General features: G+C 42.7%; 7 protein-coding genes and 2 pseudogenes across 14 annotated transcripts in view; 3 read left to right on the top strand and 6 right to left on the bottom strand.

The window, feature by feature from the left end:
- Nucleotides 1-3595: 3595 nt before the first annotated feature.
- LOC142938769 (STING ER exit protein pseudogene) lies at nt 3596-4615 on the bottom strand (annotated as a pseudogene).
- A 1105-nt stretch (nt 4616-5720) lies between these two features.
- On the bottom strand, nt 5721-8028 carry LOC142938770 (metallothionein). Its single transcript, XM_076082162.1, has 4 exons — nt 7985-8028; nt 6489-6573; nt 6295-6360; nt 5721-5953 (listed from the first exon to the last, which is right to left on the bottom strand). Exons 2-4 carry the CDS (start codon nt 6511-6513, stop codon nt 5862-5864), a joined length of 183 nt encoding a protein of 60 aa, XP_075938277.1. The 5' UTR covers nt 6514-6573; nt 7985-8028; the 3' UTR covers nt 5721-5861.
- A 3228-nt stretch (nt 8029-11256) lies between these two features.
- On the bottom strand, nt 11257-12270 carry LOC142938767 (STING ER exit protein pseudogene; annotated as a pseudogene).
- Nucleotides 12271-13386: 1116 nt separating this feature from the next.
- On the bottom strand, nt 13387-14247 carry LOC142938722 (metallothionein). Its single transcript, XM_076082089.1, has 3 exons — nt 14153-14247; nt 13959-14024; nt 13387-13619 (listed from the first exon to the last, which is right to left on the bottom strand). The coding sequence occupies exons 1-3, from the start codon at nt 14175-14177 to the stop codon at nt 13528-13530; spliced, it is 183 nt and encodes a 60-aa protein (XP_075938204.1). The 5' UTR covers nt 14178-14247; the 3' UTR covers nt 13387-13527.
- A 215-nt stretch (nt 14248-14462) lies between these two features.
- LOC142938720 (lathosterol oxidase-like) lies at nt 14463-27626 on the top strand. 6 transcript variants are annotated; one of them, XM_076082083.1, is made up of 8 exons: nt 14463-20296; nt 21768-22337; nt 23945-23994; nt 24939-25156; nt 25309-25441; nt 25597-25697; nt 26358-26486; nt 26750-27626. In XM_076082083.1, the coding sequence occupies exons 2-8, from the start codon at nt 22333-22335 to the stop codon at nt 27017-27019; spliced, it is 906 nt and encodes a 301-aa protein (XP_075938198.1). In that variant the 5' UTR covers nt 14463-20296; nt 21768-22332; the 3' UTR covers nt 27020-27626. The 6 variants fall into 6 exon arrangements, with proteins under 6 accessions (XP_075938198.1, XP_075938201.1, XP_075938199.1 ...); XM_076082086.1 differs by lacking the exon at nt 21768-22337 and having other exon boundaries at nt 14464-20296; XM_076082084.1 differs by lacking the exon at nt 14463-20296 and having other exon boundaries at nt 21346-21925.
- Nucleotides 27627-27628: 2 nt separating this feature from the next.
- Nucleotides 27629-29164, bottom strand: anapc13 (anaphase promoting complex subunit 13). The gene is made up of 2 exons (XM_076082088.1): nt 28773-29164; nt 27629-27988 (listed from the first exon to the last, which is right to left on the bottom strand). Exons 1-2 carry the CDS (start codon nt 28869-28871, stop codon nt 27863-27865), a joined length of 225 nt encoding a protein of 74 aa, XP_075938203.1. The 5' UTR covers nt 28872-29164; the 3' UTR covers nt 27629-27862.
- A 2265-nt stretch (nt 29165-31429) lies between these two features.
- Nucleotides 31430-45317, top strand: rspry1 (ring finger and SPRY domain containing 1). Of its 3 annotated transcripts, XM_076082131.1 has the most exons (16): nt 31431-31806; nt 32310-32929; nt 33327-33377; nt 35342-35394; nt 36822-36934; nt 37882-38008; nt 38409-38467; nt 39237-39303; nt 39825-39956; nt 40099-40214; nt 40518-40661; nt 40761-40872; nt 41189-41291; nt 41498-41650; nt 42675-42779; nt 42984-45317. In XM_076082131.1, exons 2-16 carry the CDS (start codon nt 32532-32534, stop codon nt 43078-43080), a joined length of 1830 nt encoding a protein of 609 aa, XP_075938246.1. In that variant the 5' UTR covers nt 31431-31806; nt 32310-32531; the 3' UTR covers nt 43081-45317. The 3 variants fall into 3 exon arrangements, with proteins under 3 accessions (XP_075938245.1, XP_075938246.1, XP_075938247.1); XM_076082132.1 differs by lacking the exon at nt 33327-33377 and having other exon boundaries at nt 31432-31806; XM_076082130.1 differs by lacking the exon at nt 33327-33377 and having other exon boundaries at nt 31430-31806; nt 40518-40872.
- A 1050-nt stretch (nt 45318-46367) lies between these two features.
- Nucleotides 46368-49668, top strand: arl2bp (ADP-ribosylation factor-like 2 binding protein). Its single transcript, XM_076082276.1, has 7 exons — nt 46368-46497; nt 46909-46975; nt 47332-47393; nt 47882-47988; nt 48215-48300; nt 48535-48631; nt 48873-49668. The coding sequence occupies exons 1-7, from the start codon at nt 46479-46481 to the stop codon at nt 48960-48962; spliced, it is 528 nt and encodes a 175-aa protein (XP_075938391.1). The 5' UTR covers nt 46368-46478; the 3' UTR covers nt 48963-49668.
- Nucleotides 49669-50642: 974 nt separating this feature from the next.
- The window catches only part of pllp (plasmolipin), a 6666-nt gene continuing 3561 nt past the window's right edge, over nt 50643-53747 (bottom strand). Inside the window, exons 2-4 of the mRNA XM_076082324.1 lie at nt 52979-53152; nt 52218-52337; nt 50643-51314 (exon numbers count right to left, since the gene is read on the bottom strand). Of these exons, the coding sequence (XP_075938439.1) occupies nt 51207-51314; nt 52218-52337; nt 52979-53152 (402 nt within the window). The 3' untranslated portion in view covers nt 50643-51206. The remainder of the gene's footprint in view (nt 51315-52217; nt 52338-52978; nt 53153-53747) is intronic.

The following is a 53747-nucleotide window of genomic DNA, read 5'->3' as shown; positions in this document are numbered from 1 at the left end:
CCCACAGCCAGCTTTTGATCAAGCGCAACCCTGGAGAGGAAGAGATCAAAGAAACTTCGGAAGAGGAGGAAGGTTGAATCCAAACTTTCAACAGCAATCAAACGAATGTTATACTTGTGGACAACACGGCCATTTTGCTCGCGAGTGCAACAGGTCAAGAAATTTCTACAAGTACTAAAGGGGTTCAGAAACAAGTTACTACAGTAACCACTCCAAGGGTGATTAGTACACAGTGGAAACTTGTTACGTTAGTTCCAGAAACAACTAAGAATATTCATACAACTACTCAGACTACTACTCTAGCTAGGACTACAAAGGGGATGAATGCTACAACAGTGACGACATCTGTGGCACCTAAGACATTTGTAAACATAACGCGGACATCTAATATGACATCTAGAACGGTCAAGGATATGATTAATGCAACCCAGAAGCTAATATCAAAAATAGAGCCTAGCGTGAACAACAGTAATGACATGGTTGAAGTTAGAGACCAAAGGATGGAAGAGAAGCATGGAGAGTCATCCATGACAGCTCAGAGGACTATTTCAAACGTAGATAATAACTTCGGTGACTCTGATAAGGCACCAGAGTACATGATGGATCAATACCATACAGTACAAAAGAGAGACACTAAATGGAAGGCATTTGGGTTTGATCCTTCGGTGTTACAAATTGCAGACCCGTGGGCAGGTAGGAACTTATGGTTCCAGCAAATAACCCACTCTGTAAGATCGGTTGTGAAAACGGATGGTCCATGTCTGGTGAAAGTCCTATCGCCAAATTCATGGCCTTCAATTTTAGAGACGATACCAGAACCACTTACCACTGTGTGTCAAAGTTATGCATTATCATGGCTGTTGTATCACCAGCAGTCAGCAGGAGATACACTGATGTCTTGGTCAGTGCATCTGTTTAGACCTAGATTTACTTGTTCTTGGTTGACGGAATTATCATATGTAAATTTACTTGATCAGCATGAAGATATCAGAACAGCGGTCCCTGATATAATGGAGGTGACATCAGTGGGAGCTAACAGCTGTTTTTGTTCAAATACAACTTATAATGGGCCGGGAACGTTTATGGGGTTATCAGATTGTGATAAATATATGATGGACTTGGGTAGAATGGAACATGGGAATAGGAACGATTCGTATGAAGCATCTTTTCAGCTACCAAAAAACAAAAAGAAGACAATTTTAAGGGTATATAACCAGATATTGCCGGGGAATGTGACTATAGGGAATTTTAAGGATATTTGGTGGGTCTGTGGTGATAAGGCATACATATTTCTACCATATGGGTGGACAGGATGCTGTTATATGGCACTGTTGAAACTTCCATATGAGGTTCTTACTATCCAGAAGGGAGTAGGGCCAGACGGGGGCCAATCTGATGTCGCTTCACATAGTAGAATGAAACGTGCGTTGGCACAGTTTCACAATTTGGAATCTTACCATTGGAGAATAAGTATAGGAGAAAAGTGGGGTATAGGATTATTTCCATGGTATGGGGTGACATTCTTGGCAGATCACATCGACAACATTACCTACACCTTGCAGGGCTTTGCGAACGAAACCATAAGAGGTTTCGAATTTTTGTCAAACACTCAGAGAAGCCACAGACTGACGTTGCTAAAGCATGACATGGCTCTTGACTATATTTTGGCCAAACAAGGGGGCCTTTGCATGACTTTGAACTTAACAGGGGAGGCTTGCTATACGTTGATTCCTGATAGTTCTGATAATATGACTAGTGTCATAGAGGCATTAAAGCTCATAAGAGATGCGTTTGGTCCATCAGAAGACGCAGGATGGTCTGCAAATGCTTGGTTGCAGGATAAATTGGGGCCACTAGGAGCAGTGTTAGTTCAGATTGTGGTAGCGCTAGTTCTGTCGTTGTGTGTGATGTTTTGTTTTTGTACGCTGTTGTTGACCTTTGCAAAGGCAATGATAATTAGATGGGTTGGAGTTGTGCTACCCGGCGATCAAACTCTGATGCCATTATTACACGAAGCTGACATGGACATGGATGAGGATGACGCAATAAAGAGCGAAGTGGTGGAGGAATATCCATTTTGAATATCTCATGATTATAATCCTATTATTTACCTCTGTTATTGCTTGCGTAGTTTGTAGTGTTGATTTGTTTTGCTCTTTCGAGACTTTGTTTAGTCTCGAAGGGGGGGTATGGAAACAAATGAACAATATGATTAATGGACATAATCTCACATTTTACTTATAGAAGTGTTATTATTCTGTGTTTGATGTTTTAATGTGTATCTGTTCTGTATGCAAAAGATACTGGCCTTCTTTTCTTTCATTCTAGAACATATTGGGGGAAGACCACTGTGAGGGTGGTGGATTGTCAGGGGGCTTCAGTGGATTGTCAGGGGGCTTCAGATGGGCTGAATGGATTCAGACACTTCAAACATGAAAACATGAAAATCTGAAGGACTCTGAACGTGGACTGGCGATACAACATCCAGATTCAAGACATCATCGATACTACACCTGAGTCACGGCTGCTGAGAAAACTGCAGCGTTATACAGTCTTATGTCTTCACTGAAATGTTACATTAGCATTATTAAAAATGAATTTTCGTCTTTGTATATTAAATGCTTGGGAAATGATGGTTTCTAAATATAATGGGACCTCGGATGTTTTCTTTTTCTCGATGTTTAGGGACAGTGGGGTAGGCAGGAAAAGGTCCATAGAAAGGTGCGATGGGTCGACCAGCCTGACTTTGGACATTGTTTTGTTTTGATTTGCTGAGTGTTCCATATGTATTTGCTAAAGTCATTTCCTTACACAAATTGCCAAATTTCTCATTTCAGTGTTTTGGAGTATTACTTATGGATGCCTTGGCAGAGGGACCGTGAGAGAATTTTCCTGTTTACATTGTTTAATGGATATTTCAAGAAAAATTAGCTGCCTAACAGGTTTTTCACTCTCACTTTTTTTATATACTCCGTACCGTTGCTTTAATGTTAAAAAAGGACGGGTTGTTAATTTTGTCATGATCATACACTTGTATGTCTCTTCTGTTATTTTTTCGAGACTTTGTGTAAGTCTCGAAGGGGGGAATATGTGGCATATTTTCAGGCCTTGCATATTTTCAGGTCTTACACAGTACAGTGAAGACCCCAAGTGTAGTTGTATTAGATGAAAACCAGATGTGCAGGAGACCAGGGGCAGAAGGGTGGATGTGTAGAATGAGGGGGCCACATACATTCTCTTACGTTCCGCCCAGATGTAAACATGACATGTACCCTATATAAAGATGAAGCGAGCGCCCTAGAAGGAGGGACTTTCGGATTCGACTTGAGACCTCCGGACGATCTAGACGTCCGTAATGGCATGTGTTGCTTGTTTGTAATAAACTTTATTATACCAGCAAGAACAGTGTCCACGGAGCATCCTTCATCATCACTTCAACAGACCTGTCGCATGCAAGACACGACACACTAACACACGTTTTCAAGACCTCAGCATATTTGGCAGATCAGCCACCTTGAACTCACGATTTCAAACACCTGAAGACTTGAGCAGGACGAACAGACACCACGGTGAACATAACACGCAGGACAAATGCTTTAAAGAAATACCAAACAGGTTAATCTGGCCTTTTAATTTTTGTACAAAGCAACATTTTAAACTAATTAAAAAAAAAAAAAAAAAGGGTCGACAACCTCACCCCAAGATCACCATCTGATCAACAAATACACACATCATCAGTCCCGCATATGTCCACATATTGTCCTCTCTGTGTACTGAAGTGCTGTCCAGTACTGGCTGAAAAACTACTGGCCAGTACTTCACAGATAAGATCCACTGTGGGTCTCCAGAGGATAACTTTGTGTCACAGTGTGTGTACCCCCCCCCCCATTGAGCCTCCTCTACTTGAACTGATTATCAATAAGAGTGCCCTTCATCTTCGCCTTCTTGGCCTCCAGCTCGGCCAGCTCCTGCAGCCTCCTCTTGCTCATGCCCTTCCTCTCCAGCTGCTTCTCGATCACTTTGGCGTTTTGCGCGTACGAGTCCGCCACCTCCCGGGCCTCGATCTCCTCCTCCTCCTCGTCAATGGTGGAAACCGTGACGGAGCTGAACTTGCCCATGTCCTTGGTCCGCTTGGTCATCATCACGCGGACCTTCTTGGGAGCCTCCGGCTTACTCTGGCTGTAGACGCTGGTGTTGCCGAAGCCCTGCCCGAACTTGACCACGGCTCCATCGATGATGAAGGTGGCCGGGTGGTTCTTCGCCTGGTGCTGATAGAAGAGCAGCAGGCCGCACTTGCCGCACTTCTTGCGGTACTGCCGCTCGATGCCCTCGGCCCGCTTGAGGTACGCGCTCTCGTCCTGCTCCACGTTGCAGAACTTGTGGGCGTGTTTGGCCACATCGATCACCCTGGCTTGGTCCCGGGGCCTCATGGGCAGCTTCTCCACCTGGCAGTCCAGCACCAAAACCATCTGTCCGCACAGGCAGTAGTAGACATGGAGAGGCTTTTCTCCATCGTCGTACTCCTCTCTGTCTCTGGTGTCCGAGCAGACGACACTTCTGGACACGACCTTCGGCATGTTTAGTCACTAAAATGTGCTCTAATACGAGTGAATCACCGCCTACTTCAACCCTATTGTTGAAACGCCATGGCGACGGAACACTGGTTGAAATGTTTTCCTGATCAGAAACGACGCAACACTTCTGGTGTCCGTCACTGTTACTGTTCCTACCCGAAACAAACAGCTCTCCTTATCGTTCCGCGTGATTACAACGTTCCGCAGAGTCGCAGGTCAAATTATTAACTCACCTGGGTTGCTGCCAGTCACTTGATAAAGACGCACTATTGATATAATTCCATGCATTACATTTCTGACCTACATGATGATAAAGGAAGAGAAAGTAACAGGTTTGTTTGAAAGTTAAGTAAATTATTCAGGCTTGTGAAAAGCCTACAAATGAAGTAAATTCAGTTTTGGGATGACGTATTTGACTTTGACCGCAAGTCCAACCAAAGCCTGGTTTCTACCACACCGAATTAATTTGGCTGATCTAACAAATGAGGCAAGGTTTTTTATGACACACATTCCCTTTGGTTTAGGCAACAATTTGGGTTTATAGGTTTAGGGAAATTGTAGTTAACGTTAACATTTCTGGAAGAAAGCCCTGCAGGCAAACTTCTGTATCAGACTATATCCGACCTTTTTTAGTCGGATATGAAATAGGTATACTAAAGAGCCCCTTTTTTGGCACCATTACACTACACTACTGAGCAGCAACATGTTCCTACAGTGAAAATCCTGGCATGACCAACCTGGGCCCTTCCCCTTTGATAATGAAATGACTTAAAATAAACGTAACGTCTTCAACTGCCTCTGTTAGAGTTTGACCTTGATCAGATGACTTGGGCGACTGTGGCTAAGTGGATAGCAGGGCCGTCTTTCAATCAGAGGGTCGGCGGTTCAATCCCCGGCTCTGCTAGTCGCATGTCGCTGTGTCCTTGAGCAAGACACTTAACCCCAAATTGCTCCCGTAGTTGTGTCTACGGTGTAGAAATGTGATAGACTCTGAATTGTAAGTCGCTTTGGATAAAAGCGTCTGCTAAGTGACTGTAATGTAATTTACACTGTATCAGCACATCTAAATCATCACACCTCAGTTTATACTGAGGCTTGAAACCCTGCTTTTACCATTTTAAGCTAAACCAAGACAGCACATCCATATTAAGGAAACATGTTTATTTCAACATTAAAGACAAGTACAAAATACATTGTTTTCTGTTGACATTTGCAACTGTAATTAACAATTCATTGTTCAAACTGGCTCCATCCCAAGGACAGAAGAGGGCTGATGTTACAGGCTCCTCACTGACAGCAGCTGGTGTCACATGTCTTCCCTTTGCACACGCAGCCAGAGGCGCATTTGGTGCAGCCGGACGGGCAGCATGGGCAGCAGCCTGAAACAAGAAGTTACATAAAGATGCATTCAATCAGGCAAATCCCTTTGAGATAAACAGAATTCTGATAAATGAGTGGCTACATTCCACTAGACAGACACTGCATATTGAGCAAAAACTGTTCAACTGAGTGAATTAAAATGTACATCTTTTACACCTGGCAGTTGCCAACGCAATAAAGCGACACATTTTGAATTAGAAATCACTAGGCTTAATTACAGAGTGCTTCCGATATATTGGTATATATATCGCATCCAATAGTCTCTGAATGGGTGAAAACTAAATCACCAATACATTCCTCTCGTCATGTAGGCTACTCGTAAGGAGGTCATTTGACTTACTCTTCTTGCAGGTGGTGCAGGAGCAGTTTGTGCATTTGCAGGATTCTCCACAGTTGCAGGTTCCAGCTGGAAAACAAAAATCAAGCAGATCGGCTTCATATTGTTTGCTGATAACAAATAGACAACTAACATCACAAATAGACAACTAACATCACGAGAAATGTTAAGACTAAAGGTGAACAACGAACACTTACTCTTGGAGCAGTCGCAAGGGTCCATTTTTCAGTTGATGTCTCGTGTCTTCGTCCGAAGCAGCTGTGTCGGTAGTCTCAGATGAGTCTGTGTTGTGGAAGTGAGGGAATGGGCGGTGGTTTTATAGCGTCCTCGAGACAACAGTACCGGGTGCAAACTCAGTCTGGCAGGCGGGCACGTAGTAGATGATTACACACGACGTGCACACGACGTCTTGGTTAACTAACCCAGGAGCGCGTGAAGAGAGACTCCCAGGCGAGGATGAGTTGTTGTGTTGTCTGAACATTACGTAATCCCCCCCCCCCCCCCCCCCCCCTCGCGACACCAATGCTATGGCAGTAGAACACAAACGGAAGTTATTTATTATAGTGTTTTTCAGGTAGCCTATATGGGGGCAATAAATAGCACGTGTGTCTCCCACTAGTGTAGTGTAGCACATTGTCTGTGATGTGTGCGATCAATAGGCTTGTTAATTTACGTAGAGACATTGCGTTATTCAAAGTTCAATAAGCCATCCTCATAGTTTGCGCACGGATTTACAAAATGAAATGCCAAGATACGTGGCAGAGTGTATTGATCAAGATGCGTCACGGGTGCAATAAAGACTCCTGATACAGCATGTGTCCCCTCGAAAAAAAACGCATTTGGGTTTGCGGGCAGAATATTTAAAATAGGCTAATGTAATTATGTATTTACTGTCTAAATGAAAGCTGATAAAGGTAAGCAAATTAGAAGCGATTCAAGTCCTATCATATTCATTTAAAAAAAATGAGGTACAATGATTTTCAAATATAACTTAGGCTATGCTTAATTAATCGATGAGGACTTATACAATGGCTAATTCTACGCAATTTAGTGCATCTTACACGATATAGATTGCAAATACATTTCAAATACATTTATATAGACCATAAATTACATTTTAGTTATTTTGTCTCGATATAGGAAACTGCAATGTCATTGTGAACATATCAGGAATATTTTCACTCTCCCGTTCATGTTGCTCCTGTCACATGGTCCGTAGTGTTTCTCAGTAGGTCTGTGCACACGGCGCAAACAAACTGACAAGTGTTGTGGTTTCTGCTCCCCGCGCTGCTCTGCACCCGGCCGTTTCACCCAGCGCCCGTGAGCAAAGACAGTAAATAGGCAATTGTAATGTGCTGCCTTTACGTATGGCGTGCTGTAGGAAATATCTAACTCAAGAGTCTTTTTTTCATTTGATAGACTATTGCAGAGGCCATATATAATTATAGGCACTACAAAAAGATCAGCGAGGTTTCTTTCAATAACCATCATCACCATTTCATGATAAAACTGAAGTTAGTAGCCTAGACTATTAGTGTACTTCTCATGTTTTGAATCCTAAAGGGATCGTACGCGTATCACATCAGCAAATAACACTACTGTAGACTACTATCATGTGGCTGGCTGTATTTTTTACTATTCGTTTGCTACGTTTAGCTGGCAGACATCAACGCAGGTGCAGGTGACTATTTACCTTCAATACTCTTGGATGTAGGAGCTTGTAGTGGGAACCTGAAGGCAACATTGTCCCTTTTTTGCGCTCGCCACCACCGTCCGGCATGCTCTGAGTGTTTTTCCACTGAATGCGTGCGTAATGAGCTGTCGTTATGGGAGTTTGTGACCAATGGGTGAATCACTAAACGAAAGAAAAGAGTTAGAGCTGAGTGCAACTTTATTTATTTTTTTACAAACAACTATAATACCAATGAATAGGAAAGAACCACAACACATACATTACAGTCTATATGGCGTTACGAGAAACGTGCCTCTTGGAAGGAATATAAAGTTTAACATTAAGATCCCACATACTGCAAAGATACCAAAATTACACAGAACAATGAGTAAATGACACACATGTTGTGCAACCATAACAAATGTACCCTCAGGTTTGAATAGTTCACTCAATTTAAGTGAATTAGCCTACTTTCAATGGAAATAGAGAAGGTGTGATGCTGTGATGAAACATATTTTGTAACTTTAAGGATGATTCAGGAGAAACTCAACAAATACTGAAACATAAGCACCCTTAAGGTGTAAACACTGTTAAGAACATTAATGTGACAGTTACATTTAAAACAGCCTGGACTTTCTTGTGTAACTCAGTTTTTGTAATTTCTGATTACACACTCAGCCGAATCGACATAATTACAGATGGTGGTTATTGTCACAGTGACTCATCTGCAGTGATATACGATATATTACGATATATTACGATATATTATTTCAACAGTTGGAGGTGATTAGTGAAGTATAATATACATGCAAAAACACTTCAGAACACCAATCAAGTTCAGTGAGCCCTGATTGTTCATTTTGTCTGACTCAGTTTGGATTGTGGTGTAGTAACTTGAACAGAACAGTATTAATGTGACATTCAAACTTTGTTCATGAATCCCATGTCACTGGTTGGAAAGACATGAACACACTGCACACTGCACAGAGAGGTGCTGTTTGTGCCAAAGAGCTCTAGAGGGAGACATCTACACATTTATACTTAGAGAAGGTTTTTTTTCCTTGTGGGACAGTTATGAACTAAATTCCCTCATTAGGTATTTGAGCGATTTGTATTTCAGGTGTAGGCTACATTATGAATCAGCTAAGCCGCGTGAATGGAAGCAATCAGTGTATAATAAAGAATCGCAGAACAGAGCGTCATTAGTTTTCAATAATCTGTGCATATATCACCAAAACGATCTAAGTTTTCATAAAGTTTTTGTGAGTAAAATCGCTACAGTGAACACAACTTTATTTATTCAGAAACATAAACAGCATACTGTACACAGACAAACTGTAAACAGCGATCTGTATCAGAGCGCACTGTCACTCGCTCACCTTCTCACCTCACCTTGCAAATCTTCATCTCCTGCACAGAACGATTGTGTAGAAAGTGTGGAAATATAGCCAGTGACAGCTCTCACACGACCACTCCATATCCTCATTATCAGTCCTAATCTCAATGCCATAAGAAAACATAAATAAATACATTCATTGATAAACTGTAATCTCCTGTCAAACGTACTTATTTTAAGTGACATCCAGGGTGCTGGACACCACTGTTTGTAGCGATCATTTTGAAAGCAATCAGTCTGATTACTGTAAAACATATAAATACTGCGGTGACACTCGTGGCGTGTAATGATGCACGATGGACACTATGACACTGTTAGGAGTGCGTAAATGGAAGAATTAGGAAGGAACAAGTGTTCAGGGATCCCTTCACCCACTTCGATGTCTGTGTAAAAATAAAACAGAGTCTCCGTGATTCACCGTAAAGACCCGCTGATCAGCAGCTCATTTCTATGCATCAACATTCATGAGGTTCATTCATTGACCGTTTATGGTTGGATGTGGGCGTGTAGAGGGCGGGACGTGAGGCTGAAGCAGCTCTGGACATTTACAGGTTGATTTGGGATTTATCAAAGGAACTAGCACACTGGCAGGCTCAAGGTTTTATAAATCAGAATATGTTTTAACGTACGTGCATTTCCTCCTTTCAACGTATGCAAACATTTAGTGTGGATCATATAAGCACTGTTATATAAATGAGAGCCCTGCTTTTTGCCAAAAAAATAGAAAAGTCTGCACCCATAGACCTAAATACTTTTACATCCGCTGTGACCAAGTTGTAGGCCAGTCTATAAATCACATTGTTCTCATTTGTCCTGTAAAGCCTTTTACTTTTTATCCACATTAAGGGTCAGTCAGACGTTGGTCTACATTTACATGACCATGAATCATGGTCTGATACAGTCTGTGTATGATATACTGTATATATCAATATAAATATCAAAAATAACATATTCCCCATTTTATCTTAAAATATGAAAACATGTAGTGCTTTAAAAAAATGTAAAGAAAAATCTAAATTTTGTGGGTTTACTTCTGAAAGTACAGCTTTTTTTTTTACAAAATAACTGATATTAAACTTTTAGGAGCATCAGAATTAACAAATAGCAGATTTAGCTGCTGCTGTCTACTGTCAATGTAAAAATTACATTGAGTTACATTGTAATGCCATTAAAGATGGCTCTGTGCTATTCAGGCATACCCCTAAATCCATGATAGTGTGACTCAGGAAACTAAAGCAGCTAAACGGAATTCAGCCACCAATTTTTATATACTCCGTACCGTTGCTTTAATGTTAAAAAAGGACGGGTTGTTAATTTTGTCATGATCATACACTTGTATGTCTCTTCTGTTATTTTTTCGAGACTTTGTGTAAGTCTCGAAGGGGGGAATATGTGGTATATTTTCAGGCCTTGCATATTTTCAGGTCTTACACAGTACAGTGAAGACCCCAAGTGTAGTTGTATTAGATGAAAACCAGATGTGCAGGAGACCAGGGGCAGAAGGGTGGATGTGTAGAATGAGGGGGCCACATACATTCTCTTACGTTCCGCCCAGATGTAAACATGACATGTACCCTATATAAAGATGAAGCGAGCGCCCTAGAAGGAGGGACTTTCGGATTCGACTTGAGACCTCCGGACGATCTAGACGTCCGTAATGGCATGTGTTGCTTGTTTGTAATAAACTTTATTATACCAGCAAGAACAGTGTCCACGGAGCATCCTTCATCATCACTTCAACAGACCTGTCGCATGCAAGACACGACACACTAACACACGTTTTCAAGACCTCAGCATATTTGGCAGATCAGCCACCTTGAACTCACGATTTCAAACACCTGAAGACTTGAGCAGGACGAACAGACACCACGGTGAACATAACACGCAGGACAAATGCTTTAAAGAAATACCAAACAGGTTAATCTGGCCTTTTAATTTTTGTACAAAGCAACATTTTAAACTAATTAAAAAAAAAAAAAAAAAGGGTCGACAACCTCACCCCAAGATCACCATCTGATCAACAAATACACACATCATCAGTCCCGCATATGTCCACATATTGTCCTCTCTGTGTACTGAAGTGATGTCCAGTACTGGCTGAAAAACTACTGGCCAGTACTTCACAGATAAGATCCACTGTGGGTCTCCAGAGGATAACTTTGTGTCACAGTGCGTGTACCCCCCCCCCCATTGAGCCTCCTCTACTTGAACTGATTATCAATAAGAGTGCCCTTCATCTTCGCCTTCTTGGCCTCCAGCTCGGCCAGCTCCTGCAGCCTCCTCTTGCTCATGCCCTTCCTCTCCAGCTGCTTCTCGATCACTTTGGCGTTTTGCGCGTACGAGTCCGCCACCTCCCGGGCCTCGATCTCCTCCTCCTCCTCGTCAATGGTGGAAACCGTGACGGAGCTGAACTTGCCCATGTCCTTGGTCCGCTTGGTCATCATCACGCGGACCTTCTTGGGAGCCTCCGGCTTACTCTGGCTGTAGACGCTGGTGTTGCCGAAGCCCTGCCCGAACTTGACCACGGCTCCATCGATGATGAAGGTGGCCGGGTGGTTCTTCGCCTGGTGCTGATAGAAGAGCAGCAGGCCGCACTTGCCGCACTTCTTGCGGTACTGCCGCTCGATGCCCTCGGCCCGCTTGAGGTACGCGCTCTCGTCCTGCTCCACGTTGCAGAACTTGTGGGCGTGTTTGGCCACATCGATCACCCTGGCTTGGTCCCGGGGCCTCATGGGCAGCTTCTCCACCTGGCAGTCCAGCACCAAAACCATCTGTCCGCACAGGCAGTAGTAGACATGGAGAGGCTTTTCTCCATCGTCGTACTCCTCTCTGTCTCTGGTGTCCGAGCAGACGACACTTCTGGACACGACCTTCGGCATGTTTAGTCACTAAAATGTGCTCTAATACGAGTGAATCACCGCCTACTTCAACCCTATTGTTGAAACGCCATGGCGACGGAACACTGGTTGAAATGTTTTCCTGATCAGAAACGACGCAACACTTCCGGTGTCCGTCACTGTTACTGTTCCTACCCGAAACAAACAGCTCTTCTTATCGTTCCGCGTGATTACAACGTTCCGTGGAGTCCCAGGTCAAATTATTAACTCACCTGGGTTGCTGCCAGTAACTTGATAAAGACGCACTATTGATATAATTCCATGCATTACATTTCTGACCTACATGATGATAAAGGAAGAGAAAGTAACAGGTTTGTTTGAAAGTTAAGTAAATTATTCAGGCTTGTGAAAAGCCTACAAATGAAGTAAATTCAGTTTTGGGATGACGTATTTGACTTTGACCGCAAGTCCAACCAAAGCCTGGTTTCTACCACACCGAATTAATTTGGCTGATCTAACAAATGAGGCAAGGTTTTTTATGACACACATTCCCTTTGGTTTAGGCAACAATTTGGGTTTATAGGTTTAGGGAAATTGTAGTTAACGTTAACATTTCTGGAAGAAAGCCCTGCAGGCAAACTTCTGTATCAGACTATATCCGACCTTTTTTAGTCGGATATGAAATAGGTATACTAAAGAGCCCCTTTTTTGGCACCATTACACTACACTACTGAGCAGCAACATGTTCCTACAGTGAAAATCCTGGCATGACCAACCTGGGCCCTTCCCCTTTGATAATGAAATGACTTAAAATAAACGTAACGTCTTCAACTGCCTCTGTTAGAGTTTGACCTTGATCAGATGACTTGGGCGACTGTGGCTAAGTGGATAGCAGGGCCGTCTTTCAATCAGAGGGTCGGCGGTTCAATCCCCGGCTCTGCTAGTCGCATGTCGCTGTGTCCTTGAGCAAGACACTTAACCCCAAATTGCTCCCGTAGTTGTGTCTACGGTGTAGAAATGTGATAGACTCTGAATTGTAAGTCGCTTTGGATAAAAGCGTCTGCTAAGTGACTGTAATGTAATGTCATTTACACTGTATCAGCACATCTAAATCATCACACCTCAGTTTATACTGAGGCTTGAAACCCTGCTTTTACCATTTTAAGCTAAACCAAGACAGCACATCCATATTAAGGAAACATGTTTATTTCAACATTAAAGACAAGTACAAAATACATTGTTTTCTGTTGACATTTGCAACTGTAATTAACAATTCATTGTTCAAACTGGCTCCATCCCAAGGACAGAAGAGGGCTGATGTTACAGGCTCCTCACTGACAGCAGCTGGTGTCACATGTCTTCCCTTTGCACACGCAGCCAGAGGCGCATTTGGTGCAGCCGGACGGGCAGCATGGGCAGCAGCCTGAAACAAGAAGTTACATGAAGATGCATTCAATCAGGCAAATCCCTTTGAGATAAACAGAATTCTGATAAATGAGTGGCTACATTCCACTAGACAGACACTGCATATTGAGCAAAAACTGTTCAACTGAGTGAATTAAAATGTACATCTTTTACACCTGGCAGTTGCCAACGCAATAAAGCGACACATTTTGAATTAGAAATCACTAGGCTTAATTACAGAGTGCTTCCGATATATTGGTATATATCGCATCCAATAGTCTCTGAATGGGTGAAAACTAAATCACCAATACATTCCTCTCGTCATGTAGGCTACTCGTAAGGAGGTCATTTGACTTACTCTTCTTGCAGGTGGTGCAGGAGCAGTTTGTGCATTTGCAGGATTCTCCACAGTTGCAGGTTCCAGCTAGAAAACAAAAATCAAGCAGATCGGCTTCATATTGTTTGCTGATAACAAATAGACAACTAACATCACAAATAGACAACTAACATCACGAGAAATGTTAAGACTAAAGGTGAACAACGAACACTTACTCTTGGAGCAGTCGCAAGGGTCCATTTTTCAGTTGATGTCTCGTGTCTTCGTCCGAAGTAGCTGTGTCGGTAGTCTCAGATGAGTCTGTGTTGTGGAAGTGAGGGAATGGGCGGTGGTTTTATAGCGTCCTCGAGACAACAGTACCGGGTGCAAACTCAGTCTGGCAGGCGGGCACGTAGTAGATGATTACACACGACGTGCACACGACGTCTTGGTTAACTAACCCAGGAGCGCGTGAAGAGAGACTCCCAGGCGAGGATGAGTTGTTGTGTTGTCTGAACATTACGTAATCCCCCCCCCCCCCCCCCCCCCCCCTCGCGACACCAATGCTATGGCAGTAGAACACAAACGGAAGTTATTTATTATAGTGTTTTTCAGGTAGCCTATATGGGGGCAATAAATAGCACGTGTGTCTCCCACTAGTGTAGTGTAGCACATTGTCTGTGATGTGTGCGATCAATAGGCTTGTTAATTTACGTAGAGACATTGCGTTATTCAAAGTTCAATAAGCCATCCTCATAGTTTGCGCACGGATTTACAAAATGAAATGCCAAGATACGTGGCAGAGTGTATTGATCAAGATGCGTCACGGGTGCAATAAAGACTCTTGATACAGCATGTGTCCCCTCGAAAAAAAACGCATTTGGGTTTGCGGGCAGAATATTTAAAATAGGCTAATGTAATTATGTATTTACTGTCTAAATGAAAGCTGATAAAGGTAAGCAAATTAGAAGCGATTCAAGTCCTATCATATTCATTTTTTTTAAATTAGGTACAATGATTTTCAAATATAACTTAGGCTATGCTTAATTAATAGATGAGGACTTATACAATGGCTAATTCTACGAAATGTAATGCATCTTACACGATATAGATTGCAAATACATTTCTAATACATTTATATAGACCATAAATTACATTTTAGTTATTTTGTCTCGATATAGGAAACTGCAATGTCATTGTGAACATATCAGGAATAGTTTCACTCTCCCGTTCATGTTGCTCCTGTCACATGGTCCGTAGTGTTTCTCAGTAGGTCTGTGCACACGGCGAAACCACAAGTGTTGTGGTTTCTGCTCCCCGCGCTGCTCTGCACCCGGCCGTTTCACCCAGCGCCCGTGAGCAAAGACAGCAAATAGGCAATTGTAATGTGCTGCCTTTACGTATGGCGTGCTGTAGGAAATATCTAACTCAAGAGTCTTTTTTTCATTTGATAGACTATTGCAGAGGCCATATATAATTATAGGCACTACAAAAAGATCAGCGAGGTTTCTTTCAATAACCATCATCACCATTTCATGATAAAACTGAAGTTAGTAGCCTAGACTATTAGTGTACTTCTCATGTTTTGAATCCTAAAGGGATCGTACGCGTATCACATCAGCAAATAACACTACTGTAGACTACTATCATGTGGCTGGCTGTATTTTTTACTATTCGTTTGCTACGTTTAGCTGGCAGACATCAACGCAGGTGCAGGTGACTATTTACCTTCAATACTCTTGGATGTAGGAGCTTGTAGTGGGAACCTGAAGGCAACATTGTCCCTTTTTTGCGCTCGCCACCATCGTCCGGCATGCTCTGAGTGTTTTTCCACTGAATGCGTGCGTAATGAGCTGTCGTTATGGGAGTTTGTGACCAATGGGTGAATCACTAAACGAAAGAAAAGAGTTAGAGCTGAGTGCAACTTTATTTATTTTTTTACAAACAACTATAATACCAATGAATAGGAAAGAACCACAACACATACATTACAGTCTATATGGCGTTACGAGAAACGTGCCTCTTGGAAGGAATATAAAGTTTAACATTAAGATCCCACATACTGCAAAGATACCAAAATTACACAGAACAATGAGTAAATGACACACAAGTGAATTAGCCTACTTTCAATGGAAATAGAGAAGGTGTGATGCTGTGATGAAACATATTTTGTAACTTTAAGGATGATTAAGGAGAAACTCAACAAATACTGAAACATAAGCACCCTTAAGGTGTAAACACTGTTAGGAACATTAATGTGACAGTTACATTTAAAACAGCCTGGACTTTCTTGTGTAACTCAGTTTTTGTAATTTCTGATTACACACTCAGCCGAATCGACATAATTACAGATGGTGGTTATTGTCACAGTGACTCATCTGCAGTGATATATGATATATTATGATATATTATTTCAACAGTTGGAGGTGATTAGTGAAGTATAATATACATGCAAAAACACTTCAGAACACCAATCAAGTTCAGTGAGCCCTGATTGTTCATTTTGTCTGACTCAGTTTGGATTGTGGTGTAGTAACGTGAACAGAACAGTATTAATGTGACATTCAAACTTTGTTCATGAATCCCATGTCACTGGTTGGAAAGACATGAACACACTGCACACTGCACAGAGAGGTGCTGTTTGTGCCAAAGAGCTCTAGAGGGAGACATCTACACATTTATACTTAGAGAAGGTTTTTTTTCCTTGTGAGACAGTTATTAACTAAATTCCCTCATTAGGTATTTGAGCGATTTGTATTTCAGGTGTACATTATGAATCAGCTAAGCCACGTGAATGGAATCAATCAGTGTAAGCATACATTACTACCTGTACATTTACGCTAATATTTAGAAGTTATTGAATGGGAAATTGAAGGATGACACACACTTATGACATGTAGTACATTACATTACATTACAGTCATTTAGCAGACGCTTTTATCCAAAGCGACTTACAATAAGTGTATTCAACATCGGTTTTCGAGAGAACAATAATCACCAGAAGTCATAAGTGCATCTCCTTTCTTCAAACAAGCATCTAAGAGCATAAACCAGAGCCAACGTACAGTGCAGAAACAAACGAATGCAATAAGTGCCACAAACTAATATGAATACAATAAGTGCAATACGCTAGTATGAATACAATAGATGCTAAGTGAGTGCTAAGTGGAAGGCTAAGGGTAGGCCTTCTTGAAGAGGTGAGTTTTCAGCCTGCGCCGAAAGATGGGCAGCGGCTCCGCTGTCCTGACATCAGTGGGAAGTTCATTCCACCACTGTGGGGCCAGTAGGCCGTAGGGACCTCTGAGCGACGGGGCAACCAATCGCCCCGAGGCAGCAGAGCGAGGAGGTCGGGCGGGGGTGTAGGGCTTGACCATGGCCTGGAGATAGGAAGGAGCTGTTCCTTTCACTGCCCTGTAGGCTAGCACCACAGTCTTAAACTGGATGCGAGCTCTTACAGGGAGCCAGTGTAGAGAAAAGAGAAGGGAAGTTGTGTGGGAGAACTTGGGGTGATTGAACACCAGGTGAGCTGCAGCTTTCTGGACAAGCTCCAAATGTCTGATGGCCGACGCCGGGGCTCCGGCAAGTAGTGAGTTGCAGTAGTCCAGGCGGGAGATGACAAGAGCCTGGATTAGCACCTGCGCCGTCTCATCAGTGAGGAAGGGTTGAATCCTCCTGATGTTGTAGAGCAGGAATCTGCAGGAGCGTGTAACCGATGCAATGTTTGCTGAGAACGACAGTTGGTCATCCAGGGTCACACCCAGATTTGCAGTCCGAGTTGGCGTCACCACGGTATTGTCAATGGTGATGGACAGGTCTCGGTGAGGGCAACCCTTCCCCGGGATGAACAGTAGCTCGGTTTTGTCCAGGTTGAGCTTGAGGTGGTGTGTCGTCATCCACTTCGAGATGTCAGCCAAGCACGCAGCGATGCGTGCCTCCACTTGAGTGTCACCGGGGGGAAATGACAAGACCAGCTGGGTGTCATCGGCATAACAATGGTAAGAGAAGTCATGCGAGCGAATAACAGAACCCAGAGATGTTGTGTAGAGCAAGAAGAGAAGGGGGCCCAGGACTGAGTCTTGTGGAAGCTCCGTAGTCAGCATGAGTGGTTCCGACACGGCCCCCCTCCATGTCACCTGGTAGGATCGACCTGTCAGGTAGGATGCAAACAGGGAGAGTGCAGAGCCTGAGACGCCCATCCCCTCGAGGGTGGAGAGGAGGATCTGGTGGTTCACAGTGTCACACGCCGCAGACAGGTCCAGGAGAATCAGGACAGAGGAGAGAGAGTTAGCTCTCGCTGCGTGAAGCGACTCCGTCACCGCAAGGAGGGCTGTCTCAGTCGAGTGACCCACTTTGAACCCTGACTGGTTGGGGTCCAAGAGGTTGTTTTGGTGGAGATAGGAAGACAGTTGAGTAAAGACAGCACGTTCAAGTGTTTTGGAAAGAAAGGGTAGAAGAGAAACCGGTCTGAAGTTCTTGACATCAGAGGGGTCAAGTGATGGTTTTTTCAGAAGGGTGGTGACTCTGGCAGTCTTGAAAGCCGTGGGAAAGCATCCTGAAACAAGGGATTTGTTGATGAGGTGGGTGAGGAAAGGAAGGAGTTCAATCGCAATAGACTGAAGAAGAGGGGAGGGGATCGGGTAAAGGGAGCACGTGGTGGGGCGATTAGATGTAACAAGGTCGAGGACCTCGTTAGGGGAGAGGAGAGCAAGACAGGGTAAGATGGGGCATGGAGAGGGGAGGGAGAGCTGTAGGGGGAAGAACTGGAGAGGGTAGAGCTGGAGATGGTGGACAGGGACACAGAGAGTGAGGGAGAGGATGGACAGGGACCGGGGGGCTGAGAGAAGGAAGACCTGATATCGTTTACCTTCTTGTCAAAGAAGTTGGCGAAATCGTTAGGGAGAAGGGAGGAAGTAGGAGGAGGGGGTGGGGGTTGGAGGAGTGAAGAGAAAGTTTCGAAGAGTTTTTTAGGATTGGAAGCAGAGGTTAGGATTTTGGAGCGGAAGAACGCAGCTTTAGCAGTAGAAAGAGCGGTGGAAAAAGTGGAAAGAAGAGCTTGGAAGTTAAGAAGGTCCCCCGGGAGTTTGCCTTTTCTCCATTTTCACTCAGCCTCTCTTAGGCTCCGTCTGTCAGTACGCACTGAGTCCGACAGCCATGGGCCAGGTGGGGTTGGCCGTGCAGGCCTGGAGGTGAAGGGACAGAGGTTGTCCAAAGAAGAGGAAAGGGTGGAGAGGAGAAGGTCAGTAGCAGTATCAGGGGATAGGAGAGAGAATGATTCTGGGTCAGGGAGAGCAGAGGTAACAGAAGAGGAAAGATCAGCCTGGGAGAGGAACCGAAGATGACTACGGGTAGAAACCATGTGGGTAGGTGTAGGAAGTACGGGGGGAGAGGAGAGGGAGAGGGAGTAAGACATGAAATAGTGGTCAGAAAGCTGGAGGGGAGTGACGGAGAGGTTAGCAGTAGAACAGTGTCTAGTGAAGATAAGATCTAGCTGGTTGCCGGCCTTGTGGGTAGGAGGAGAAGAGGAGTGGTAAAGGTCAAAGGAGGAGAGGAAGGAAAGAAGAGGTTCTAATTTATCAGTCTGGATGTTAAAGTCGCCGAGCAGGATGAGTGCTGAGCCATCGTCATGGAAGTGCGAGACTAATGTTGGGATCTGACCCTGCTGTCCTGGCTGGCTGAGACCTTCACACGTGCTTTTCAAACAAAGGAGCAGCCATGTTCCTTCCTTTCACCAAAACGCCTGACATGGGATCTACAAGAAACCTCATGCCGGATGACCACACCCCCCAGCTCCAGCAGAAACCTGATGCTGGTCCCTCATTGGCCAAGAAAGGGCCCCCCCACTGGTTGTGCCACCTGGTTTATAAGCCTGAGCACAGCTAGAATTCTTCCTCTTCCGTCCAGACACCGCTGGTGTAAGGAGATCCACAAGGCTCTCTTCACCCCGGACACGCGCTGGTGTCAGGAGGTCCACAAGGCCTCTTCACTCCGGACTCGTCCAGGGGACAAGAAGATCCACGAGGAACCGCGGCCTCATCAAATCCTATCAGGTCACATGTAACATTCGCTGGTCGAACAGACTGTGTTTTATCTTGAGTTTTGGATCCTGTAGTGCGAGAACGGATAACTCCTATGCCCCGTTCTCCCACCCTTTTTGTGTACACACCACCGGCAGAAGGTAACAATCTTTCCTCGCCGAAGATTTCCGGGAAGGACGACCCAAACCTCGTCCCTCAGCCGAAGTTAAAAAGCCCCTCTCTGCAGCGAGGAGGCCGAGTCTGCGCCAGCCAGCCCCGAGGCCGCGCCACCGAGAGCCCTCATCTCTCGAGGACTGACTGATTCCCACCATGGGAAACGTACCCTACCGAACGAATCTTCTACAAGTAAGAGTTACTGGTATCTGGGCCTAGCTTAGCTTAGCATTAGCTTAATTTAGCCTATTCGTTATGTCGTTGTTATTCCTGCATCTTGTTACGTTAAGTTACTGTCGTGTTATAACGTGTTATTGCGCAAGCATCGCGGACCACGGAGTCCCGTTATATTGTGTATTTCCTGCTGTAACTGTTTGCATTAGATCCGTCGCTGCTAGTGGATGTGGAGGTTGTGATTTTATCACTTCAAAGACCAAAACTACGGTGGCGGAGCCTCGTCTCGCCGACCGAGTTTCGGGGTGATAAGAGAGCAATACTCGCATCTCACCGCAGTGATAAAGATGTGTTTTGTTTTGGGGATTATTTTATTTTGTTTGGTTTTATTCTCTCTTCTTTAAATCGGCTGTGAGTGAGATCTAGAACCGCAACTATCACCGTACACGCGGTCAGACTATTGACATTATGAGAACGCTAATTATGAGACTTAGTTTTATTGTTTGGTTATTGGTCCCTGTTCGCAGGGTGGTGCCCCGTTATTATTAATAATCATTAATAATTGTTACTGACATTAATAATTCTATTGATGTCAAGAATTTAGTTTCTTAGATGCTGATAACCCAAACACGCTCCTCTACGTTCCCAACACTAATGTAATAAAAGCATAGGGTGGAAAGAGGATCTCCTTGCATGAGATCATTCCCCATCTTGTTCAGATTCTCTGTGCAAGCGTCGCGATCCCGTCGTCCACTTGTATTTCTTGCTCAATGTCGGTGTACACGTCTGTGTGTGACAGATTGGAAGTGTTGACATACAGACCAGCCACAAGACAGGTAAATATATATATATATATATATATTTGTTTTCCTCCTGATCAAACTCACACTTCTTACTTTTGCTTTGTGCATGCGTGTGGGACGTGTACATGGTGTATGTGTGTGTGTGTGGGTAAAGGGCAGAGTTTAGGGAACGGTTCAGGAGGAATTGGATCCCCAAACCCAGTATGGGGCAGGGAACATGCACTGCAAATATTACTTACACTCGCTAGTGATTTTATTTAAAGCAGATGTAGGGTTGTTGAAAATAGGCAATGCAAAGTTTAATTCCTGTAATACCATTTCTGATGACTTATGTATGTGAATATAAATGCATCTGATAAAGACATCAGTTGATTTTTACTTGTTTCATATAAATAATCGAATACGTCATAGTATGATTAAGCACATTCCATTACTTGGAATCACATTAACTATTAATATTGAACAAATTAAAAACAACTATTAATAAGCAAGTTTCGAAAGATTATGTCACCCAGACCCAGAAGAGCAGATCTGACTGGAAGATCGAGTCCTGCTGTTACTGAGCTCCTTGTTATTTGCTGAGCGTGTCGGGATCTTGTTTCACCAGGACCAATGTTTATTTTTGTTTCCCTCTGAATCTCTTCTAAGAAAAAATGTTCTTGTAATGCATGTTGAATTCATATCAGCAGGGCGTGTTTCATTCTTCAGTAAACAATTTGCTACATTAAGCCACATGCTTTCTGTGGCAAATCAAATGCCGGTGGACATGCACGTGTGTGTGTGTGTGGAGAAAGGAGGATCCATGTTGCAGGAAGGCTCACACACTTCTGACGTCCTGAAGCAGGTCAGTTCAGCAGCTTCATGTCCATTTTGTCACATAAACACAATAAGTAAATGATTGTATATTGAGATTCACCAACGAAGTCTTTTGAAAGTCCTGACAAAGTAATCCTTGAAAAGCATGAAACAGCTTTTTGAGATTTCTTAGAGTGGCCATATTAACACTGAAGTATGTTCAGTTTAATAAAGCTGCCAACAAGGTGAAAATGCTTTTAGAGTGTGTGATATATTTTGTTTTGATGGAAAGCAACTGTCCTGCATTCTGTCCTACAGAATCATTGATATGCTGCTGTATTCGTTTCCAACTCATACCAGTAACATTTGTTTTGCAGTGCATGCTTATGGTGATTATTCCTGATTCATCCATTTGGGTTAAACAAAACTAAGTCATCCTGTATTTGAAGCATACATATGAGGTGAAGAGCCATAAACAGTTAATAGAATTGGATACAAAACACTATAAATAATTTTTTAAAAGGTCAAGCTTACATTTTGAAAACTATATCACTTGTGCAATTACTTTGCAGAGAGAGAGAGAGAGACAGTGGGGAAGAGAGAGAGAGAGACAGGCTCTATCCTGCATGGGGCTCCTGCACTTTCTACTCATTGCATGAACTTCATTGTGGCTGCTTAAAACCTCTTTAGCCCGACGCCCTCCAAATTTGGGGGCTCTCGGGCTCAGAACCCCTCAAAATCATATGCGGAAAATAGCCTGATTATTAGCCAGTAGTGTGGATGCGGCCAGTTTTTTTTTTTCGGATGAAACAGCAACGTATGGGCAACACCATCAAATAAGTCACTTCTTACACACTCCAAACACAACTATAGGCTACTCATATAAGCATATATAAATCGTGGCATAAAAGCATGAAATCCTGGCCAGAAATCGCCGTTATGAGTACCGCAAATCAATGTTTGCACCCTGATGCTAGCGGCTACCATGCCATGCAATGCATTTAATAGCATTAGCACACGTGGCCAAACACGTAACTAACTTCGGTTTTCCGATCCGTGTGAGCACTGGACAGCTGTGAGTGGTCAAACGTACCTTCGTGCTGCCCTCCGCCGAAAACAATCGTAGGTATGTGGCCAAGTTTTATGAAAAATGAGGACAATAACGTCGCAGATTTTCCGTTTCAAAGCTGGAGTCATTGTTGCCAACTGCATACTGTTTACTTCCGACCTGTTTCCAGAATAAGAGCGGTCAAACCAGCTTGGGCGAGTGGTCAGACTTCCTGCAAGCGGAAATTTACGCCTGGGGACACGCGGCACTTCTTGTAACTTTGTTGGTTGAAACTTCTGTCAATCAACACCAAATTCGACAGAGGCCTTCCTGAGACTCTGACGCGTCGAAGGAGGGCTTATTTACTGAAATCGACCGAGGATAGGCTGAGATCCAGCCACATACACACACATGAACTGAGAAAATCCTATAGATGACATCCAAAAACAGGCTCTGATGATGTTATGAATCTCAAAATGATTCCTAACATCTGTATTTGGATGTATTGAATAATATGAGTGATAAAAAAAGTGAAATATATAGTTATATAGTATATACAAGTACAATGTAAGAGCTGCAACAGCTGGTTCGAAAATGATGACCTCGCTTGACCGCTCTCTACTAAAGCCTCTTATTCTTCACTTTATTCCACTTTAACCTTTATTCAATAACTACTGATCAGTAGTGCTATGATTTGGGAAAGTTTTAGGGAGCTGTCTGCATTATTTCAATAACCTTTTATCAATGAAAGTGCTTTTTTTCCAGGCGAGCCTGATTATTTTCAATTTGAGCTGTGTAATGTCTTAATTTACTATATTAACCAGCAACATATACACAATATTACCTATCTAAACAATCTCACACGTGTTGTGATCTGATTATATCAACAAAAATTATTAAAATCGACCTTGTAGTTACAGAACTATGGTCAGTTTTGTAGGGCTATGCCATTTTCGAGCAGAGACCTACAAATAGGCTCCGAGATTAAGAGGTATTAACTGCTAACCGCTTTTCTTACAGCTTCCCTGCTTCCACAGTGATTACCATCGTATGGTCATTCCACAACAGAGGTGAGAAGTGCATCAATCATGTTAAACAGAGCACATCAGAAACCAGCTCAGGACTTTGGTCTAATCAGCAGCAGCCAGGGTGAAGAGGTGCTCTCATTTGAAACCAGAGTCTAGTTAACAAGCATCCACTCAAACAAGTAGAATTGTATCAATAGAGGGGTTAAAGAAGGGGACATTGGAGCATTTCGAGCTATTGTGGCACAGCTATAGTGGCTTGCATTTCTACAGGTATGATGGTTTAATTTCATTGTCTTGAAACTAAATTTGTTTCCCCTTAATGTTTCATGCAATGCTGAATGTGTATGTGAGCTTCCTGTCTTGTCCAGGTTAGTCTCAAAGGAAGGCATCTAGGAAACATGTCGACCCTACCCCTCCCTTATCTGTCCGTCATGTTTTCCACATATACTGTACCTGGTAGCAGGAGATCGCTATGGTCCACCGGGAACACTTGGGCCTGGTGTTCCCGGTTGGCCTTGACTGTTATTAGCAGCCTCCCTCTGTCTGCTTAGCTTATCTCTCTGCTTCTTCTCTGACTAGTTGTTTTGTTGGTCTAAGTTTATATAGTTTGTCTTGCACATTTACAATACCTGATATCATTCAGTTCACCTTTTAATTTTCTTTTCTTGGAACTTTATCATGGTGTGTCTCCTATATGTTGTAGGACGTCTTTTTTTAAAGGTTGATTTATAAACCATAAGCTCAAAGCATGGACACAGCATCCACAGCTTCTTTTAAATCGCAAAAAGACGTCTAGTTCTGATGTACAAGCCTTTTACAGAGTCCTCACAAAGAAACAGAATATCTAACGGTTACCTTTGCACATTATGTTTTATCCAGTTCTTTCCCGTCACAGTGCTGTTGGGTCATTATCTTTCACACACATCGTTAGTAGGCTGTCATGGTGGTTAAGCGTAAGATTGATCATACATTCCCTCTCTTCACAGACTGTGCCATGGATCATGTGCTGAACATTGCTGATAGTTACATCTTCACTCCGTATGTTTACCCGGCCTCGTGGCCCGAGGATGGGGCTCTGCGTCAGATCATCAGCCTGTGGGTGGTGACCAACCTGGGAGCAGTGCTGATTTACCTGGGCTTTGGTGCTCTCAGCTTCTACTATGTGTTTGACCATAAGCTCATGAAACATCCACAGTTCATCAAGGTAAGCTGCTGAATGGGTCGACCAGTTCAAGGTCAAGGAATTGATTGGGGTGTGTAAACTATTAGTCACTGGGGCTGTTTAAGAAAACACCAGACAACTATTACAAAGCAAACTTGTTCCAGATCTTAACTTTGTGTGTGATCCAACAACAGAACCAGTTAAGAAAAGAGATTCAACTGTCAGTGGTCTCCATCTTCTGGATGAGCTTCCCCACAGTGGCCATTTTCTTCCTGGAGATCAAGGGAAACGGCAAACTTTATGACAACATCAGCGAATCTTCTCTGGGTGAGACAACAGTTTCCTGAAACATTAAAACCCAGGGGTTGAACTCACAATTAAAGGTCAGCTGATAATAGCCACCAGTCAAGTACTCCTCCTGTTGTTGAAACAGGTTATAAAACAATTAGACCGAATGAGATACTGGTTTGTTTCCGTTTCAGGCTGGCCTGGGTTGTTGCTGAGTATCGCTGGTTTCTTGTTCTTTACTGACATGTGTATCTACTGGATACACCGCTCCATGCACCATAAGAACATCTACAAGGTCAGCTTGTGCATGTTAATGGATCGTGTTAATGCTGCTCCCAAACAATATTTTTTATTGAAACAATTAACCAAACGACTGTGTAATTTGATAGGGGTCACTTGTAGTGACAAAAGCACTGAGAATTATCACCTACAGTAACTATGCAGTTCCCCTCAGCTCCGCAGATCATTTTAGCATCTTTCTCTTCATTGTTTTGGTTTTACAGCCAACTTCTTAACTGTACTATTTTGGTTCAGTCTCAATGTTCTCATCAACTGGGTTTCAGCAGCTATTTCCAGCGAAAAAGCTGTGATAAACCCACTTTACACTACTTGCGTAAAGAGCAAAGTTCAAAGTTAGCAGCTAGCAGATAAAAGAAGTGGAGCATCCGGCTGCTAAAGAGCCAGATGTTTCCGTCAGTTGTTGGTGGAGACCAACGCAGAGCTAAAAGGAGAGTAAATGTAACATTCATCAGAGGAGCAAACATAACTCTATTAGTAAATAAGACTAAAGTAACAGTATATGGGCAATGTCTTTTCCATCTGAAGACTGTTTTTCATCATACTTCCTGATTCTGGCTCTAATTCCCTGTAGATCTTTTTGTACCTTGTTTGCCTGGTGTATGTTTTCACTGAAAAGTCCTAATATTCAGACGCCATTTGTGTTCCTGTCCCTCAGCACTTACACAAGCAGCACCATACATTCAAGATCCCTACGCCTCTTGCCAGCCATGCCTTCCACCCAGTGGACGGCTTCCTGCAGAGCTTACCCTATCACGTCTACCCATTCATCTTTCCCCTGCACAAGGTGGTGGTCTGACACTCTGTCCTAAACATTTTGACGTTAGGTCTGAGGGGTTACAGTATTGATAATTACACAAGCTTCACTGCATATTTTGCCATGTTAAAACTTGACTTAAATTATTTCATGTCCAGCTGCATGTGGATACATTTTGATTTGATGGAAATGTAGTGTAAAAAAAAGTGCAATGAATTCCAGAAAATACTTTAACATGATGTAAACTTAACTGTACAGTGGTTTTAAATGACATTTGTATATTTACATTACAGGTGGTCTACCTCTCACTCTTTGTCTTTGTCAACATCTGGACCATTTCCATACACGACGGAGACTACCGCCTCCCCGGCCCCCTGATATGTCTGATCAACGGCGCTGCGCACCACGTAGACCATCATCTCTTCTTCAACTACAACTACGGACAGTACTTCACGCTCTGGGATCGTCTGGGGGGCTCCTACCGGCACCCGTCGGCCCTGTTAGGGAAGGGGCCACATGACCACGTTCGCAAGCTCATGGCAGAGGTTGCACACATACAGTGATGACGGAGCTACAGTCAGGATGTTCTTTACTGGTTTAAACTTCCCCAGGGAGGTTTACAGAGATTCCTCATCCTGGGTCACTATGTAAAGAGACAGTGCTTGTGCTATCAGATGCAGAACCAGCCACCAGCAACTGTAAGCCAAATGGAAAATGTTAAATACAACAAAATTTAAGGCAGTTTTGGAGGGAATTATATTTTCCCTAAATATCTTTGCATACGATGGATAAATACACTGCCTAGAGATAAGTAGGCTGGAAATAAGACTGTACCATTGTGCCAAACTGAAATGTACATATATTCCTTCACTACTTATCGAGTTTATAGATCTTTTGTGTCGGTCTGAGATAACCTTGAGAAAATAGTTTGATTTTCAAAGACTTTGATCTGACTGACAGGAATGTATTCTGTATTTATCCAACTGCCAACTCGATGCTCTTTATGATCACCACTTTATAAAATGAGGTCAATGTTTCGATGATAGAAAGTGGACAGACACATTTTTCTTTTCACACAGAGCACACACAGTATGTGCAAATACGTGAATGTCCACCGCCCTCACTTCCTGAATTCAGCACAAAATAAGAATAAACTTGAAGGACATTGAATGTAACTCTTTTCCATTTATGTTATTATGAAGTTGTTGTTTCACATTCATATTTACAAGGACTACAATACAAACCCAATAGCGAAGCAAAATACATTTTCCATCCTTTCAGCTTAGTTGGAACATAATTCAAATCATTCAAAAGACACAATACAACGCAAAAAGACATCACATGTGCCTCTGAATCCAGTGTCCACTTTCTTTTTCTGTCCTACAGTCGGATTCCCGTTTAGACTTTCAGCTTCCAGTGCTTGGTGTGTTTTCGTGCAGGCTCTGCAGGGCGAGGTCTGTCCACTTCATCTCTTGTTCTTTCACAGACTCGGTGGAGCCTCCGTTGTCCTGCTCAGCCTCAGGCAATTCAGTCTGACAGAGAACAGGAGGGGAAAGGGTGTCATAACAAAGAGCAGCACTTCACCCTACTTTATATCAACAGTATGACTGCGTCGAGACATAGACTGAATATTTGAGGAAAGCAGAAGACGAACCTAAATTCAAACGAAACAGGAATGTTTTTATGTCAGATATTTAGACAGGTCAGGAGTCTTTTGGTCGTTCATTATTGACACAACTGCTATGCATGTACAACACAAATCTGATTAGTAACTTAGTGTGTGAGCATTTGAAAGCACACAGGGGCAAGTTTGTAAGCTCTGCACGACTTGTGAAAATATGTAAGGCCTGATTTGCAAGCGTCACATGTGTTGAGCCTGAAAGAGGACTACTCAAGCTTTCTATTCTTACCATAGTCAAAGCTGCTTGCTCTCAGTCAGTGTTGAAAGTTTGTGAGCCTTGCAAAAACAATTGTCTGAGAGCAGATCAAATCGAGTGGATTTCACCTGAGCTTTTAAGTCTCCCCCATTTTCGGCAAAGACTAACTTGAGGCTGCTTACTAGCATGCTTAATTAGTTTTTCATTTGTCTAAAATGCTCTACTGTGCCCTGTTTAAGACTGGTAGCCCCAAAAAAACTAGTGAGTGCCCTGTCATGACCTCCACTGGCATTAATACAATTCGCTGAATTGACAGCAATGCTCGTTTTTAAATAACATATCCTCCAAAATGAAAACCTAATCTTTGTTCAAAATGTCCATGAGAGATATAAGAAAGCTGTTGCTAATGCTAACATGAATCGGCTTGCACAGCATTTACCAGAGGGATGGTGACGTCTTCATACGGCAGTCTGTCTTCCCTCCAGGCGTCATCGGTGAGGTCCAGGACTCTCCCGTCTCGTTGGATCTCACTGTCCATCCTCTGAGCACTGGATCGAGCTGCAGATCTTCTCCCCTTTGGCCGAGTTAGCCGCAAGCAAACAGCAACACTTTTCAACCTGTGGTAATAGTTGAAGATAGCCAGTCAAAGTTCACTGCTACCCTTACAAATATAACAGCAAGCCTAAAAAAAACAAGTAAATAACACACAGTTTAGCAAAGTGTGTGAACGATTGGGTTTGAGTATGGTTCAGTTAACAACAAGCGGATTTCAGTTTCTAGTTTGTATCTTAGCCGATAGAGCGAAGCAGACACAGTAATAGCACGAAGCAGCTGACGCTTGGTGATGACGTAGACATTGATGCCTTCACGTGCCGGGGGAAAATATTAGTATTAACTACATAAATGATGTGTTAAATTGACAATTCAGTCACAGTCAATTTATAAAAGCTATGATAATAATAGTAATAATAATAATAATAATAATAACATTAATAATATTATATATATTCTGTATTCTATATAAAAGTAAAAAGATGCAGTTTTAATGTCTAGGAAACTCTACTAAACTGACACTCGGTAAGATTATTTAACTTACCTACATTTCCAATGACGTAATGAATATAACCGAAAATAACGTCCCACATATTGTTTTGTGGTTTCCATGGTAACTAGAAACCTTTTCTTGGAGTCGCGCTCTGGATAAAGACATTGTTGTGTTGGTCACCAGCATTTGAAGGTAACGTTATATTACACTGATAACATGATGGGAAATGCAGCACTTTATTCAAGGACTAGTGCATTTGGTGTTGATGCTACTTCAGTAAGTTAGCTTGCGAGAATGTTAGCTTAGCATCTAAAGTTGTCATCATTTCAGTTGTATCTGGAGAAGTCTGTAGCGTTAGGTGTGACAACCTTTTATTTTAGAGTACTTTTGGAATAGATACCCAAGTAGATTCAGGGGGAACTTTATCCAAAGATGTCTAAATTACTTGTACAATATTAAAGATTTATCAAATCCTTCTATAACTAAATCATTTCATTCTCATTAACACATGTATGTACTACAATTGATGTTGATGTCATTGTTTGTAAAGGGTAAACGAAATGAGAGAAAACCTTTGCATCACTCAGTTTTACTGTACATCTATCTATAAATTAGCTTGGTTTTATATAATCTGGTACTAAAGCTGTGGTTTGTGGATTCTGATGTCCCTTTCTTTGTGTAGGCACTGCAATGATGTCAGCCTCTGAAAAGCAGCAGGTAGAACATAGAGAACCATGCGTCAACCCTGGAAACCCAGTGTTCTCCTGCAAGATGACTGCAGCAGTGAAAGATGACCTGCCAGCGCTGAAGGCAAAGCTCCAGAATCCACTGTACAGGACCACCTCCAGAGAATATGGACGTCTCCCTCCAACCTTTGAAAGCTCACCGTGTACCTTCCACCCGAAATCCCAAAGATTCTCCCAATACCTGTGCAAGAGTGGGATGTATTGTAACACCACCTTCAATACTGCCCTAGACCGAAGCAGGGTGTACGACTGTCCCAATTTACAGCACACCCTATAAATGCATGATTGACCGTTTGAAGTGGTATTTTTCAATTGAAGTTTTAGTTTAGAATAGATGGACCACTAAGTGAATCAGTGTGAATAAAAAAAGAATGCCTCAATGTACAGCCATCGTCTTTGACGCTTTGATTTACCCATCTGTCTTTTAAAGGATAATATTAAGTATACCACCATATATATATATATATATATAAGTGAGAGCCCAGCCTAAATAAAAGCCTATGGTTTGAAGCCTAGAGATGTCAAACCATTTTTGTTATGATTACACAGAGAAGGACATTCTTATTCTTAAAATTAACAGCTAAAACTGATTCTCAAAGTTACATTTTCTTTTTTTTTACCATTAAAATTTAGATTCACCTGGTAAATGTAACCTCTTGATCCTTAGTTCTCCCATTAAATGTCCTCAATCTGTAAAGTCGATCTGTAAAGTTAGAAGAAACCACTACAAGATAATATCACAATTATTCTCTATTGTATTGTTCTAGCAGTCAATGTGATTTCATTATTCTTACACAATATAGACTCAAATATTCAAAGTTATGACACCATGTATTTGGGTGCCCTTTAAAATGGAAATATGTTACCTGCCTTGTGCATCATATTTTATTTTTTTTAATCTTCGCGTTCAGGTACTCTGGGAAAGTTGCATTCTGGCATTCACGTGCCTTCATACAATTTATGTTTTTGCTGGATTATTTACTTACATAAAACAAATGTAGGAGCTGACTTGTTTGGTACTCTTGTCTAATGTAATTAACGTTACTTTATGTAACTTTACTTTGTGCATTTTCATCTGATGTCATATGGTATCGTTATAACTTGTTGCATTTATTCTTGCCTCTCACCATCTTTCTTTGTATCGTAAAACATATACATGGTACAGAAATAAAACACACAAAACAAAAAAACAATGATGTCTAAAGTAACTCTCATTGGGAGATGAAAGAAAGAGAGAAAGGGAGATACAAAGAAGGGGAAACGTTGTTGACGTTGTCTTCAACAGAAACCCTCCTCCTCCACAGCTGATGATGGACAACCTTTTAGCTGCTACGGAACTAAACCGCTAGCGGTGCACCCTCGTTAAGATGTGTGAGCGGTGTTAGCTGACCGTCATATGAATGTGCTGTTTTAGAGTTCAGTAAAGGTGTGTTAAAGAACATAGACGGGTCATGTAAACGTGCCCATATACCAAACCGGCGTTTAAGTACCACGCGTGGATCAATGCTACTCGCGTTAGCTCACTGGTGTAGTTTGACAGTAGCATCAGAGGAGTGAAACCGGCTAACCGCTAGCTGTTAGCTGCTACACTTAGCCTAGCAGGCTAGTTAGCTCTGTTCTGTTCACTACTTCGGTCTGGACCGACCGAGTTTCGATGCTGCTGTTTGTCAAGTGGTAGCAACGTAAGTATGTGTTTCAGTTAAAACTGGACCATTATAGTTCACTAACGAAATGATGAGTTTGTGAGACTTGGGTTTTTTAATAGGAACCGCTAATGTTACAATGCCTGCTTGGTGGGTGGGTGGCTAGCGTGCTAGCCGGCTAACTGAAAATATCTTGTATATCATCAATAGTGAAATGTCTCAGTAATTCAGTACACGACGAGCTGTCTACGTACACAGCACAACTATAGGTTGAAACAGCTAATGTTAGAAATATTACAATAACATATTATTCGCTACTTTGCTTGAGAGATAAACTTCTAAAGGGCCAATGTTGATTTTATTTTATTTTCTCTAGTTTTCACTATTTTATTTCTCCCAGGCTTGACATTGGTGTGTATCTTCGGCAAGCTTTGCTGCTTGAAGAACACGATCAGCTGCGAACTAATAACATATACTGCTCGAACAGACTTAACTTAGAATGTCACTCTTTGTGTTGTGTTTTGTTTGTGTTGCTCTCACAGCCACGCGAGCCCTGGATGAGAACTGGACCCGACCCTCGGGCTGTCTATGATGTTCAAAGCTTTTTTTTGTTGCATCACCTGACCCCTCCTGGTCTGTTTGACTAGCCATTATTACTCCCAAACCAATCCCACATTTCTGCTTGGCAACAGTATGATCATTCACGTTGACCCCACCCAGCCCACTGGGACAAGAATACCCCCAAACCAAGCTCTCCAAATGATATGATAGTAGCCACCTGGATCACTTTTTGTGCTTGCAGGAGCCTTGCAAGGGTTCTGCTCTTCCTTTCCTCCTCAAACTCCCTCTGTCCATTCTGGGAGACCCTTGCCAGTGTGGTCTCCGGCACTGGAACCATGGGTAACAGCTGTGTGTGCCGGGAGGATAGCGACTTGGAAGATCATCACCATGGGTCGTCGAGGGCTACCAGAGGACAAGCCAGGCGGGTGGATCACGGTACGGGCGTAGGTGTTGATGCCGGAGAGGCGCGGAGCAGTAGACCCAGGGACCCAGTCAGGCCGCCACGGCGAGGGCGAGGGCCCCATGAGCCGAGGCGGAAGAAGCAGAATGTGGATGGCCTGGTGCTGGACACGTTGGCTGTCATCAGGACACTAGTGGACAAGTAAGTCTTGATAAAAGTATATTATATAGATAGAGATGATGGGTGGAAGAGTCAGAGTGGACTGTACAGTTTAAAAATGAGTTTTCTATAGTTTCAATGAGACTAACAGTAGATTAAGTCTTTTGTGAGTTCAGCCAACAAAATAATGCTATTGTCATTTATGTTGAGATACTTAAGTAGCAGTAATTAAATGTGGATATAAAGGTATACGTGCTCTGGAAAAGAAATTAAAGTGTACTAAGTGTTGGCTTGGCACATGTGGATCTTCTTGATGGGGTTGTTTGTTTTCATAACTTGAGATACAATAACATTAGGATCAGGTAGAGCAGACGGGGTAAAATGCCATCCACAGAAGCTCCTCATGACACTGAAGCTCAGTCAAACTCGTGCCCTCTAGAGCCAGAGAAGTCACAGACGCTGCTGTCTTCCAGCAGAAGCGTCACACAAGGTTGGTTTGTTGTCACGGACACACAAACATCACATGCGCGACTTTTTGAAGGAGTAGAGGGTACACAGTAAAGTCACGCCTTTGCGATGACTAAGTCCTGTGTCCTTTATTTGGAACAAACGGCACAGTAAAATTTGTGCAGAAACCCGAGCAACACTACTCTGAGTCCCTCGTGGGAAGTACTGTAACGAATGCCGTTAGAGATGCTCTGATGTCGTATTGTGTTGGCTTGGTCGCGCTTGTCTCTTTGACAATGCCATTTATATTTAAATTATTGTTAAAATGTGCTCTGCACTTAGCCGGTTCTGTAGATTAATGATATATTGTCTGCAGACTGAAAAACCTTTCTCATCCTCCACAGAGGTCTTTGTTTTGTAACAGGTAGAACTACTCAGAGAGCACTTTGTGCAAGTCCGTTTCCTTTATGTACTGCGTTTCCTCTCTTGATGTAGCCATGACTTGCTGCAATGATGTAGTAAGATTTGTGTTGCCTGCGTAGATGCTGAAGCCCTTTTTTTCCCTGATCCTCCTGTTCCCCTAAGCTATCGTTCTCTGCAGAGAAAAGCTGTTCAGCATGACCCATTGGGACTTACAGCTATTCTATCAGCACAGGTTTGCGTGGCTTTGAGAAGAAAATATGAGTGGGATGAATGTTTGAGTGTGTCCAGTTGATATGAAAAATATGAATGTTAAAATAGGCCCACGTAAATGACAGCTAGTGTAGTCTGGTCCTATTCATGGCAGCAGCTAGTACGCTTAATGTTCTCCGTCGACCTTAATGAGAAACAAGTTTCAGATTGAGTTCCTTTCCAAACGTTTCTTTCCTCTCCACCTGTAGCTTTTCAGTGGTTTGACCCTTTGCGTAAATGTGTTTTATGAATTCTAGTTTATAGTTTAAAGAAGCGGACCACTTTCTCATATTATCAGCATACAATCAGCCACTTGTTGAACTGCCCGTGTTTTATTTTACATTTACAGATTCACTCCACTTCATTGACATTTATTCTCGCACAGTTTGTCCACACAGATGAACTGTAGTCTACCATTTTAGCAGGACTGGTACATAAAAAAAGTTCTTCCAACTTTGTTAATTAATAACTGAATTTCAAGGTTGAAGTTTAGTATTCGTGGCAGCTGTAAGACTAATATGGTGGAGAGTGTGTACATCTGTGCTCTTCACTTTCTGTTGACTCTCAGTAAGAGCTGTCGGTTTGTCCGGTTGTTTCTGAAACTATAGTTTGTGTTGGATTCGTGGCGAAAGAACATTTCGATTACATTTGATAGCCTAGAGATGATTATTCTATCAAGTAACCAGATGATTTATTGATGTAAATCAAATATTCAGTTCCACCTCTAATAGAGCTGCATTACATTGTACACCATCTGTGTGTCAAGAAACTAAAATAATAAAACGACGGTTGCAAGATAAAGCGGAAAAAAAAAATCCACTTTATGAGAATACTGCTAAATACTGCAGCTTGTCTTTTGAATACTTCTCCTGCTCTGTAAGAAACATGCATGTACATTTCCAAGAATGCGTTCACGTTTGACTCGGTCACAAAACTAAGTCACAGTAATTCTTAGCTGTGTTCGGGATCTTGAGGATCAAGTTGGCTGACGTAATAACAAAAGCAGTTTTCCTCTTGGGACGAGTCATGACAAGCAACGGCAGCATCATCAAAAACAACAACCACTCAAGTAAATCGTTTCCGCTTGATTCCCCTCTCCATGGGATCACATTGCTCTCCACAGCCATTAAGCGCACAGAGGCATGAATGATTTGTTTGATAATGTTTCATATGCAGTGATCACTGTGTCATAAAGATGAAGTTGCCACCGTCATTTGTATAAAGTATGCACATAAATAAATGCATATATATTACAGGAAATAGAGCAGAGTCTGTGATGTAGAGCATTCAGGTGAAACACGTTATCACATTCTGTCCCAAACTTTTGTTTTTCAGTGACCAAGAACCCCCTTACTCCATGATCACTTTGCACGAGATGGCAGAGACAGGTAAGGAAAACAATAAAAGCACTCATTCACTCACTGGGCATGGGGTTATTAGACAGCACTTTGTCCAGTTGAAAAGCTAATACAGATATGGTAAGCAATGTGATGCAATTTAAGGCAAAAGCATTTCTTCACGTGTTTTGTAATGACACGATCAGAGGTCCTAAAATGGGAAAATGTAGGAACGTTGGCTCTCCTCAGGAACAGGGATTTGACGAAGTGGCTAATGTCTCAACAGACAAAAAGATTCCCTGCTTGGTTCTTAGTCATGTGCACAAAACATCCACCGGACTGTAGCTGTACACCTGAAGCTTTTCACACATTATCTACGGGATTTATCATTTCTACTGACTGATGAGGAGTCCCATGAATTCAGACGGGTCTCTTCTGAATATGTTGTCGTCCCCCCCCCCCCCCCCCCCCCCCCAGGCTGAGTTGGTGGGTTGTTTTTGAGAACTGCTGAGGCGGTGATATTTCAGTAGCTTTGTAAGCAGCAGACAGTCACAGTCCTCTTCCTGTGTTCAGTGATGGTTTTTCCTATTTAGCCTCTTCTGGTGTGTGTGTGTGTGTGTGTGTGTGTGTGCGTGTGTGTGTGTGTGTCCATTGATACGTGTTGTTCAAAAGCAGGTCTAGCAGTAAGCATAATTGGGTTGAGCTTTGTTCTGTTGTTAAGAAGAAACAGTTTTGACGGCCAACATGTTAAAAAAGTAAAATAGTAAAAAGTAAAATAGGTCATTCATGTCAAACTGAAGTGTTTGCTGCTTACAGTCCTGCAGTAATATCGCTGCCTCAGCATTTCTCCAACACATTACATCACCTGGGGAAGGGCCGTGGTCACAAGCTGAAACACTGCAGCATCATGTGTTGGTCGCTGCTCACTGACTGGGCGGATTTTCATTTAGATTTGTTTCTATTTGAAGCTTGAGTCGATGTCGGTGCTTTCTTGTACATATGGGGAACGATGCTCTCACGCTGTGTGTTTGTGTTTGTGCGTAGACGCGGTAGCCTTTTGAATTGTCGTGTTTGCACATATGGTGTCTGACGCTCTCATGGCGTGGTGGTGTCGAGTGGTTCGACAACAGCCAAGTTGGTTCTTAGCTTGCAGACACTGAACCGTGAAGGCAGCCAAGCTGCAAGCCAGTCGCTTTCTGTTTGACATGTGCCGTGATGTTACATTATTCATCAGCCAGTTGGCCGGGGGGCTTTCATAAGTGTTAGAGAGAGCTTCTTATTGACTCATCTAATGGACAGGAAATGGATGTTTTAGTATGTTATGCTGCAGCTGATAGTCATAATACAGAGGTCTGTCAAAGTGACTTCAGCACAGTTGAGTTACCGTTGAGTTATCTGTTTTCATTGGGACTAACGGTGCTGATTCCTTTAAGTGTGTGTTATTATAATGAAAGAACCTTCTTCTTCTTCTTCTTCAGATGATGGTTGGCTGGAGGTTGTCCAGTCTCTGATTCGAGTGATCCCATTGGACGATCCGCTTGGCCCTGCAGTGATAACCCTTCTGTTGGATGAGTGTCCCCTGCCCACCAAGGTTAGTGGCTAATAACCGTGTGTGACACAGAAGGAGTCATTTGGGCAAATAACTTTAAAATAATATGACCTGCAACCTAGAACTTTCTTAAGATGAAATCTCAAAACTAACCCAGCTCTAATAAAAACCATCTTTGTCTTCCTCTTTCCATGGCCTTTTCTGTATTTTGGTGATTGAGTTTATGTACAATGGGACATAGCTAAAACCCCTCATGATCAGCTGTTTTTACGCCTCGAGGAACTGGCTTCTAACTTCATCACATGCATTGTTTTCATTTGGCCTCGGCTCCCTCCTCCTCCCCCACTACCTCCTATTTGTCCCGTTGGACAAATATGATCTGTCTGGGACCCCCTGCCTCCTGGTCCAAAGCAACCCGAGGACAAAGGGCATACTATGACACTGTGCACAGTATGAACTCTGTAGTCATTCCAGTATTTGAGCAGAATTATGCTTCACCTAACAAAACACATTTTGCTGGATTAAAATTAAAAAATGCAAAGCCTCAAACACAGGGCAGCTTAAAAAAAGGAAATACGAACTTCTTGCCTGCAGGTGGTGCGTATAAGTAGCATAAGTAGGCTGGACTCGAACTGCGAGTGTGAAAGTGCTGACACTGCAGCTCTACAGATGGATGATATTGTCTGATGGTGCTTTCTGCTGCATCAGTAACACTTTGTCTCTGTTAATAAAGTAGATTTGATTTACTTTTGGTGTGCTTTCTCCAGCTGTTGGTCCAGAGAATCACCGCTAGCAGTAGCAAAAGTGTGTGTGTGTGAGCGCGCCTGCGCCCACTTGAATTTCGTACTTAGTAACTTTACCTTTTTGGGAACATTGTGACTGAAATTGTAACGTGTCATCTCTCCATCCTCTGGAACGTTTGTATCGTTTGGTAGAAACTGTGTGTATGTGACTTCCGTCAGAGTAACCGCTCCGTCTCCTCTCATCAGGATGCTCTCCAGAAGCTGTCGGACATGTTGAGTCTGAGTTCGGCAGTAGCGCGACAGGACGCTCTAAACCCAGCTAAACACCGAAACACCACAGCTGTCCTGGGCTGCCTCGCAGAGAAACTGGCTGGTAAAGTCCACATTTACACACGAGATACTCTTTACTCTTTGAGTCAATAGTCTTTGCTCTGCACCACCTCCATTGGAAGGTTACTTGCTCGCTATGGACTTGTCGACGTTCAAGCTCATTGCAAACAGCAGATTGTTTTAGGTTTAATTCTACTATTTCTGCTATTAATAATCGTGTAATATATCATTTATCATGTATAATATAAATACAGAGTCATGGATGCTCTTTCATATCTTTATGTGCAGGCTGGTGGTGTATTGAAGTCAGATTAGACCAGCTTTGCTCAGTCTAAATAAATAATCTTAGAATCATGAATCAGCTCCTCTAAACGTCACACAGTCACTTTCTTAACACAGAGGTTAAAATACTTTATCCTTGTTTCTTTACATTTCTTCTTTAGGTCCGGCTAGTATCGGATTGTTGAGCCCTGGAACCCTTGAGTACCTTCTAGAGAGCCTGGTGAAAACACACACACACACACACACACACACACGCACGATGTTGCGTTGGGACGGTCATCACTGTCCTGGTGATCCCTCAGCAACCAAGCTACATTTTTGTTTACAAAATGCCTAATCAACAACAATGCTTTGTATCCTGCTACATGCTTTTCATAGATGAAATGACATGCTGACTCTGTGTAAATGTAGCGTTAACATGTCAGTATCCTTCAAATGAACGTATGATGGGAAGTCCAGCCATGTCAGACAGCCAGGGTGGTAGTTTCTACAAATGAGTGTTTGTCAAAGCTATAAGGTAGTCAATTCTGCAATTTAGTTTCATACTGATGCAATAAAACACATCCACATGTAGACAACTTTAGTGGAAAAAACCCTGCAGCTGCTTCTCAGAGAAAGCCTTTCAGTTCTGCCTTTGACAATGTCCTTTTTAATATGAAGCAGTTGCAACATGTGTTGCGGTGTGTAAGGAAAATAATATGTTTTGTTGATACATTTTAGTTACATGACTGTCAGTGCGCTGACGGAGGTATGCAGGCCATTGCTCTTCGTAGAGTGATGGTTACACAGTCGATAAAGTGAAGTGGCATTGTGACATGTTGGTTACAAAACTCTCAGCCACCTTGGTTTCATCCAGCGTCTGTCCTAGGAAGCACGCTCACCGTGATTTAATAAGAGAAGGCCTAGTTATATAAGACGTGTGTTGTTATCGAAGTGTCATGGAAGAACATGTTTCAAACTGATGATGATTTCTGTACATCTTCCTCCAGAGCTCTGAAGCCCACCCTACGGTCATGCTGTTTGCTCTCATCGCTTTGGAGAAGTTCTCCCAGACCAGTGAGTTCACAAAGGCCAGGCTCATATTGAAGATTCATGATGCGTCGGTTGAAATCTTGTGACTTCCTTTACGAAAGAACACAAAGATGAAACAGAAAGTGCCCGTATCAAAGTATGCCATGACAACGGGCACGGCCAAAGTCTCAACTTCTGCTTTCTCCGACCTCCCTGTTGGTGGTTTGTTTACTTTTGCATCTGAAAAATGATGCTGTGAGGTAGAGACACAGCTGTTCTGTTCATCAACAGCTTTTTCCTGTTTATTTTGAAACCAATATGTAAATTGCTGATTGGTACAAATGCAAAACCGTGATGCACCTCTCCACCTCTTTGTGGTCCCCACCAGCCAATTGCCTCAATCGGCTTATATTACATTTCTACAAAGTTTTACAACCGCTTGTTAATCCGAACATTGCCTCTCCTTCATCGGCCTTTAAAGACGTATTGCGCTGATGTCCCGCCCATCTCTGACACTGTTTGACTGTTTTAAAACACACATGCCTGGTGCATCTTCTTGCCCTCAGGTGAGAACAAACTGACGGTGTGCAAGTCGTGCATCAGCAATCGACTCGCTGTCCTAGAGTCGTGGGCGGAGCATCCTGACTACCTGAAGAGGCAGGTCGGCTTCTGCTCGCAATGGAGCCTCGACAACCTGTGTGAGTACAAGTAGCCACGCTGCTTCCGACGTTGTATGTTTGTGTCGGATCGCATGCCACAGGCTCTTTGAGTTGGCGTGTGTGTGTGAGCGTGTGAGTCGCTCGAGAAAGAAATTTGAAAATGTTTTCATCCTCCGTCCAGTCCTAAAGGAGGGTCGTCAGTTCACCTACGAGAAGGTCAACCTCACCAACATCAACGCCATGCTCAACAGCAATGATGTCAGCGAGTACCTCAAGATCTCCCCGACTGGACTAGAGGTGTGTGTGTGTGTGTGTGTGTGTGTGTGTGTGTGTGTGTGTGTGTGTGTGTGTGTGTGTGTGTGTGTGTGTGTGTGTGTGTGTGTGTGTGTGTGTGTGTGTGTGTGTGTGTGTGTGTGTGTGAGTGTATGAGATTGGCACAACAGATCCACTCCTTAGGAAATTATGCCTTTTCCAACATTGACATTTCAATAGTTTATTCCCATTAGCCTGATTCTAAAGTATACATTTATCTATCTATCTATCTATCTAAATGTTTTTCATCTGTATGAGTGTTCTCTCTCTCTTTGCTGCCCTCCTCAGGCGCGATGCGATGCCTCGTCCTTTGAGAGCGTGCGTTGCACCTTCTGCGTGGATTCAGGCGTTTGGTACTACGAGGTGACGGTCGTTACATCGGGCGTGATGCAAATCGGATGGGCCACCAAGGACAGCAAGTTCCTCAACCATGTACGCCTCTTCAGTGTCTGTGCTGTTCTGCTCTTCCACATCCGGTCTGTTCTGCAGTCGCATAATTTGGCGTTTTGTGTGTGTGTGTGTGTTTTACAGGAGGGCTATGGGATAGGTGACGATGAATACTCGTGTGCGTATGATGGCTGCAGGCAGCTCATCTGGTACAACGCTCGCAGTAAACCTCACTCTCACCCCTGCTGGAAGGAGGGTATGCAGTACACACACACACACACACACACACACACACGCGCGCTGACTACTGTTTCTCAACCATATACTTCAAAGAAAGTTTATTTGTCTGACTGAACATTAGAAAAGAGGCGACGCCACGCTTTAAATATCAGTCTTATTTGTTTAGAAACTGCTTTATCGTATTGAGCGTCTCTGGGGTGCTTTTGTGATTTTTAGCACCCACACACTGCCGTCAGCGCCAGGCTCTGATTAAGCTCCCACACGGAGTGTTGGATAATAGTAATAACAGTGCGCCAAGACTTTATTCTTCTGCGTGTGTGTGGCCTGTTTAGGAGACGCCATCGGCTTCCTGTTGGACCTCAGCAAGAAGCAGATGATTTTCTATCTGAACGGACATCAGCTGCCGCCAGAGAAACAGGTCTTCTCCTCAGCCACGTAAGCGCACACACACACACACACACAGACACACACACACACACACACAGTCCTGTGCCTGGTTTCAACTGTTGTCCTCTCTCATACACATCTTTCCTTTATCTTTCTGTCATTCCTCCTCTTTTCCCCATGCGTGTTTCCTTTATCTTTCTTCTGTCCCTTTCTCGAATGAACCCCCATCTTTCCTTCACCTCTGTGTCCATCAGGTCCGGTTTCTTTGCAGCAGCCAGCTTCATGTCTTACCAGCAGTGCGAGTTTAACTTTGGGGCCAAGCCTTTCCGTCACCCACCTCCTGTGAAGTTCAGCACCTTCAACGACTTTGCGTCACTGCTGCCTGGTGAAAAGATCATCCTACCCAGGTAACCAATTGAAGCTGGTCCTCAGAGGGATTCTTAGTGTCTAAAATAGACTTGGGATTTGGGAAGGCAGTTTGCAATCTGTTGTCTTACCTAACCGTCTCCTGACTAGTGAATAATTAGTCTGCACACAGCGTCCAACACTTCTGGGGTCGCTCCAGCGTACATGGAGCATTTTGATCTCTCTTTAGTTCGCTGGCCTTTAGCTCTGTAGACTCTTCGTGACTGTAATGACTAGTTAAAGGACGACTTGAAGGAATACAACAATATTTGTACAAGAGACGGTCACGCATCATCTTTACTGGCTGACGTGTACAAAGCAACAGAGCCGTCTTTTGGCAGGCACTTAGTGGTGACTCTCTTCAGTTCAGGGTTTCCAGTAACTCCTGGCAGGCACCCAGCATCCACAAATCTCTGGCAGTGGAACACTGAAATGAAATGCGCTATTAATGTTATTTATTACACCTGAATGTGACAAGACTAAATGTCTGCCATGTAAAGGGTCTACCAGCCTGTATTACATAAGATCTTTAGTGAAGCTTAAAAGGATCACATTCAGTTGACTCTGTCAGAAAGATGTTCACTCAATTCTATCGCAATCCCAACAACACCACCTGGAACATTACCGTAGCTGCACCAAGAAGTCTCTGACACAATGTCAGCAAAAACTAAACATTCAAATCTAGACATAGAAATAATTATTACACTTGTTTTCATTTAAACAAAGAGGTCTACTTGTTATTGACATAAGCAAAAAATAAAAAAGCTAAAAATGTATTCACATTGTATGCTCTATCTTGAGTATTACAATTAGAGCAAACTAGGTGAAGAACTGGAACAAGTAACAAAATACGTGTATTCACAGAAGAAAACAGCTTTAATTACTGTGTGTGTGTGTGTGTGTGTGTGTGTGTGTGTGTGTGTGTGTGTGTGTGTGTGTGTGTGTGTGTGTGTGTGTGTGTGTGTGTGTGTGTGTGTGTGTGTGTGTGTGTGTGTGTGTGTGTGTGTGTGTGTGTGTGTGTCACAGACACCGGCGTCTGGCCTTACTAAAGCAGGTTAGCATCCGAGACAACTGCTGCACGCTGTGTTGTGACGTCATGGCGGACACGGAGCTGCGGCCCTGTGGACACGGGTATGTGTGTCACAAACTATTCTGTTGAAATTCAAATATCTTGGGTACAAATAGTTTTATAGAATATCATTGAGAGCAGCTTGTCTTTGTAAATAATATGTTGGTTAGACTATTACTCAAGTCAATTTTCTTCCGACTAGAATTTTTCTTTGAGTGGATAGTAAAATCTTCCTTCATGTCCCCCCCCCCCTCTCTATCCTCCAGTGGTATGTGTATGGAGTGTGCCTTACAGTTAGAGACGTGCCCCCTGTGCCGCCAGGACATCCAGACCCGCGTCAGACTCATTGCACATGTCTCCTGACGAACCTCCTGCCCCTTCTCCATCAAGGAGAGACACACAAGCCCCACAGCATCGCCCTCCTCCTCCTCTAATCCCCTCTCACCCGGCAGGGCTACGAGCGCCGTGCCACGGCGTTGTGACGATACCAGAGCTAGGACTTCTGGTACGAGGAAGCGGCGATGGAGGGGGGGGAGTGAAGAAAAAGAGGAGATGAGAGGAGGGGGATTCAAACCACAGCTGGATCCCTGGGAGCTTTCTCCCATTGGCCTACATCTCCTCTTTTGTACCCTTCTGACAGCTCGCTGCAGAAGCCGGGCCAAGAATCGTCAACTTTCTATATAAACAGCGTTCATTTCAGAAATGAGGAGCAGAAACAATTTAACAAGATTACAGACGGAACAGTCTCTCATCTGCAAGCCCCTGTGTAGTTATCAGACATCCTTTCTATGATATGAGGATCCCACCGCGCTTTCAGCCCACAGGCTGCTACTATTTAATCCCATCATCGTCACGCACACGTCTGCAGATCAGAAAGGGTAACAGAAAAGATCACCGCCTGTCGTACAGTGTTAACCCCAAGGTACAGATACATTTGCGATGAATCTCACTTTCATGTTTTTGGGGTGTAGATAAGCGAACTGTGGTGTTCTCGAGGTAGCATTTTCATTCTCTTTTCTCCAGCTTATACCGACACGTCTCCCTTTGTCAGCCTCACAGTCTGTACTGATTGATTTCCCACAGGGAGGGTTTGCCTTTTGGAAAAAAGAAATGTCAGATTTTACTCAAAGTCAGAAATCTTTAAAGTTGCAGAAACCATTCCAATATTAGAGTTTTCTGATTCGGTTTTCAAATGTTAGAAATTAAATCAGCTGTGAGAACGTTTACGAAAATAATCTTGACAACCAGTGGAAAAAAACAACAACTTGAATCTGTATTATAAGTAATTTTTTACACAGCTGACCCTGCTGCTTCTCAGATGTTATATGTCCTCAGTCATGTATGCAACAAACAGCAGATATATACACAGAGATCAGGATTGACAGAAAGTTACAATTATAACAATTCTAAGTGCTTATGTATGAAGAGCCAGTGAGGGAGAAGTGAACAACTGAATTTCCACCACCGTCACAATTTATCTGAGATTGATTGATTGGTGATGACAACCTTTAACGCAGTGCCACCACGAGTCAGACTTTGAGTAAATATGTCTTCATTTTTTTTTGTTTATGACGCACACTAGTTGTCTGTATTAAGAAGACTATTTACAATCCTCAAGATGTGATTTGATTTTGTTTTATTAACGATTGTGAACGCTGATGTAGTAACTTGGTTGAGGAGCACAGCAGGTTTTGTTGATGGACAGTGTTGTATTAGCAGATCAGTAACTTGCTTAAAACAAATGTGAAATGTTTAAGTTGTTGTTTTGGGTCTGATTTGGCAGAAAAATACTTGACATCAATTAGCAAACAAACTACCCACAACACAGTACCAGGACCTGAAGAGTGTGAGCTTCAGAACAGAGTACTATGTGTTTCACTTGCTTCCAATCACAGCATACAGAATAAATGTTGTCTAAACAAGTTATTTTAGATTGGAAGGGTATCTTCCAATGTATCTTTCAGACTGATTTAAATTGTGGTGACCCTATTTGTGCTTTATATGACATGACAGTACATCTCGCTGCTCTCATTTAGCCATTTCTCCATCTTTCTCCCTCTGTCTTGATAAGAACCTCTTGTTTTCTCTCCATCCTTTACTTGAAGCATCTCTGGGTTGACTGAATGACGTTTGTGCTTTGGAAACAGGTGATGAGAGATTGTGACCGAAGAAACATTCTATTTGTACAATTATAGAAATATAATCAGGTGACATTTCAAATTATCACAATGATGAATTTTGAATTTGTTTATGAATAGTTACTACTCCACCAAATTGCATGAACAGGATCCGTAAAATCATTCAGACTATACTGGAATGATTTCTCAAAGGTAACTTCTCTCAGTAGGAGACTGAAGACTGGTCCAGTCACTGTTTTGCTCGCTTGTATTTCCTGGAGCACCTGATACTGTACATGCAGGTGAGAGAAATGATATGTTTGTCTCTACGGCTAGAGATGAAGTTCAGGATTGTAAAGATTAAGTTGTGGATCGTATTTAAAACGTCTATAAAGGAATTCTGCCCCAGAGTTCCCAAAGATGTGATTGAAGAATTATTGTTTCCTGGATTGTGATATTTGTAATAAATGTATGTCCATGTGATATTTGTTTTGTCTGACTGAGTGGTGTTTATTTACGTCTAAAAAATGTCTCAAGAACAGGTACTAATCTGATTATCACCAATTTAAGTTTTTTTTACAGAAACACTTGGCATTAACACGTAACTAAACAAAAGGCTTAAACACTATTATACTTTTATTTTCACAGACATTGATTCTTCAAAGAACAGTCGATTGCAACTAAGGAAGGTGCAAATACATAAACTGTTGACGCAAAAGATTGTAATACGATTATTTACTACGAACTATACTTAATTTGAGTGAAATTCCAGCAAAGGGAGCGAGGGTGTTTTGTGAGATCTTAGTGTGGTGGAAATTAAAGTATTTCCATGAGAGAAATTAAAAATCACCTTTAAGCTTTCTTTCTTTTAAGTATTTATTACAAGATAAAGATATAGAAAAATTATAAAAGCATACAAACAAATAAACAAAATCAAACAGATCTAACGAGCCGAAACAGCTCAAATGTGCACTAACAGATTAAACAGAATAAAACAAAGTCATATGTTGCTAATCAGCTGATAGCATTGAGAGAGTCTCCTTCACCCTGGAGGATCAAGGGAGACTGACTTCTCCACGAAGAAGCGAGCCTTAAGAACACGACTGAGTGCCGCCTTCCCCCCCCCCCCCCCCCCCCCCCCCCCCCCCCATCAGCAGGAAGCTGCATGTCAATCAAACTTCAGTCAGTCAGTCTCCTGTTGTCTGAGGGATGTTTACACAAAATCAAGTAACCATCTGTCTCCTATAAGGCTCCCCACATTTGAGAAGCTGCCCCCACTTTGGTTCCCAGAAGACGCAGGAAACCCCTGCTCTGTTGCCCATAGGTCAAAGTTCACCCTAGACCGAAACCACATGTGGACAGATTTAAGTCAAAATATAAGTCACATTAGAACTATTAACAATTTCCCCCCGACACTTAGTAGCCAGCTTTGTCTCAGAAATCTCTGTAGAATATAAATTAATAAATAAAATTGGTCCACAAAGTGTAATTTCTATAATCCCGTGGAAATGTCCTGAGGTAGGAACCAATGTGCGCAGATATTGTTCTACCCGACGGGACTCAGTTGCGCACATACGTTCGCCGTTTCCTTGGTAACAACGTTACCTTTGCTATTTACCACACGTTAACGATATATTTATCAACATGGACATCCAGAAACTAAGTAAGTATATTCAAATCCTTTAACTATCGTTAATGTATCTTAAGGGGCTGTAAAGTAATACGTTTAGTTCAAAATACAGCTCACAAACTCTGAATGTTTGTAGTCATTCAAGGCTAATAACGTTATAGTTATTATGTGTTTAACGTTAGCTAACGTTGACTAGCCTTTAGCTTCCCTAGCCAGCTAGCGTTAACTAGCTGCGTTAATGTTGTAGTTCAGTAAGGACCAAACCCAGTAAACGTTAGGCCAGACAGGCAGCTTTGTGATTGATCGAAATATCGCGTTTGTTGTATTGTTGCATTTGCTAACGTTAGCTAAAGTTAGGTGTTTTGTAGCTAACAGTTTTGCTTTAACCCAACGTTAAGTCACCATAACATGCGTGTTCACATGTAGCCTGCCTTCACTTTCCAGGAGACCGAGGCTGTGATAACATCGTAGAAATGCTCGACATGGATGAAGAAATCTTTGCTATCTCCAGGTGTGTTTCCAGAGTCACAGCTTTTGAACATTTTCCACGTAGAGCTGTGTAACTGACACGGTGTAACTATTGCTTTCTAACGTTACTTTGTGAGACAAAGTGCTCTAAGTGAAATGCAAAGGCCAAATAATTCAATGTTGAAGCTGTGTGCCATGGAACGCCAGTTTTTATTTATTGTTATTGGGACAGGTCAAAACTGAATTTACTTCCAAGGCTCAAAGGAAGTGTGAGGGCATCGTCCCTCAAGTCTACAGCTAGAGACAGCACACTTAATACATACAGTAACTGTGATATTGTGATAAACTGCATATAAAGTCTACCTTTATGATCTTTATCTCTTGTTTCTCTCCCTCCAGCTCCTCAGATGCAGACGCAGCTTTTGATGCCGTTATTGGCTGCATCGAGGACATCATCATGGGTAGGATAAGTGATGAGACCGCTCTGGTCAGTCCTTTCTAAATCAATATTTCAATCTCACCATTTGTGAAAGACACATTTTTCACATTAATAAGTGATTGTAATAGTAGTCTTATGTTGTAAAAACACATCTCAGCAGTCTTTGTGCTTAGAAAACAAATGGATAGATCTACTGAATGAGAGAAAAGTGGCCATTCTCCTAAAATAAATGGAGGCCTCTGTGACTTTATGAGGCATATTATTAAAGTGTCCTCACTGTGGGACTAATAAAAGATGATCTTATCTTAACTAATGTTGTCTTATAAAGAAATCAGGATTTAGATTCTTAAAGTTCTTCAACCAATTCCGTCAGTCTGGTATTTGTTTGTTCTGTTCGCATGGTGGAAAGTACATGACAGAAAAGTGTACAGAGTAAATCTGAAGTGTTTCGCCCGTTAATGGTGAAGATCTGTGTTGTTCTACATGTCGGATGCTTTTCAATGCTTTTAGAGGAGGAGTTCCAGCAGCTTCAGGAGAGCTTCATGGAGCAACACTACCTGGAGTTTGAGGACTCCGACGAGAACAAGCTCAGTTACACACCCATCTTCAATAAATATGTGAGTTCACATCTCGCTATGTCCTAATGTAACTCCCACACCTTTCTTCAAGGAATATGGCGATGACGATTATCTATCATCGTCTTATTCAGCCGTGTGAGCATTGTATCAACTTGTCTATAATTCCAACCTATAGCGCTATCACAGATTAGGATTTACTGAACTGTCTGTAGTAGTCAAGTAAACTAAGACCTTATTCGTGATAACATTCGTGGCTGTTGTGTAGGTTGACCTGCTGGAGAAACATCTGGAGCAGCAGCTGATGGAGAGGATCCCCGCCTTCAACATGAACACTTTCATAAAGTGGCTCATGTAAGATGTGACATCTTAACTCTCCCCTGAGACCATCTTATTCTGGCTGTTTTCCCTCCTACAACAACCAAACCACTTCATTGAAAGCAACCGGTCCGCTCAAACAGTAGTTTGTTCGATGCACCTGTTGCGCCTAAGAAGTATTATTTTGCAGCCTGCCACTAGGTGGCACAAACGTACATTGCATTGATGTGATTGGATTCCCCAACCCTGGTTACTCTCTTCCACCTGCAGGCAACACAAAGAGGAGGTGCCGGGTGACATCTTTGACCTGATGCTGACGTTCACTGACTTCATGGCTTTTAAGGAGATGTTTCTGGAATACAGAGCTGTGAGTTGTCTGCAAACTGTAGAACATCTTGAATCCCCCTTTTTTCACTGACAATCTCAACAACATAGAAATGTGGTGAATATTTTAATTCACCACATTTCTATCTTCTAGTAGGTGCATTGACAGTCTGTGCCATGTTCTCTACTTCACACTGTAAGGCTCATGCTGCATTCAAGTGGCGATGGCTGATGTTTGTAATGCTTTGCTTTAATACCAGCCGTATGAATCTGTATGTTTCTAGGAGAAGGAGGGCCGAGGTGTGGACCCGAGTCAAGAGTTGGTGATCACCTCTCTGATCCCTGCTGGCTCCAAACACACCGGGCTTCACTGAACCGCAGCTCACAAACATTTGAATTGCCTCCTTCTCTTTATGTTTGTGTAACACTTTGTTCATGGGCCTTCAGAAAGTTAGTGTCAGCTTGTGGTCACTTTTTTCGGGGGGAGTTTTGTGCTCTAATGGTGAGCTGTTGGATACATTGCCCATAAATCTACAGTCTGAACAAATGACCCCAAAATCATAATGCATTCCTCTGTGTTTGTATGTGTTGGGATGGCATGTGTGCTCAAGAGCTTCTTTGTAGTTGAAGAGTGAAGATGGAAGGTGTTCTGGGGCTGGTACTAGATTTGTGTGTTTCAGTTCATCCTACTGGTTCTTATGTAAAAGGCATCAACACATCTTGTAAGCACGGGAAACAATTTGATATGATTGAATGTTTGACTCTGCTCTCTTTGCCTGGTGTGTGTTTTTCACAAGAAAAGAATATTGCTGAATTATTGTTTTATGAAGTTTTAAATTATTTGGTCAGTTTGAAAACTCTTTGAGTTTGGTGCCTGAAAGTGATTTTTAATGTATTAAGTGATTGTGTGCATGTGTCTGCAATTGAGAATAAGACCTACAGTATAGTTTTCAGTACAATGTCAAAGTATTTTCTACTCGTTTTAACATGACAGCTGTAATTGTAAACATACACTTATGTCCCTGCTGATGTTTCATTTGTTAACAAAGATATATTTTAAATAAACAGGTACAAGCCTTACATTGACATCACCTAGTGCTTTATTGGAACAAGTGCAGACTTGAGCTGCAGCACTCGCCACTGGATTTCACAAGTCTTCAAATTCTTGGTACAAAAAGACACATAATGTCATAAAGGCACATACAAAAGGAGTCGAGCACTGTATCTGGAAAATCAAAAGGATGTGTGTTACACCTTTTTCCACAGCAAAGAGTCATTAGTGTCCTGCATCTTTATAACATGCCTGACTCAAGAGAGTACATTTTTCAATTCGTTATCAGGGCTTTGGCTTGGTCTATGGAGAACTTAAGTGTCAACCTGAGCCTGTATATCCAGGAGGGACAATGTAATTGGATTTCTGCAGGACAGAGATACTTAGCAAACAGTCATTCTTCACACCTTCTGCATGGCCATGTTCTGGTATTAGAGCAACTTCCTAATATGAGCGTCACAGAAAGCAAAAGCATGGAGTGGAGCCGGTCATGACATAGTCCTACAGTGGTGCTCAACCAGCCTAACCAATGCAACACATAGCTACTGCTCTCTGTAAACAAGAAATACTAAACAATAACTGTGGATCTTCATTTGTCTCCTTGATAAAAGTCACGTCATAGTTCCACACACTGGAGGAAATGTTTACAAAATGGATCCCATTGTATAAAACATGTTTTACAATGTTCTTATATTTGTTAGAATGGCAGAGTATGTCATTCAGAATATGAACAAAAAACTGCATTTCCTCTGCAGTTGAAATTATTATTTAGTTTGCATTGTAAAGTCCTCCATAGTTGGGTGACCTCTACCTTAAAGGAGTAGTTTAACATTTTGGGAAGATGCAAAGAGTAAGAGAAGAAAATTGATACAACACGTTAAGTATGACACTACAGCCGCCAGCCAGTTAGCATAGCTTAGCACAAACAACAGCTAGCCTGGCTGTGTTCAAATATAACAAAAATGAATCAGTGAGCTTTGGAGGAGCTGGTGAGGGGGACAGAAACAAGCTAGCCGTTTCCCCTTGTGTTCAGTCTTCATGCTAGGCTAAGCTAACCGGCTGCTGCTGGTGCTGAAGCTTCATCGTACAGACCTGAGAGTGATACAAATCTGTCTAAGAAGGTAAGAGTTTGACATTTGTGCATTCTAAATGCAACCCGGAGGTGATGGCAACTATATGATGCCAATAGGCTGTGCGATTAACAAGAATTCAAGGCACTGTCTGCTATATTTGCATATTTACAATAGTATCATTAAATGTATGATTTCAGGAACGCCTGAATTTGAGGCCTCAGTGCAGGCCTCAAATTCAGAGAAATATTGTGTTGTAGTAATACAGTACATTTTACACTTTCTTTCCATAGTGTGACGGCAAAAGTAATTGGACAAAAAACTAATATAATAGAGGATATCTAAGGTTTCATCTTATTATTAATACTGGGGTTGAGAAGAGGTCAGGATTTGGGTTACCAGAGTCAGCAGTCATACGTATCAAGTAGACTATCCGAATAACTACAGCATCTTGAGGGACAGAAAACACGAGGAGATCAGCATCCCATGTTTGAGTCCTAGGTCGGCACTGTGTTGGTGGCAGCGTTCCCTCCATCTCCCTTCCAGCTCAGATAGGAGAAGAAAGCACTGGCACCGTACGCCAAGGTCACCACAGCACCAAAGAACTGAACAGACGGACAAAGAGCCAGAGAAACAGGGAGGAAGACATTCAGAGGAAGTGAAAGGGGGAGAAGAGATACAATTATACCTTTTTACATGACTTCAGGAAGCAGGGCAAAAGTCCAACAGTCTAAATAAATCAAAGATTTACGCCTTTATATATTCAGATCTATAAAGATCCCGGGTACTTGTGATTCAATCACTTTAACAATGTCCTAATTGGCCATTATACCTGCTAAATGCTGTGTGGGTGTGAAGTCATGTGTGCTAAATGCTACCGTAGCTGTAAACCAGCATGGACTTTAGCCTGTGGAAAAGACTATGAAGCAGCATATCCAGCAAGCTTTTCCTGACACTGGTGATCATACACACAAACACACACACACACACACACACGCACACACACACACATTCTCTCCCCATATGATACCCTGCTTCCAAATTCTTTTGGGTTGAACATTGACTCGGCAGAGGGGAGGAGCTAGTGGCAGCTCTGGTACAAAGGTAACTGGACTTAAAAAAATGTCTAATCACACAACACGCTGCAGCCATGTGAGCAATATGAAAGCCTCACCTTGCGTCTTATTCTGCCTCTTTCACATCTTAAGTTGGAAGTGTGTGTCTACCTGCCACCACCTGATAACTAAACCTGCTATCAGGAACACACCTAGTCAAACAGTGATGGCAGTGATAGGGAAGAAGGTGGGGCAGAAAATGTACAGAGTGTTCAAACCTTGGCTTACTGAGGACTGCAGGCCTAGATTTTTATCTGGTGACCACACTTTTGTTTCTTCTCACTGGGATTTGCCTTTGCAGACACATTATCAGAGAATAATGTCAGACTGGTTCTTGCATATTCAACCAGGTCTTTGTATGTGAGTCAGTGTTAGTGGTGTCAGGCGTCTTACGGCGGCAGCTGCCATATGTCCATAGAAACTGGTGAAGAGGCGGTAGGGGTGCACGGATGCTGCGTTGGCCAGGAAGGCGGTCAGATAGAGGACCGCGGCTGCGGCGTGATACGCCATCACCTAGCAAAAGAGGAGAAACATTAGCCACACTCCATCTGAAAGCTTCTGTCCCTGTGTCCCCTTTTGTCTATTGGCCCACACCTTTCTATTGTCTTTTGGAGTTCTCCTTTCATAACCTACTTCACTGTCCTATTTCGTCAGCCTCTTCATTTGATTAAACCTCGATTGATCCTTGACAGGGATACTTCAGCGTAAATCCTTCTGCCTTCGTCTTGTTTTTGAACCATTTATCAATGCATTTAATGACCAAATGCCCTAATGTCTTGCCTAGGAGACAGCAGAGAGAGAGAGTGTGCCTTATTCAGTCTGAATCTGAATATAACTAATATCAATAGCCCACGGAGACTCAGTGGTGTCAATGGTATCATTTTAGTTTTGAAGATTTCACATGAAAGATGTTTGAAGTAGGTTTGAAGTAGGATAGATTTTTTTAGGTATTAAATTCCTCTCAAATAATAGCATAGAACTATAGATTGTTTATTCAGCCATCACTGTTTAATGTTATAAAGAGGGCTTTAAGGCCAGAAACTGATGAATAAAAGTACATTTGATCTAGTTTCTCCACACCCTGGAATACCACTCTCAATCATTCCACTTATCTCCCTTCCCTTCCTCTCCCATTCCCTTTCATCCCATCCTACCGCCAGGGGCCAGGGGACGAAGGTGAGTTTTTCCTGGGCGCCGAACAGGATCATGAAGAAGAGGATGGTGGTGAGGATCCACAGGGTGACGGCCACAAACATCACCCAGCCATAGGCTGGCACCCACGTGTAGGGAGCGCTGGCTATCAACGCCCACTGGAGCAGCCCCAGAAACTAGAGAGGTGAGAGAGAGCAAACAAGCTAGACCAACTAAGAAGAGAGAGAGTTGAATTGCTGACATTAAAAGACATTAACTGTTAATATATGAAAAGTAGTCATTTTCAAATGAATAAAATATGTGTTAATGAGACCACGTCGGGGACAACTTCGAGCCTCTACCTCACACAACTGCATCCTAACACAACTGTTAAAGGACAGGTTAGCATCTTTTCCAATTACGATAATATTCACATGTGCATTTAAAGTGTTAGTACCTCCTCCTCCGGGGATATATTTTGTGACATCGCAAGCAAACATGGAAGTGACTGAGCCACAATGGCGGCTAACGGTGCTCACAGCCCAACAGGACCTGAGTAGTGTGGGCGTTACGCTTCCACGATGACGCGTTGTTAGCGGTAACCGCTATATGAGAGCAGTGCAGAGCGGCGACGATTAGCTAGCTAGTGGGACATGAAGGGAGGGACTCGCCTTCTACCAAAACAAAGAACAGAGAAGCTCGGTTTATAACACCCGGAGAGAGGGAGAGCGACTTCATTCTCTGCTCAGGCTGCATTACTCCACTATATCTTTACATAGCAAATAGTTACTT

The sequence above is a fragment of the Anarhichas minor genome, unplaced genomic scaffold, assembly GCF_050575085.1.
Source record: "Anarhichas minor isolate MPS153535 unplaced genomic scaffold, ASM5057508v1 ptg000090l, whole genome shotgun sequence".
Classification (NCBI taxonomy): domain Eukaryota; kingdom Metazoa; phylum Chordata; class Actinopteri; order Perciformes; family Anarhichadidae; genus Anarhichas; species Anarhichas minor.
Note: the sequence above shows the minus strand (reverse complement) of the source record. Positions and strands in the feature narration are given on the sequence as shown.

Excerpts from the sequence above, each read along its gene's own strand:
- arl2bp (XM_076082276.1), top strand. Across the intron at positions 46,976-47,331 it reads GAAATCTTTGCTATCTCCAG|CTCCTCAGATGCAGACGCAG; the intron begins GTGTGTTTCCAG and ends CTCTCCCTCCAG. Across the intron at positions 48,301-48,534 it reads ACTTTCATAAAGTGGCTCAT|GCAACACAAAGAGGAGGTGC; the intron begins GTAAGATGTGAC and ends TTCCACCTGCAG.
- LOC142938722 (XM_076082089.1), bottom strand. The coding sequence starts at position 14,177 with ATGGACCCTTGCGACTGCTCCAAGA. Across the intron at positions 14,025-14,152 it reads CCCTTGCGACTGCTCCAAGA|CTGGAACCTGCAACTGTGGA; the intron begins GTAAGTGTTCGT and ends TTTGTTTTCTAG. Across the intron at positions 13,620-13,958 it reads CTGCACCACCTGCAAGAAGA|GCTGCTGCCCATGCTGCCCG; the intron begins GTAAGTCAAATG and ends TTCTTGTTTCAG.
- rspry1 (XM_076082130.1), top strand. The coding sequence starts at position 32,532 with ATGATAGTAGCCACCTGGATCACTTTTTGTGCTTGCAGGAGCCTTGCA. Across the intron at positions 36,935-37,881 it reads AGTGTCCCCTGCCCACCAAG|GATGCTCTCCAGAAGCTGTC; the intron begins GTTAGTGGCTAA and ends TCCTCTCATCAG. Across the intron at positions 40,873-41,188 it reads TCACCCCTGCTGGAAGGAGG|GAGACGCCATCGGCTTCCTG; the intron begins GTATGCAGTACA and ends TGGCCTGTTTAG.
- LOC142938770 (XM_076082162.1), bottom strand. The coding sequence starts at position 6,513 with ATGGACCCTTGCGACTGCTCCAAGA. Across the intron at positions 6,361-6,488 it reads CCCTTGCGACTGCTCCAAGA|CTGGAACCTGCAACTGTGGA; the intron begins GTAAGTGTTCGT and ends TTTGTTTTCCAG. Across the intron at positions 5,954-6,294 it reads CTGCACCACCTGCAAGAAGA|GCTGCTGCCCATGCTGCCCG; the intron begins GTAAGTCAAATG and ends TTCTTGTTTCAG.
- LOC142938720 (XM_076082083.1), top strand. Across the intron at positions 23,995-24,938 it reads ATGGTCATTCCACAACAGAG|ACTGTGCCATGGATCATGTG; the intron begins GTGAGAAGTGCA and ends CTCTCTTCACAG. Across the intron at positions 25,698-26,357 it reads ACCATAAGAACATCTACAAG|CACTTACACAAGCAGCACCA; the intron begins GTCAGCTTGTGC and ends CCTGTCCCTCAG.
- anapc13 (XM_076082088.1), bottom strand. The coding sequence starts at position 28,871 with ATGGACAGTGAGATCCAACGAGACGGGAGAGTCCTGGACCTCACCGAT. Across the intron at positions 27,989-28,772 it reads AAGACGTCACCATCCCTCTG|ACTGAATTGCCTGAGGCTGA; the intron begins GTAAATGCTGTG and ends GTTCTCTGTCAG.